This window comes from Benincasa hispida, chromosome 1 (assembly GCF_009727055.1).
Source record: "Benincasa hispida cultivar B227 chromosome 1, ASM972705v1, whole genome shotgun sequence".
Lineage (NCBI taxonomy): Eukaryota > Viridiplantae > Streptophyta > Magnoliopsida > Cucurbitales > Cucurbitaceae > Benincasa > Benincasa hispida.
In genome coordinates, this window is record NC_052349.1 from 32,681,716 (window position 1) to 32,753,804 (window position 72,089).

General features: G+C 34.7%; 1 protein-coding gene across 2 annotated transcripts; it reads right to left on the bottom strand.

Annotated features, from left to right (window-relative positions):
* Positions 1 to 48,624: 48,624 nt before the first annotated feature.
* LOC120080004 (magnesium transporter MRS2-4) lies at positions 48,625 to 56,648 on the bottom strand. 2 transcript variants are annotated; one of them, XM_039034530.1, is made up of 5 exons: positions 56,423 to 56,648; positions 55,603 to 56,144; positions 54,602 to 55,023; positions 50,188 to 50,469; positions 48,625 to 49,113 (listed from the first exon to the last, which is right to left on the bottom strand). In XM_039034530.1, exons 2-5 carry the CDS (start codon positions 55,946 to 55,948, stop codon positions 48,835 to 48,837), a joined length of 1,329 nt encoding a protein of 442 aa, XP_038890458.1. In that variant the 5' UTR covers positions 55,949 to 56,144; positions 56,423 to 56,648; the 3' UTR covers positions 48,625 to 48,834. The 2 variants fall into 2 exon arrangements, with proteins under 2 accessions (XP_038890458.1, XP_038890448.1); XM_039034520.1 differs by having other exon boundaries at positions 55,603 to 56,185.
* Positions 56,649 to 72,089: the final 15,441 nt, after the last annotated feature.

A 72,089-nucleotide genomic window follows, 5' to 3' on the forward strand; every position in this document is an offset into this window, starting at 1 on the left:
ATATCACTTATGAATCATGTCCCTCTCTATCATGAGAAGGTGAGACCCCGATTGTTCAAGACATGGAAGCAGCACTTAAGAAAACAACCTATCTGCTAACCCTGGAACGGGTAGGAGTGAATTCCATCTCGCAAGGCTATGTCTCCAGCTATCTATCCGGTCTTATCCCCAAAATGGAAGGCTTATTGAGTAGTGTTGTTGAACTACTATCACCCATGCAAATTAAAGGACAATCCTGAATAAATAGAAGTTCATACCTAGCTCAGGATTAAGATCGAGTTATTCTAGGTTACTTTAGTGTGAAATAGTTAGTTTTAACAGTAAACGGTGAAAAGTGACTATTTCGTGATCCAGTCTTTATGCAAACTCATTGCATAAGATACCCTCACTTACATGTCTCTACATGAATGATCTGTGGATCACATCACTATACAAAATGGGTCGCATCCAATAGTGTTACCAGGATGAGATGCCCAATTTCATCCATATACTTATAGACCATTTAGGCTATATACTATTAACTTGATCCTGTTTATGTCACTACATAAAGTTAAAGTGTTCATACTACAGCCATAGATATGTTTATTGGATTTTCATAATAGAATGCAATATCAACAATGTTATTGAATAAAATACTCAATAATATTTTATTGATAAATAGAATGTTTAACACGAATTTTACGAATTGCGAGTTCTAGGACATTTCCAACAAAATGTACCCCTAATTTCAAACTCTTCAATTATATACACAAAAATGGAGATATTGTTTATGAAAATTATTTTAAGAAATTAAAAGCTACAAATAAATTAGGGAAATTTTTAAAAATAGAAAAATGAGGAAAAATATTTACACAAAATAGAAAATTTTAATCTTATTTGATAGAGGCTAATAGAAGTCGATAGAAATTTATCAATGTTTATTAGTGATAGAAAATCTATCATTGATACTATGTGATAGATGTTGATAGAGGTCAATCAGTATCTATCATTATTTTTTTCGTTATTTCTATAAATAAATTTAACATTTTTTTATCTACAAAAATTTTCTAACAAATTATTCTATATAGTGAAATATTCAAATTCCAATTTAAAAAGAAATAAAATTAAAAAGAAGAGAAAAAAAAAAAAAAAGAATAAAGTAGGCATGATGTTAAGAGTCCATGACTACCAAACTTAGTAACCCCTAATCCAAGATTTTACTCATTATGCAATGCATGTTTTTTTTGCCATTTGGCAAAGCTTCTTTTGAGAAAGAAAAACAATGCATTCTAAAACAAGGGCTAACAAACATGTAAAACATTAAATAAAATAATTATCTTGTTTTATTTGGTTACCATATTACCTTAAAAGGAGGCTAAGAATTTTTATAATTCAAGTTCTGCTGTCATAACTTTTTTGGTGTAGTTTCCAAGGTACTTTTGAAACATTTTGATCCATTCTTTGTATGTTCACTTAAAATTTTTATTATTATGAAAATGATTTCAATATTCAAAACTAATAATTTTTCTTTTTTTATCTTTTTAACTTTTAAGTTTTAACTTAAAGAAGATAAGTCTCTTTTTTATTTATATAAATCATTTTGTATTTTTCAAACTACAACGTATTTGATTTTGTCTCAATACAAAAGATCTACATATATAAAATTTGTGTCGTTAATAAAAAAATTATAGATGTGATTTTCGACTCTATTTAATCATTTTAATGGAAAACTCAAAAAAAAATGAAGAAGAAGAAGAATGGACTACTTAATCTTTAATAAGTTTTAAATATAAAAATTTTCGTAAGTTATAGTATTTTAAATAATATAATGACAAATATAGCATTTTTTAAATAAAAAATGCTTCTTAATAATTGATTAGTTTCCATGGAACAATAATCCATCTATGCTCATTTCTTGCATGGATGATGAATTTATATCATTTGATGTTTTTTCTTTTGACAATATATGAAATAGGAGAATCGAACCTCTAACCTCAAAATCATAACTTTAGTTATCCTAATAATAGGAATTGATTATTAACCTGTTTATGGGTAGAACTTGTTGATTAGCTAGGTATCAATTAACTTAAGTCATATCTACCCAAAAACTTCAAAGAAATCAACGTTCAACTTACATATTGATTAATTGTGATTATTGTTGGTTTACAAAAACATGTTGCGGAAGAAAATATGATTATTAAGCATTTTAATTCCTCAATTTTGACTTCAAATTAAGCATGTTCATAGGGATCAAAAGGGTTTCATTACATACCTTTGAAGATCCTCTTCTTAAATGAAATACAACGACAATATTCGGATTAATTCAGTTGTGGACCACCACTAGAGCTTCCCTACTATTCTCTAGCAGACTTAGATTGAGTTGTGGGACTCAAAACAAACTTAAACTTAGGGAAATTGGAGGAGAGGTTTTATGGTTTTTCAACTTGTTGAAAGAACAACTTCTTCAACCTTCAAAAACTCAACAATTCAGCAATTGTATGTACTTTTCAGTTGAATCTCTTTTGTGTTTTAAACCATCAATCCACGCTTTGAAGTCTTCATCCCATGAAGTCACCACCTACTTGGTGGAATTAGTGGATTATGGTGACTAAGGTGCTTTGAGGTTGACTTTCCAATTTTCAATTTTTTCCATTTTGAATTTTGAATTTCAATTTCAAAACCAAAATCAATTTTCAATTTTAATTCTTTAATTAAAATTAAAATTTTATTAATTTATAAAAATTAATTCAATAATTAATTTTTCTAATACAATTAATAATTAATAATTAATTAAACAATTTAATTAATTCTATTAATTTAATATCAAATATTAAATTAATTTGTTATCAAATCCATCCCCATGAATCCCTATTCATGAATTTAGTATTTAAATCATATTAATATATTAATCGATTCTCCAATTACGTTTAATTCCAAAATTAAACGTGTAATTCTATCACATATAACTACCAATTCCCTTAATTTGAATTTGAACGTTTCAAATCAACTTATCATGCTATTCTAACGCTAATTCCGTTTGTGAGCTAGTAGAGGACCTAATGGACCTATAGATCATGGGCTCCAACGATCCGAGATTAATTGTCAAACTCTTTACACCGAATTAACCCTCATTTGTTAACTAACAGGTCACTCCACTAAAGCCCAGTAGTTGCACTGTAGATATATTGTGTTCACTTGATATAACCATAATTAGTAAGTTAACCCTTCACAGGTTATTCGTAATAATGGCTAGGTTAAATGACTGTTTTACCCCCAAGATTACCTCTTGTTCCTTAAGTTCCACTGATCGTCTAATGAACAATTTGTTTATGATCCAATTAACAAAAAAAATCCCTCCTGTGTCAATGAAAGGGTGAGGCCCCTTGTTCAAGACTCGGAATCAACACTTAAAGGAACAACCTCTATACTATCCCTGAAAGTGGGTAGGAGTGAATTCCATCTTGCACTCTATGTCCCCAACTATCTACCTGGACTAACCGTTGAAATGGGAGGCTTATTGAGTCGGCGTTGTTGAGCCAACCCTTACCTATACAAATCTAAAATTAATCTCGAATAAACAGAAGTTCATAGTTAGCTCAAGATTAAGATTAAGTTGCCTAGGTCATCGCTATAAAATAGTCAGTCTTAAACAGTAAACGACATTATGAAGTAAGAGTGACTTATTTCTTGGTTCGATCTTATGCAAACTCATTGCATAAGAGGCCCCACTCCTCATGTAACCACATGAATGAATCAGGATTACTTTGTTTGTAGCACTTTACAACTCCTTATAACAACTATAGAGTGAGCTGCATTTGATAGTGTTATCAGAATAAGACACCTAACCTTATTTATATACAATAGATCATTTTGAATATTAACGCGAACCTGATCCACTTTTAAGTTTCCTACATAAAGTTCAAGTACTCATGTAATAGTCATGGATCTTTTAGTTTATTGGATTTATTTCTAAAACGAAATAAACAATTCATATATTCAATAACAACTTTATCGATTTACAGAACAAGTTTATTGTTACAAACCACGAGTTTTAGGACATGAAATCCAACAATTATAATCATGAATTAGAGGGTACATGGGACATTAAGGTAGTTATTATAGTCAATAATTTTTGTTTTGAGTGTAGACTATTTTAGTCTGAGTAGGAAATATTAGACACTGTAATATAGAGAGATTTGAAATAGTAATATTGTAGTTAATTATAGATTATAATTATTGAAAAATACTAATTATTATAATTGGAGTCCAAACATAGAGTAGATTAAAATAACCCACTTCATCCATTGAAGTTGGGTCAAACACCCGCTTACTCTTTTAGTTGTTATTTTTAAATAATGCATTTAAATTATACTAGATTTGCAATTACTTTAAACATAAAATAACCTCAAAACCACCTATAAAAAAATTGAAAAAGAAAGAGAGATGATGAATATATTCCCTTCCTACCACAATTTCTTGGTTCTTCAATGGGTTATTTTTGTTTTTAATTTCCAAATTCCCATGTGATTTCAAAATGATTTTTTTAAAAAATAAAAGAAAATTTATGTACGTGCAGTGCAATTCCGAAAGATTTTTTGTTTTATTTATTTAAAAAAACATGTTCTATTGTTTGTTGGTAATATAAGATATTGATATTTAATATCAAGTAGGAATTGATACATTAGGATTTAGGGACACCCACATAAGAAAATTATTATTATTATTATTATTATTATTAATATAAAGATTCTATTTGCCAAGTTGCAGGAAACAACTAAATAAAGTTGGATCTCATGTTGCTCGTAAAAACCACATTTTTCTAGGGCGGCTCTTGTGGAGATATGTCCAATGAGACTCTTCTCTAAATTTTTCTTATTTGATAATGAATTTGCATATCGGGTAATACATGTCAAACTAATATAACAATTTTATTTTTTTGTTTCCTCCATTTTTTAATGGTAATTTTTATCTTTATTATGAAAACACTTCAATTCAACTTTAAATTCTAAAAACAAAATAAATGCTTAAAAATTATTTTTTAAGATTTTTAAAAATGGCTTCGTTTAACACAAGTTGCAAAGTGATAACATAAATTTGAAATTTATGGGTGGGTGTAGTTTTATAAGCTTATTGTTAGATGATATATAATTAAATCCACCTTTACCCATCATGTTAAACTTTTTGGTTAATTGGTGATTTAAGATAGTATCAGGGCAGGTTGGTTTAGGAGGTCCGTGTTCTTCAAACCTCTACATTGTTGTATTACTATACGTATTATTATTTAAACATGTTTAGCTCATAAAATTTTAATGTGTTTATGTAGGTGATGATTGTCACGAGCTGGTGGTATTTCAAGTTAAAATAGAAATTTTATTTATGGACTATATATATATAAACTAAGCATGAGCATCAAATGGGATGATCAATGGACACTAAGCAAGAGCATCTAGTGTCATGCCCCATTTTCCAAAATGTTGTCTATGTATCTCAATATTACACATTATTAGTCTATGTAATCCACCTCTTACTTGCCAAATTGTCTATAAATAGTGGCATTTGGTGGGTTTTGAAAGACACGCACACATTTGACAAATTCTATGAAAATTGGAGAGAGAGGAGAATTATTTCTAATTTTATATTTTACTAATTTATTTTGTTTATTTATATATTATGTTTAATTTTTTAATATTTATTTGTTTTACTATTATATTTATTTTAATATTATATTTTATTCGTATCAGCATTCCAGTTGTGCTCCTCAAGTTCACAATACATTATCAGCATGAGCTTCTTTCATTCCCCCACTAAAGGTATGTTGGTTTTTCCCCTTTGTTATAATTAATAAATTTAATATTATTTTATGATAGTGTTGCCATGACAAATCTCACAAAATTAGAATATGTCGCCCTTGATATTAACGGCAATAATTGTTTGTCATGGGTACTTGAGACTGAGACCCACCTGGATGCTATGAATCTTGGAGAGACTATTAAAGAAGAAAATACGACATCCAGTCAAGACAAAGCAAAATTTATGATTTTTCTTCTTCATCATCTCCACAAGGGATTGAAAATGAAGTATCTTACAATAAAATATCCTCATATCTTATGGAAAAATTTGAAAGAGAGGTATGATCATAAAAAAATAGTCATTCTTCCTAAAGCTCATTATGAGTGGATGTACTTGAGACTACAATATTCCAAACCAGTAAGTGATTACAACTCCGCATTATTTAAAATTAATTCGAAATTGTTATTATGCAGAGAGAAAATTACTGATGTCGATATGTTAGAGAAGATATTTTTTTATATTTTATGTCTCGAATCACTAGAAGAAATTCGGGCTTTAATGTCGGTTGGAAAAAGTGAAATTGGATGTATAATGTCGGTTTTAAAAAAACCAAATCTTTAATGTCGGTTTTAAACCAACATTGAAGATGGGCTTTATTGTTGGTTTAAAATCGACATTAAAGGTATAATATTTTTTTTTCTTATTTTATTAAATAATATAACCCTAAATCGCAGTTCCTTCTCTTCTTTACCTTTCGCTCAGACACTAAATAATATAACCCTAAATCGTCGTCACTTCTTCTTTGTTATCAGCTTTCTTTCCTCGCCGTCCGTCGATCGTTCTTCACGCCGTTGATCGTTCACGCGATTTAGGTATTTTGATATTTTTCTTTAAAACTTTGTGGATAGATATAATCTTTGTTAGCTTTAAGAGTGTCTCACGTCATTATATGTTGATATAGATGTTGTCCTTCCAATTTTTAAAGCTAATTGATAGGGACGAGATATCTATTTTTTTTTTCTCCTTTGAAAAGATGTTATAAGAAAAGGAAAAGAGAAAAAAAGGGGAAAAAAGGTGAAGAGTGTCCTAAGTAAAGAATCTACTGTAATCAATTAAGCAGAGAATTTATCATGGCTCAGCTTATTTTCTATTTCTCTCTCTAGTCAAAAAGTATTTCCCACAAAATAAATTTGGATTCAAATTAATTTCCCCCCATAAAGAAAACCAATTTCCATTCAAATTTGGATTGAATGGTTCAAAATCACTGTCATTATGAAAAGAGAATACACACAACCAAAAGAAAAGTTGATGCAACTTTAATAAGGCTCAGAGGAGGAGATCGTAGACAGATCCAATCCATTGAAACAAACACCATTTTCCACTTCTGGAGTCTATTTGTTGTGCGCTAGCATGTTTCGGGCTTCTATTGTAATTTATATATTATTTATGGCTACATATTGATCATCTTGAATCATGTGTTTTGGCTAAATAATAGCATGGTGTGATGTCATGTAGTAGTGTAATAGCTTACGTGTGAACGAGTTATTAAGTGATATGGTGCATATGACTTTGTTGACTTGTTGAGAATGTTTGGTTGTGCATATGATTACGTTGGAGGCATGTTGTTACTTTATGTGTTTTGACATGAGATATGGTTTAGGATTATATGGTAGAAATCATGCATTGGTGAGATTTTGTGAGAAGGGAGTTGATGTGAACTTGTAAAGAAAATGTCTCAATGTTGGAGGCATGTTGTTACTTTATGTGTTTTGGCATGAAATTTTTGTTCTTATGTTTACGCCTCTCAACTGTTTGTGTAAATGTCTCAATGAAAGCCAACTATGGTTTCACTCCAATATGTCGCTCTACTCCTAGATTTTGGCCTTTTTATGTGTCTATGGCCTTTGAAATTCAATTTGATTAATGGTTTTATTGTATATGATATATTTGTTGAATTACTTGAAGTTCTAGTGCATAATTACTTGCTACCTTTTGTGATAACATCCTTAAGAAAGGTAGAAGTGAGAAGCTGAGTGATGAAGCAATTAAAGAGACACTTGAGAAGGTATTTTTTACTGTGATTTGGTGTATCTCATTTGGATGTATTTTTACTATGTACTGGAAGTTTGTTGCTATAATTGGGAGAAATCTAACAATTTGGATGTGGGTAGTTGTTAGCCTAAACATACTGGAAAATAATAAGTGTTATCTCCTAAATTATGGTGCTGAAATATTTGTTTGGGTTGGAAGAGTGACGCAAGTAGAGGAGCGAAAAACAACAATTCAAGTAGCTGAGGTAACCTTCTGTGCCAAAATTTCAAGTAATTAAAGTTATGGATAGGATTTATCAAACAATACTTTATATTCAGGAATTATTGCCAGCCAGAATAGGCCAAAGGCAACTCGTGTGACTCGGGTTATACAAGGCTATGAAACACATTCTTTTAAGTCCAACTTCGAGTTCTGGCCAGTTGGATCAATGACTACAGGTGCTGAGGAAGGAAGAGGAAAGTAACTGGTAGTTACTACATCTATTTGATAAAATGAGTTTTTTATTCTGCTTGCTTTAATTATTATTCAAAATGGTACTCTTTTTGTAAACAGCTCTATTGAAGCAACAAGGTCTCGATCTCAAGGGATTAACAAAAAGTGCACCAGTGAATGAGGAAGTTCCACCGTTGCTTGAGGGAGGCGGGAAAATGGAGGTTTAGATGATACCAGTTTTGGTTGTTTGAAATGGTTAGATTAGTTTTGATTGTTTAATCAGGGTCCTGATGGTTTCATTCTCTAGGTATGGTGAATCAATGGCAGTGCCAAAACTCCATTGCTTGCAGAGGATATTGATAAATTTTATAGTGGAGACTGCAACATCATTCTTTACACCTACCACTCTGGTGAGAGGAAAGAAGATTATTTCTTGTGCTCTTGGTTTGGAAAGGATAGCGTCGAGGTTAGTTAGCATTTAGGGTTTATTTTGAGAAAATCTAATTATTGTAAGTTATATACTTAAACTTGAAATGTGGTGGTACACTTGCCAATTCAGTTGAATAACTAGTGCTGATTCTCTAAGAAAGGGAATAATGGAAGATGGTTTCCTTGATCTAATAAAAATACTCTTGATTCCTGTAAAAGAATAATTGTTTGTAAACAAGTGTAGGGATGTTTTCTCATTCCTTACATTTTCATATCATGACATATTTAAGTGCATTTGTACATAAACATATGTGTTTATTGCTGTTAAACCATTTTCTATTATTTCAAACCTCAGGAAGATCAAAAGATAGCTACACGGTTGACGAATACAATGTCCAACTTGCTGAAAGGGAGGCCTATTTAGGTACTATAAACATAAAGTATACGTGATAAATAGTTTCTATCTTTGGAAATTTCCTTATCATATGCTTTTTCCTTTTGGCAGGGTCGTATATTTCAAGGCAAAGAGCCACCCCAATTTATTGCCCTCTTTCAACCTTTTGTGGTGCTCAAGGTGGTAGTCTTATAAAGCTTCTTTCTTAACTCATCTCTTTTGATTAGAATCACGTTGTAGTTTCTTTTACAAGGTTCTGATATGGAATTGAGAGGGTCCTTGAGAGACACAGATAACCATCATTTTCTTAATGAATTCTTATATAGGGTGGCTTGAGCTCTAGTTACAAGAAACTCATAGCAGATAAAGCTTTGGCTAATGAAACTTACACGGAACATTCTGTTGCCCGTATTAGGATATCACAAACATCCATTCACAACAATAAAGCAGTGCAAGTTGAAGTTGTACATAGTAGTGATTTTGATAATTTTCTTTCTATGTTAAGTGCGATTCATGCTTTTTAAAATGCCTCTCAATCTTGCATCTTGAGGTTTGAAATATATGTGTGCATACATATTTAAGTTGACTGGAAATAATGTTATAACATTGTCATTGGGTCATGTTTCATATTTATGCTAAAAGCCTGTACTAATTTGAGTCATTGCAAGTCTTATGGTAATGTCTCAACTTATGATTATCTAGATTGCAACCTCACTGAACTCTACTAAGTGTTTTGTCCTGCAATCTGACTCTTCTGTTTTCTCTTGGCATGGAAACCAAAGTACATTCGAGCAGCAACAGTTAGCTGGAAAAAGTTGCAGAGTTTCTAAAGGTAAGGTCTCAAACATTTTATCCATTTATATCTATATATATTTGAATGGATACAATCTTTTGTTACATGTGTTACGCTTACGCCCAAACCTTTATTGTTTGTGATCCTTTGAACAACAGTGGTCAGACAACTGCTGAAGCTGGGGGGTCTGTTCAAGAAGAATTATGAAGGGATCCATACTTACCAAGTGGAGAGGGACAGTAAACTCATAATGTTTGTAAAATCATAATCTTTGTATTACTTGTAATTTGTGTTTTCAAGGCCCGAATTATTGTACACTTTTAATTATAATTCTATAGCATAATTTGTGGATTAAATGTAATAGATTTACAATCCATACATGAATAATATGTATAGCCACAGCGTTCGATGATGATTTGTCATGTTATACTTTTTTACCGAAAAATGGATTTGGAAAGGGAACTTTAAAAAACGGACAATAATTGATTAAAACGGACAGATTCGGGCTTCATGTCAATTAAGAATTAAAAAAAAACAGGCTTTAATGTCAGTTGCAACCGACATTGAAGGCTGTATTATTGGTGTGTATTAAGCCCTTTAATGTCGGTTTAAAACCGACATTAAAGGCAACCGACATTAAAGGGCTTTAATAACACTATCTTTAATGTCGGTTGCCAACCGACATTAAAGTCCTTTAATGTCAAGCCCGAATTTCTTCTAGTGAATATGCTCCTACAGTAGCAATATCTAGAGAAAGGTTTTAAATAATATTCTGAACTAATTTCATATCTTCTCATGGATGAACAAAATAATGAGTTATTGATGAAAAATCATGAATCTCGACCAACCGAAATGATACTGTTCACACAAGGTTACTAGAGAAACTTGTTTCGTGGAGTTGAACTTGAGTCGATGTTGATGTTAATATTGATTTGATGTGATGTGTTTGATCTTTAGTATTTGATCCTCTAATTCTCTCTCAATTGAATGCGTAAGCTAGACTTGAAGAAGCGAAACGTGTGATGTTCTTTTGTATCTTCAGAAGATTTGTGTCTTAGTGTGCAACATCAGAGTCTAAGAGTCTTTTGATTATTGGGAGAATTCTCTCTGGGCTCTCTGGAATGTAGAACTAGTTGACTCCCACAAATGAAGAAAGCTCCTCTATTTATAGAGTTCTCTAGTGGATCCCGTGGGTTTGGGCTTGGTAGGTCCACGGGTCTGGCCCTTAGGCCCAATTAGTTAGACTTGGGTTTACTTTGGCATTTGGGCTAAAATAAGCCAATTTTTTTTGGCTTAACTGTACTATAACCCAAATTATAATATCAAATTGAGCCAAATTAATTTTACTAAATCCAACGCTTGTGATGAGAACAAGTGGCGTCATTGGAATTTGTCTTCAACTTCAATTTGATACAATGTCTAACTCCTAATTGGTCCTAAATTTGATGATTTAGAATTTCGTCATTAATTAAGCAAATGACGTGCCAACTTGTGATTGACCCAAAATTTCTCATTCAACAAGTGTTCTTTTCAAAATGTATGCACTTATATGGGTGGATGAATCTAAAAAAATATAAGGTTGGAGTCGGAATTCAAATATATTTGTTCTTGAATTTGACCTCAATTGATGTATTTCAAATTATGAATTTAGTACGTAAGTTTAACTCGAATTTGGGATTTGACCAAATTTTAATTTGAGATTTTACCCCAATTGGTTAGATATTTTGAATTTGGAATAACATTTGGAATATGACCAAATTTTAATTTGGGATGGATTTTAGATGTTTCTCATAATTTGATTTGGAAATAGGAATAAGAACCTAAATTTTGATTTTACATCAATTTGAGATTTTATCCCTAATTTAATTTGACTTGAGGATAAAAGTCTAAATTTGGATGATTTATATCTAGGATAAAATTTGGAATATGCTTCAATTTTAATTTGAGATAAATTTAAGGTTTTATCTACAATTTAATGTGACTTGAAGATAAAAGCCTAAGTTGGATTATTTGAATTTGATATGAATTTGACCCAATTTATTAGACTTGAGGATAGAAAATAATTTGAATTTGAGATAAAATTTGAGATATGCCCCAACTAGGTTGGAGATAAATTTGAATTATATGGAAATTTTAGGTTTTTTGAATCATAATTTCAACCAAGATTTTCTTGTCTTGGGGGCTTAATTTCAACCAAAATTTTCATCGAGCGAAATTTCATGAAGATCGCAGCTTAATTGATCTTGCCGTTAGTGGTGGAGATTGGCCGTCAGCCTCTAATTTCCTTTTTTCCTCACCCTTTTTTTTTTTTTTTTTAAACCTTGTTACAGCGTGTCGTCGGATCGTCAGCTTCTACTTTTTACCATCTTGCTCCGCACACTCCATCCCTGGCATTGGAATATAGTCCGCTGCTTGTTATCCGTGAAATGGAGGGAAGAAACAGAGTGCTGAGATTTAGGAGAGAGATGGGAGAGAGAAATAAATTGGGAAAAGAAAGATCAGATACGTGGGCAGCTTGGAGAAGGAAGGATCGGAAGATTTTAGTTTTTTTTATTTTATTTATTTATTTATTATTATTTTTTATAATAATAATAATAATTATTATTTTTATACTCTCTTTATTATTTGTTTTAGCTTTTCTTTTTTAATTACTTTTTTTCCCTTTTCTTTCTTTCTTTCTTTCTTCCCTTTTTCTTAACCCTTCTTTTCTGTTCCTTATTTTTCTTCTTTTTCTTCTTCCTTTTCTTTTTCATTTTTTTTTACCAATTTAATTTCAATTTTTTTTTCTTTTTTTTTCCCCACTTATTTTCCTCTTTTCCTTCTTTTTTTTTCCTACTTTTCTCTCTCTCTCTCTCTCTTTTTTTCAATTTAACTTTTTTTCTCTTTTTTATTTTATTTTATTTCATTTGAATTTTTTTTCAACAAATCTCTTTTAAATTTTCTATCACCATCTTTTTTCTAAAAAAAAAAACATATATATTTTAATTTGTTAACTTGCCTTTTTTTTTTTTCTTAACAGGATTTAAGCTCTTGTGACTTGCACTCGGGGAGTAATTGTTTCATAGCTCGCTGACCTCTACATAATTTTGCAAAAGGTGGTTTTTTTTCGCACTAGTGTCCCAATATGCGACTGCCACCTTTGCTGATCTTAGGGAAGACTGGTTCGTCTGGTCTAGATCATCTTAACCTTAGAGATGTCTGGATCATCTTGACCTTAGAGAAAGTTAGACCATCTTGCCCTTAGAGAGGGCCAAGTCTTCTTCTGAAGAGGGTCGGATCATCTGACCCTGCCAAATCGTCTCACCCTTAGAGAGGGTCGGATCATCTTGCCCTTAGTGAGGGTCAGATTATTTGACCCTGCCGAATCGTCTCACTCTTAGAGAGGGTCAGATCATCTTGCCCTTAGTAAGATTTGGGTCATCCTCTTCTAGAGAAGGTCGGATAATCTTACTCTTAGTGAAGGTCGGGTCATCCTCCTTTAGAGATGGGCGAATCATCTTACCCTTAGTGAAGGTCGAGTTATCCTCCTCTGGAGTAGGTCGAATCATCTTGCCCTTAGTGAGGGTCAGATCATCTGATCCTACCGAATCGTCTTACCCTTAGAGAGGGTTGGATCATTTAACCCTGTCGAATCGTCTCACCCTTAGAGAGGGTATAAGCTCAGTGAAGTATCGACAGATCTTCGGGCGTAAGCTTGGTGAAGCATCAACAGATCTTCGGACTTAAGTTTGGTGAAGCATTGGCACATCCTTTTGAGCTCGACGAAGCATAGATGAGTCCTCCGCATTTGAGCTTGGTGAAGCATTGGCAAATTCTCTGCACTTGAGTTTGATAAAGCATCGATGAATCCTCTACATTTGAGCTTGACGAAGCATCAATGAATCCTTCGCATTCTATTGGCTTTGATCTTAGTGCGCGATCTAAGGATTCCGTCGATTTTGGCTCCAGTCTTTGACTTGAGCATTTCGTCGATTTCAAACTTAGTGCTTTACCGATTTTGATCTCCACATTTTGTTGGCTTCGATCTAGCAGATGTGATAAAACAAAACAAACTGAACCTGATCTTGCATATAAGACAAAGTTTGGTAGACCGAACGTGGAGCTCGGTAGATTAGACTTAATCGTGTAGATGAAGTGAAGTAAGGAAAACTGGACTTGATTGTGTAGTTAAGAAAGAGTTAGGCAGATCAGACTTAATCTCGTAGATGAGATAGAGCTAGGTAGATCGACTTGATCTTTGGAGATGAAGCAAAGCTCGATGAACCAGAGTTGATCTAACATATGAGGCAAAGCCTGAGAACCATAGTTGATCTCGCGTATGAGGTAGAGCCAAATGAGTCGAAGTTGATCCTACATTTAAGGTGGAGTTGGGCGAACCGATATGAGGTGGAGTAAGACAGCCCAAACTTGATCTTGCATATGGGATGGAGCCAGATAGCTCGAACTTGGTCTCACGTATAGGATGGAACCATGAGAATCGAACTTGATCTTACATATGAGGCGAAGCTGACGAACCAGACTTGATCTCGCATTTGAGGCGGAGCCAGGAAGACCAGACATGATCTTGCAGATGAGGCGAAACTATGAAGACCAAACTTGATGAAGCAAAGTCACATCTAACTTGTCTTTCTGCCAGTTGCATTGGACTTGATTTTCCATTCTCTACATCAGACTTGACTTTTCGTCTTCCACATTAAACTTGACTTTGTGACTTAAGCATGAAAATGGTATTGCAAAGTCTTCAAACTTGAGCATGAAGATGGAGCATCGATGAAACCTATAAATTTGAAGATGGAAGAGCATCAACGAAGCCTCTGAACTTGAAGATGGAGAAGCATCGATGAAGCCTCTGAACTTGAAAATGGAGGAGCATCAACGAAGTCTCTGAAATTGAAGATTGAGGAGCATCAATGAAACCTCTGAACTTGAAGATAGAGGAGCATCAACGAAGCCTCTGAACTTGAAGATGACGAGCATCTGAAATTAAAAATGAAGGTGAAGTGAAGGGTCTGCAACAGAAGCGGATCGTCCTAATTCCCAAAATTTCACAGTATACTAACTTTACAGCGACATACAAAATTATTACGCATTTAATTCAGAATACAACATGCTAAATGAATAAGAAGATTAAAAAAAAAAAAAGAGGAGACTTACCCTTGAAGAACGAAATCTTCACGTTTTCTTTTCTCTATGAAAATCACGAACACTAAAAAAAGGGGCACTATCACAAAAGAAACCTTGATATTCTCTAGATGAGAATCCAAGAGGAGTGGTGTTCTGGCTATTTTAGATTTTGAAAGGGAAGGGATTGAGAGAGATAGGGGAAGAAGAGGAAGATCATTCAAAATCCAGAGCACCCTGTCCTCTCTGTTTATTTTCCCACACAGAAGAAGAAAACTAAAAATTCCACCACTTACATGATTTGGAAAGAAAATAGGGATGAGGGAGTTACAACTCTCTCTCATTAATTATTTCAAAAAAATAATAAAACAAAATAACATATTTATTTCACACAAAATTTAACAATATGAATCTAATTCATATAATTAATATTTGAATCATATTCAAATATTTATTGCCTCTCATTAATATCATAATGTATCAAATATATTATAGTAATTATATCATATATAATTAACTTTAATTAATTATATCATATATAATTAATTCCCTCAATTAATTTGAACAATTCAAATTAATCCAAAAACTGATTCTCATTAAATCCAGTTGAGCTACCGAGGGTACCTCATGGACCTGTAGCTTCAAACTCCAATGGTACATGTATAATTAATTAAACTCTTTAATTAAATTATTCCCATTCGTTAATTGTCGGACACTCCACTAAAGACCGACAGTTGTACTCTTCGCACTACAGATATATTTCTGTGTATATTGGATATAATCAATCAAATATAAATCACATTTATATTAAATTTAACAATATAAATCCAATTCATATAATTAATATTTGAATCATATTCAAATATTTATTTCCTCTCATTAATATCATAATGTATCAAATACATTATAGTAATTATATCATATATAATTAATTCTCTCAATTAATTTGAACAATTCAAATTAATCCAAAAACTGTTTCTCATTAAATCCCGTTGAGCTACCGAAGGGACCTCATGGACCTGTAGCTTGAAGCTCAAATGGTATGTGTATAATTAATTAAACTCTTTAATTAAATTATTCACCATTCGTTAACTGTCGGATACTCCACTAAAGACCGACAGTTGTACTCTTCGTACTACAGATATATTTATATGTATATTGGATTAACCAATGAACAATACAATGACCTTTCACAAATTGCTCATAAGTACAATTGGGCCAAAATTATCGTTTTACCCTTGTAGTTACATTTAACTCTTTAAGTACCACTGATCTCTCTAATGAACAATAATTTATAGTCCAACTATGACCAAACCCCTCTCGGGCCAAAAGAGGATGTGGCGCCACATTGTTTAAGCCCTGGAATCAGCCCTTAAGGGAGCAATTTATCTACTTGCCTCAACATTGGGGAAGGAGTGAATTCTTTCTTATGTAGCTGTGTTCCCAACTCCCCAATCAGACGAATCCCCAAAATGGTAGGTTTATTGAGTCGGCAATCTGACCACTCTCACTCATACAATCAAAGGATCACCCTGATGGGCAGGAGTTCACAACTCACTCGTGATTCAGGTCATGTTACCTATGGTCATTTTGGTGAAATGTAAGTCTCTATGATGGACGGCGTTCTATAATGAGACTAAATATTTTGTTGTTCGGTCTTATACAAACTTCTTTGTATAGAATATCCCTACTCACATGTCTCACATAATGATCAGGATCAGATTAATTGTAACATTTATAAAAGCAGACCATACTCATAGTGTCACCAAGATAAGGTATCCAGCCTTATCCATCCACTACATACCATTTATGTTATCACTTAAACATGATCCACCCGCATGTCTCTACGTACATGTTTAAGCTACAAGATAACCTTGGATGGTTAGTTTATTGGTTTTTGTTAATATAACTAATTTTGAAATAAAACATCACATATTTTATTACATAAATAAAATGTTGTACAATAAAATTACAAACTATAGAACCCTACGAGATTTAGGGCATCAACCCCAACAAGAGGAGCATCGATGGAGCCTCTAAACTTGAAGATGGAGAAGCATCGATGGAGCCTCTAAACTTGAAGATGGAGAAGCATCGATGGAGCTTCTGAACTTGAAGATGGAGAAGCATCGATGAAGCTTTTTAAACATGAAGATGGAGAAGCATTGACGAAGCATTTGAACTTGAAGATGGAGAAGCATCTATGCCTCTAAACTTGAAGATGGAGAAGCATCAATGAAGCCTCTAAACTTGAAGATGGAAGAGCATCGACGAAGCCTCTAAACTTGAAGATCGAAGAGCATTGATGAAGCCTCTAAACTTGAAGATGGAGGAGCATCGACGAAGCCTTTGAACTTTGAGCAAGTGAAGTGAAGTGAGCCATATCAGACTTTGAAGATGAAATGCCACTTCAGATGAGTGAAGCCCCAGTGTTGAAGATAAATGATGCCTTAAACTTGAACATGAAGAAGAAACAACGAAGCCTCTGAGCTTCAAATTTGATGAAACATTGACAGATCCTTGAAACTTTAATTTTAGGAAGCATCAACGAAGCCTCCAACTTGAATTTAAAGAAGTATCAGCAAAACTTCTAAACTTGACCTTGAAGAACATCTATAGCTGAAGATGAAAAGTCGAACTATAGATGAATGATGCTTCAAACTTGATGTAAGCAACACTCAACACTGCTTTTTTAATTAAGTGAGCGAAAAAATGATTGAATTTTTTAGGGATAACCTTATTGTACCCATCCAGCCTGTGTAGCATTGTGTAGACAACACACGTCCTCAATTTTTTGTGTTGCATCTTTACTAGGGATGAACTTCTTCAATTTGTTGTGTTTTCCCTTAATAGGGATGAACATCTTCAATTTGTTTTGTTGCCTCAGCAGGCATGAACATCTTTAATTTTTTGTGTTGCCCCCAGTAAAGATGAACACCATCAATTTGTTGTGTAGTGCTACACGTAGGGTGATTGTGGTACCCCTTTTCTATGAACCTAACTTAAATTTCTTTAAGTTGCCTACGTAACCTTGAAAAAAAGGATCAAGTCACGACGTAGTTCACAGAAAGAGATTTTTTTTTTTGTTTGGACTGAACTTAGAGTTTTCTTCAAGCTGCCTACGTGCCATTTTTTATAAATAGGGATCAAGTCATAACGTAGTTCACATAGAGTATTTTTTTTTTAACTAAACATAAAGTGTCTTTCAAGCTGCCTACATACCCTTTATGATAAATAGGGATCAAGTCAAACGTAGTACGAATGAATAATTTTCTTTGGGTCGTTCACATTTTAAGCTCAAGCGGCTAAGAGCAACATGTAGTTTAGATTTTTGCGATGAGGAGCTTTTATTTTATCATGGCTTTGATCATCCTCTTCATTTGTAGGATTCATCAATATGATGAGTTTTGGCTTCACCATCAAGGAACCTTCTGCACTTATATCTGAAGAAATTTTGGTGAGGAGAACCTTGAGCGAAAGCGGATCGACCAAATTCCACAAATTATCAAATATAAAGTTTACAGTAAACATACAACTAGATATGCATTTGAAATTAAATTACAGCATGCTTTAAACGGAAATAGTTTCAAGAAACATCACCTTTGAAGAACATTTCTTCGCGTTTCTCCCTCAAACAAAATCACGTCAACTTGAAGACCTTCTTCAAAATAATCTCAAACCAAAACCGGACACTACCACAGGGTTACCTTGGTATTCTTAAGGTGAGCACCCAGAAGTGGTGGGCTCTGACTATTTTGGTTTAGAGAGATAGTTTAATTTTGGAGGAAGAAGAAGAAGACACAGAATACTTCTGTCTTTTCTTTTTCTCAATCGTTTTCACCAACATAGAAGAAAAAGAAGAAAATGATTTTCTTTTATTCTTCTTGCCATAAAGAATAACCACCCCCACTAAAGTGGTGGAGAGAAAAAATGGGAAAGGGGGTTGTAACTCCCTTCCATATTGTTCAAATAATAATAATATAATATAAATAAATATGATAACTAACTTATCATATTATATTTATATTAAATTATATGTTATATCAAATATAATATATAACCTATAGTTTAATATTGTATCACATACAATATAAATTATAGTTTGTTTTCTCTTTTACATGGAATTTAATATAAATCATATTTATATTAAATTTAACAACTATGAATCCCATTCATATAAAATATATTTGAATCTCATTCAAATATTTATTCTCTCCCATTAAGTTATAGTGTATCAAATACATTATGACAATTATATCACATATAATTAAAACAAGTTAATTATATCATATATAATTAAATCCCTCCCTTAATTTGAACAATTCAAATTAATCCAAAAATTGATTCTCAACTAAATCCTTTTGAGCCACCAAGGGGACCTCATGGACCTGTAGTTTGAAGTTCCAACGATTCGTAAATAATTAATTAAACTCTTTAATTACATTAGTCACCATCCGTTAATTGTCGAGCACTCTAATAAAGACCGACAGCTGCACTCTTCGTACTAAAGATATATTTCCGTGTCCATTGGATATAACCAATCAACAGTACGATAACCCTTCACAAATTGCTCGTAAGTACAGTTGAGCCAAATTACCGTTTTTCTCCTCTAGTTACATCTAACTCCTTAAGTACCACTGATCCATCTAATGAACAATAGATCATAGTCCTACTATGACTAAACTAGAGGAACTCCTATAAAAAAGAGAACCCATGAACGGAAGCACATCGATCCAAATTCATTGTGACAGAAATACAGGCATTCGTAAACATACAAACAAGTTAGGCATCTTCTAACAAATTACGCGATCGTGTAGTCAGTGACTAAGCGATGAAGCTTGCTGAGATACACGATCGTTTAGTGCACGCGCGTCAACATAGCTGCAAAGTATCCCATACTCAACGATCGTTACCCCCATCGTTTACACTATCTGACCAATGTTTGGTCTTCCTCAAACTAATGCGCAACTCTTTGCTTTGAAGCTTCATCACGAGCGACTCATACTGACTCAAACACTTTGAATTACAGACTTGATAGCAAGTTAATATGCCCAAAAACACAGGGGCTCTTACAATTAAATTTCAAATGTAAAAGAATTCAAGAACCAGAGGCAACCATCCCAGAAACTCCATTAATCCACCTCCATAAACATATTTAACACTTAAACAGAATGCAGACATGCTTACACCCACCAAGAATGTAAATTCTATTCTATACATCAATGGATTTGGAATATCAGAACCTGGCTCTGAACCAATTGAAGGAACTTTTATCAAAGATAACCCATGAACGGAAGCACGATCGATCCAAATTCATTGTGACACAAATATAGGCATTCACAAACATACAAACAAGTTATGGATCTTCTAATAAATTACGACATGCTTTAAAAATTAAATACAAAAGGAGTGAAAGACTTACCTTTGAAGCACTCTTCTTTCACAGGTCTCTCGCTCTCGTGAAGACTCGAACCAGCAACCTCTCGCTGTCTCTATGATCGTCTATCCAATTGTCTAGTGAATCATGAACAGTCTTCTCCACGAACAATCAACCTCTCAGACACCACCACTCAGTAACCTTGGTATTCTCGAATTGAGAATTCATAAGGTGTGGGCTTTATTATGAATTTAGTAGAGGGTTGGAGGAAACAACGATCGAACTCAACGACCAAGCAAGTGGGAGAATATAATGTCTATCGTATAGACTTTGTGCTTGATCGTTTAGTAATACTCAGCAGGTACACGAACAATTAACCTCTCGGACACCACCACTCAGCAACCTTGGTATTCTCGGAGTGAGAACCCAGGAGGTGTGGACTCTGTTATGAATTTGGTAGAGGTTGGAAGAAACAATGATCGAACTCAACGACCAAGCAAGTGGGAGAATATAATGTCTATCGTATAGACTTTGTGCTTGATCGTTTAGTAATACTCAATAGGTACACGATCGTTTAGGAAAAATAGGCTTGATCGTTTACACGATCGTTTAGAGAAACTTGCTTGCCATGTGATCGTTAAGTAAAAATCTACACTACCGTTTAGAGAATGGTGCATGTACACGATCGTTTAGACAAACACTTGAAGGCTGTCATGTAGTCTCTCGTGAGCTAAACGATTAGCAGTGTACTTAATGAAGCGATCCTTACCAAAACGAAAACATTTTTCATTTTATCCTTCAGTTATGAAAACTGAATACAACCTCTCACTTTCACACACGGTTAAAGAAGAAACCACCTACAATTATCTCATAATTGTTTTAATTATAAATAAATATAATAACTAACTTATCATATTATATTTATAACCTATAGTTTTAATATCACATCATATGTAACATTTAAACCATAGTCCTTTTTGTTGGATTTTATGTCTTAAAACTCGTAGTTTGTAATATCATATTCTTGTTCAATAAAGCTATTATTGAAAATATTTTGTACATTTAAATTCTATATTCATGAAACCAATAAACTAAGGATCCAAGGCTATTAAGTTTAATTTTGAACTTTATGTAGTTGTAGTGACATAAATGTGGATTAAGTTCAAATATATAGCCAAAATGGTCTATAGTATGTGAATAAGGTTGGGTGCCTTATTCTGGAGACACTATGGATGCGGCCCATTTTGTAGTTAGTACAAACGATGTGATCCTAAACCGTTCATGTGGAGACATGAAAATGGGGACATCCTATGTAAATGGTTTACATAAGACTGAACCATGAAATAGTCACTTTTTACGTTCTAAAACATCGTTTAATGTATAAAACTTACTATTTCATTAATTGATGACCTAGGTAACTTAATCTTAATCCTGAGCTAACTATGAACTCCTGTTTATTCGGAATTATCCTTAGATCTGCATAGGTGAAGGCAGCTCATTATCACTGGCTCAATAAGCCTCCCATTCAGGGGTAAGATCAAGTGGATAGCTGAGAAGATAGGGTTCAAGATGAAATTCATTCCTACCTGTTATAGGGATAGTAGATGGTTGCTCCCTTTAGTACTGAATCCAGGTCTTGAACAAGGAGCCCTACCCTCTCCTTGGCCCAAGAAGGATTCGGTTTATAGGTTGGACCTTAAACCAATTGTTCATTAGAGGATCAGTGGATCTTAAGAAGTAAGATGTAGTCTCGGGGGTAAAACGGTTTTTATGACCCAGCCAAGATTACAAAAAACCTGTAAAGGATTAGCTTACTAATGATGGTTATATCATATGAACACAAATATATCTATAGTGAGGGGAGTGCAACTACGGGATTATAGTGGAATGACCCGTGAGTTAACGAATGTTGATTAGCTCCATCTAAAGAGTTTGACCAACTAATCTCTAATTGTTGGAGCCCATGATCTATAGGTCCATTAGGTTCCTCTACTAGCTCATATGGAATAAACTCAGAACAAAGATACAGAGGTACCGACAAAGATGCCTATAACCAGACAAAGAAAGAGAAACCGACAAGTATATGTGATATAGAGGTCGGTTTTTCAGTTTAGAGATACAACTTTAATATTTAAATGTGATTTAAATATCAAGAATATGAATACGTTCATATTCGGAAGCTCGAAAATAATGGAAATGGTCAAAGATGTAAAAAGTCAAAGAGGTGACTTTTGACTTTGAAAAGTCAAACTTTGATCGACTTTATATTCAAATGTGATTTGAATTTCGAGAAAATGAATGCGTATTCATGCTCGGGAGGTCAAAATTAGTCAACACGGAAAAATCATAAAAAGTCAAAATGTTGACTTTTCGGTCAAAGTTTGACTTTGACAAAATGACCATTTTGCCCTTTGACTAAAGTTAGTGGAAAAATCCAAAATTTTGTTGGATAATTCCACTAACAAGATAGTGGCCTATGTGTTGGCTTATAGTGGAGACATCAAGCCCACTTAGATAGTGAATTTTGAGGTGTTGGGTTTTTATAAGTTTGTTTCATGCAATTTTTGCATGGCTTTTTTCTATAAATTTGAGCTTTCAAATTGGATAAAGGACTTCTTGACATTTTTCCAAAATTGGTTTCTAAATTTGGGCTGGAAAAGATCACTATTTTTTAGAAAAATTCAAAACCCAAACCCAACCCAAAAATCCATCTTCTTCTATTTCCATCTCTTTCTCTCTCTCGGATTCTTCATCCATCGGGTCCCACAATCCGGTTCTGAGTCCAGAGGATAGTAGGTCAGCTCTAGTGGTTGTTTGGTTTGTGTTCGAGCAGAGATAGAAGAGTTTCGAGAGCTTCAAAGGTAATATTTCAAAAAAATCCTAATTAATTAATTTAGGGTTGTATGTTTAATTTGTGTAATTAGAGTAAAATTGATCCTCATTTCAGCTGCGCATGCTTATTTTTCCTTCACTTTCCTCCTTTACTTGATATAAATCATATTTATATCAATTTCCTTCAATTAATGTATCTCATACATCATATATAATTGTACCAGTTTAATCATATCATATATAATCAAGCTCCCTCTTGTCAATCTGAACACTTCAAACTGACCCAAAAACTGATTCTCAACTTAATCCATTGAGCTACCAAGGGGACCTTATGGACCTGTAGCTTGAAGATCCAACGGTACGTGAATAGCTGACTAAACTCTTTAGTCATGAGATCCACCATTTGTTAACTGTCGGACACTCTGCTAAAGACCGACAGCTGCACTCTTCTCACTATGGATATATTTCTGTGTCCATCGGATATAACTAGTCAACAATACGATAACCCTTCACAGATACTCGTAAGTATAGCTGGGCCAATTTATCATTTTGCCCCTGTAATTACATCTAACCCCTTAAGTACCACTGATCCCTCTAATGAATAGTATATCATAGTCCTACTATAAGTGGACACCTCTCGGGCCATGAAAATGTGTGTGGTGCCATATCGTTCAAGCCTCGGAATCAGTCCTTAAAGGAGCAATCTATCTACTTACCTCTACTTCGGAGAATGAGTGAATTCCATCTTGTGTACCTGAGTTCCCAGCTCTCCAATCAAACGAATCCCCAAAGTGGTAGGTTTGAGTTGGCAATCTGGCCATTCCTACCCATGCAAATCAAAGAACCGCCCTCAAAGGTAGAAGTTCCCAACTCACTCAGGATTAAGGTCATGTTACCTATTGTCATCCTAGTGAAGTGAAGTCTCTATCATGAACAGCGTTATATAACGATACTAAACACTTCGTTGTCTGGTCTTATGCAAACTCCTTTGTATAGGACACCCCCACTCGCATGCCTCTACATGAATGATCAGGATCAGACCATTTATAGCACGTCACAACATTTGTAACTATTTACAAAGCGGGCCGTATTCATAGTGTCACCAGGATAAGGTTTCCCTCCTATATCTATATACTATAGACCATTTAGGTTATCACTTAAGACATGATCCACTTGTATGTCTCCACATACATGCTTAAGTTACAACGACAACCAGGGATCTTAGTTTATTGATTTGTGGTAAATGCAGATAAAACATCTCATGTTTCATAGACAATAGTGAATAAAATATTTCATATTATTACATCACAAGCATTTGTTCATACAGGTGTTTATAAACTACTGGATCCTACGAGAGTTTAGGGCATAAACCCCAACAATCTCCCACTTGTCCTAAAGCGAGTGGGTGTACAAGACAACAACAAGTACAAAACAATAAACTAGGGCACTAAGGCCCAGTACAAAAATTTCCCACTTGCCCTAGTTCAGCCGTGGGCGGTCTTGTAGACCCATGCTCTGAAGGTGACCTTAAAAAACTATAGCCGTGAAAGCCTTAGTAAACGAGTCAGCAACGTTGTACTCCGAAGCGATCTTCATGACAACCACTTCCCCTCGATGCACTATCTCGCGGATGAGATGATACTTTTGCTCTATATGTTTGTCGCGCTTGTGACTCCTAGGCTCCATGGAGTTCGCCACAACACCACTATTATCACAATAGAGGGTGATCGGCCTAGACATGTCTGGAACAACTTCCAGATTAGTCTGGAACTTCTTGAGCCAAACAGCCTCCTTAGCAGCTTCACAAGCCGCTACATACTCGGCCTCCATTGTGGAGTCGGCGATGCAACCCTGCTTAATGCTTCGTTATGCTATAGCTTCTCCATTAATTGAACACTGAACCTGAAATGAATTTCCGAGAATCCTTATCAGTCTGAAAGTTAGAGTCCGTGTATCCAGTAAGGATCAAATCCTTAGATCCATACACGAGCATGTAGTCCCTCGTTCTTCGAAGATACTTGAGGATGTTCTTGACTGCGGTCCAGTGACCCTGTCCTAGATTAAACTGATATCTACTAACTATCCCCACATCGTAGCAGATGTCCAGTCTAGTAAACAACATTGCATACATCAAACTGCCAACGACAGATGCATAGGGGACCCGTCTCATCTCCTCAACCTCTTGAGGTGTCTTAGGATACATTTCCTTAGACAATGTAACTTCATGCCCAAAAGGCAGTAGACCCCTTCTGGAGTTCTGCATCGAGTACTTAAATAACATTTTGTCAATGTACAATGCCTGAGACAATGTTAGCACTCTGTTCTCCCGATCCCGAAAGATCTGAATACCAAGAACAAACTGAGCCTCTTCCAAATCTTTCGTTTGAAATTGGGTCACTAGCCAGTTCTTAACTGATGTCAGTAGACCTACATCATTCCCAATGAGTAAGATATTGTCTAAATACAATACTAGGAAAACTACTGGACTGTTGATGATTTTCTTGTAGACACATTTAACGTTTTGGTCAAAGCCATATGATTTGATCACAATATTAAACCGAATGTTCCAAGATCGAGTCGCCTGTTTCAGCCCATAAATGAACCGATTCAATTTGCAAATCTTTTGCTCTTGACCTTGGGCTATGAATCCCTCGAGTTGCACCATACAAATGGTCTCCTCAAGATTACCATTTAGAAAGGTAGTCTTGACGTCCATTTGTCATATCTCATAGTCATAATATGAGGCAATAGATAGGAGGATGCGGATAGACTTTAACATGTCAACAGGCGAGAAAGTCTCCTCATAGTTGACTTCCTCCACCTAGGTATAACCCTTTGCAATAAGTCTAGCCTTGAAGGTTTGCACCTTCCCATCGGCACCCCGTTTTCTGTTGTAGATCCATTTATGACCTATAGGTTTTACCCCATCAGGTTGATCTACAAGATCCCATACTAAGTTGAAGTACATCGAATTCATCTTGAGATCCATGGCTTTGACCTATTCATCCCGGTCAACATCCTTCGTTGCCTTCTGATAAGACAACGGACCCTCAACCTCACTATTGGCTACCATAGCCAGAATTTCAGTGAAACCCATATAGTGTACAGGTGGGTTCACAACCCTTCCACTACATCGAGATTCCTTCAACTTTTGAGGTGGAAATGACCTACCAGATGAACTTCTATAAAAAAATCTTGCTGATGGTGCAGGCCCTTAAACAACTTTTGTTGAAGTTTTAGTAGTTTCGTTGGAAAGTTCATGCAACATGATCTTACTACATCGACCGTGCTCCCTCATATGATCTTTCTCTAGGAAGGTAGCGTTCGTCGACACAAACACTCTATTTTCCTTAGGATCATAAAAGTAACCCCCTCGTGTACCTTTGGGGTAGCCTACAAAGTGGCAAAACCTCGAACGTGGTTCCTATTTCTTTGGATTAGCCTCATGCACATGTGTTGGGCAACCTCATATGCAGAAGTGGTGCAAACTAGCTTTACGCCTGTTCCATAACTCCAAAGGTGTTCTGGTAACACTCTTGAAAGGAACACAATTGAGGATATAAGCTGCAGTCTCTACTACAAAACCCCAAAACGAGACCGGTAAGAAAGCGTAACTCATCATTGACCGAACCATGTCCAACAAGGTTCTATTTTTCCTCTTCGCTACACCATTCTACTGAGGTATACCCGACAATGAAAGTTGGGAAATGATTCTATGTTCTATCATATAGTGCTGGAACTCCGAATCCAAAAACTCTCCACCCCGATTCGATCGAAGTGTTTTAATCCATCTATCCAATGCATTTTCAACTTCAGACTTGAACTCTCTGAACTTTTCAAAGGATTCAGACTTCCGTTGCATCAAATAAACATAACCATATCGAGAGTAATCATCAGTAAAAGTGATGAAATACTCATAGCCTCCCCTGGCTCGCCCATTCATCGAACCACAAAGGTCTGAATGCACTAACTCTAGAGGGTCTTTGACTCAATAACCTTTTCTAGTAAAGGATCTTTTAGTCATTTTCTCCTCAAGGCATGACTCACACATAGGTGAAGAATGGACTTCTAAACAAGTTAGAGGAAAATTCTTTAATCCATTCTTCACCAACCTCTCAATCCTATTGAGATTGATGTGCGCTAATCGAAGGTGCCAAAGTTGGGCATTTTCCTTAGAAGAAACCTTTTGTCGTTTATTTTGAGTTACGACTGTTTTAAACATCTCTATGTTATGGAGGGAATTTGTTGTTAACAACCCTAGCACATACAAATTTTTTTTTAGTTTTGCTGAACAAATCTCAACACCATCTTTTAGAATAAACACTTTATTCAATTCAAAGTGAAGAGTATATTTACATTGTATCAGACACTTTACAGAAATTAAGTTTCGCTTGACCTCGGGAACTACATACACATCATTCAAAATGATAATCTTCTTCTGTAAAATCAACTGGAGTCCTTCCACTGCCACAACTAATATGACGTGCCCGGTGCCTACTCGCATCGTCATCTCTCTAGCCTCAAGCTGCTGCCAGGATCTAATCCCCTGAAAAGAAAAACAAACATCATTAGTGGCCCTAGAGTCAATAATCCAGGCAAAATCAACATTCTCCACTAAACAAGTTTCCAAAACTAGTAAATCATATTTACCTTGTTTTGCCTTGGCCTTAAACTTATTCTTCTCCTTTATCTAGTGAGGATAGTTCTGCTTCAGTGTCCATCTTGGTTGCAATGGAAACACTTTTCTTTGTCAACCGACGCTGGTCGCCTTCCCCGCTATACGACAAGCTGTGGGTTAGCACGTGTCTTCCCCTTCCCCTTACCACCCTTATTTTTCTTCCACTTGGAAGTGTTAGAAGTAGAAGATGTAGACTTAGTCCCTGAGGTTGAACCTCGATGGAACTTCTTTGATGATGAAGCAACATTTTCCTCGCCTACCTTCTTATTCTTACTTTTCAGCAAGGATTGGAATGTCTTCAACTCGTTGAGGAGAGTTGTAAGGTACAGTCTACTTTGTTCAGTATAGCATTACTGACAAAGTGCAAGAAGCTATCTGGCAATGAATGCAGAATTATGTTAACCTGGCTGCCCTTATCGATGCGTGACCCATTCATCTCCGCTGGACCATCATGTTCAGAACGTGTTCCCGAACAGATGTACCCTCTTCCATTTTGGAGTTGAAGATGCATTTCAGAGCTTCATGTTTGAGTTGTCCAGACGGTTGTCTAAACATTCCTCGCAGGGGCTCCATGATCTACGTGCTGAGACTATAGGCTCATGCTTCTTGGCCAAAATATCGTTAAGACTGGCCAAGATGTAACCTCGAGCCTTTTTGTTTTCCTGTGTCTATCTCTCATAAGCCTCTCGAACATTTTAAGTGGCGTTCTGAGTCGAAATAGGAGGAGACTTCTCCATAAGGGCGAACCTTAGATCATCGATGATCAAAATTGTAGTTATCGTGTGTTTCCAACTAACATAATTCTCGCCAGTTAGTTTATCGGCGCTTAATAGAGCTAATGTGGTTGTAGCCATTCTAACGTTGCTAAAAATAGAACAAACTTAATGAGTCTATGCAATACTACTTTTAACACCAATTTTAGTTTTAGCAAAATAGTTTTCGTGAACCCTAAGTGAAAAGACATCTATTTCGCATTGATGCTCCATCGAAGTAGGACAAGTCACCGGTGGGGTAATCAAATGCCCCTTCAATGGGATGAGACATTCTCAATCATTAGGCAGAAACAACTCTTGTAACTGACACTAACAGTCACCATTTTTCGATCCAAAACTGTTAGCTTTTAATAATTTTGTGTAAGTGTAACCCCTTATTTTCGGCCCTAGAATCCTGCCCTAATGTACCAACTGTAGGGAAAAAGCAGATTAGGACAAGAGATTAAAGTGACCTTATCCTAAACAGGAGATTAGATAAAGAGTCGTGCAAAACTGCCATCCTATCGGGGGACACTACAAGGTTGTCTCGAGGCGATGCACAGAAACGTTATCCTAGGGGTGTACATGGGCCGAGTTGGAGGAATTTTGTCGACCAACCCAAAATTTCGGGTTGGCTAATAATGAACCCTATCGGTTCATTTTTTAAGGGAAACTCAACCCAACCTAAAATTTTCGGGTTGGGTTGCCGGTTCTTTTTTTTTTTTTTTTTACTATTTTTTTCGTTACTTCATTTTCTATTGAACAATTTTTTTTATGGGTCAATAAACCTTCATATTTACAAAAGTGAATTAATTCTAAATATATTACATAAATTAATAAAAATTTAATAATAAAAAAACATGTAATCTATGCAAAATCTTAACATTTACATTAAAATACAATCACCATAAATTCAATATAAACTTCAAAAGAAACTTACTCAAATAATTCAAATGTTCAAGTTCAAAGTCCATACTCAAAATATTCAAAGTCTACATTCGAAATCATTTAAAATAGAAACAAAAAGTCTAAGTTTAATAATAACTATTGGCCTATTACATAACACTCCAAGTTCAATATGTAAGAGTATATCAGCATGCAGCGGAAGCAACAAGGATCAATAAACACTCTAATTCATTAATATTGGCAGTAACTAAAGCATGCTCATCAATCGTAAGAGGGTTTGATGCTATACCTTTGTAGAAATCTTCAAAATCTTGATTCTCAGCTATTATCTTCTCTGAAACTTGCTGTGAACTACCTCAAGATCTTCTCCACTATTCTCTTGGAGCTTTAGAATGAGTTGTGAGACTCAAGAACAGCTTGAACGAAAGGAAACGGAGAGAAGCTCACTGCTACAACCCACTTGAAGAACAATTTCTTCAGCCCGAATTTTCTGTAAAAACTCTTTGAATGCATGCCTCATTCTACTCCAATCTTCTTTATTTATTGCAGGTCTTTCATGCAAAGAAGATGGTTGCATGAGATGCAGCTCATGCTTGGAGTTATTGAAGCAAAATGAAAATGGGTTTTGTGTGAGCTAGTTGAAGGCTTAATAGAAAAATCCATATTTCCATTTTGTGTTAATTTTTCCAATTTTTCAATTTTCATCAAATGATTTTAAAAATTAAAAATATTTTTAATTTTGTAAAATTAATTTTATAATACAATTAATAAATAATTATTTAAATAATTCAATTAATTCTAATTAAATTAATATCAAATATTAAATTAATTTTACACAAATCTACCTTCATATATTTAAATCATATTTAAATATAAATTCTCCTATTCCGTTTAATTCTAATTTGAACGTTTCAAATTAACTTATCATGCTACTCTAAAGCTAATCCATTTATGAGCTAGTAGGGGATGTCGTGGACCTACAAATCATGGGCTCCAACGATTTGAGATTAATTGGCTAAACTCATTAGCCCGAATTAACCCCCATTCGTTAACTAATGGGTCACTCCACTAAAGCCCACAATTGAACTCCCCTCACTGTAGATATATGTTCACTTGATATAACCATGATCAGTAAGTCGATCCTTCACAGGTTGTTCGTAATCACAGTTGGGCTAAAATCACCGTTTTACCCCTATGAATACATTTCGTTCCTTAAATTTCTACTGACCCTCTAATGAACAATTTTGATTCATAATACCTATGAATCAAGTCCTTTCTTTATCATGAGAAGGCGAGACCCTGATTGTTCAAGACCTAGAATCAGTACTTAAGAGAACAACCTATATGCTAACCCTAAATCGGGTAGGAGTGAATTCCATCTTGTAGGGCTATGTCCCCAGCTATTCATCCGGTCTTATTCCCAAAGTGGAAGGCTTATTGAGCAGTGCTGTTGAACTACTCTCACTCACGCAGATCAAAGGATAATCCTGAACAAACAAGAGTTCATAGCTAGATCAAGATTAAGATCGAGTTATCCTAGGTTATTTAATAATGAAATAGTCAGTTTTAACAATAAACAGTCGTTATAAAGAAAAGTGACTTTTTTCATGGTTCAGTCTATATGCAAACTCATTGCATAGGATGCCCCTACTCACATGTCTCTACATGAATGATCTGTAGATCACATCATTTGTATTACCTACAAAATGGGCCGCATCCAATAGTGTTACCAGGATGAGATACCCAATTTCATCCATATACTTATTAGACTATTTAGGCTATATACTATTATTAACTTGATCTTATCTATGTCACTAATTCAGACTATAGCCATGGATATGTTTATTGGATTTTCATAATAGAATGCAAAATCCACAACTTTATTGATAAATATAATATTTAACATGAAATGCGAGATCTAGGACATTCCCAACATAATAATAATCATTTAAAAGCATCATGAGGCATGACGAATGACATGAGTGAGTTTTCTTTTTCATCTTTGGTCTTTTCACTTCTCAATGCCTGGAAAAATTACAAATACATTAAATCAAGAGGACCATTTATAAGTAATAATAATATTTGATCATATGGTAGTAAAACTTACCATTAAAATCATCATTATGCTCCAAATCCAATTCCTTATTTCAAAACAATAGAGGATGATAGGTTCTCTACAAAACAAATCATACAAAATTAAATATATTAATTATTTGAGCATAATACATGTTATAAACAGGTTAGATATGTACAAAAAAAAATTCATTTAATTACCTTACTTAATATTTTCACAAGCCTCTAACTCTTCAAGTTGTGGATGGAGATCTAATAATACTGAGTCGTCATGAATCCAATTTTGTGTACATATCAAGGCCTCCACTGTTTTTGGAGTCAAAGAACTTCAAAAGGAATCAAGAATCCTCCCTCTTGTACTAAATGCAGATTCAGAAGCGATTGTAGATATCGGAACTGCCAAAACATCTCGAACAATTTTTGATAAAATGGGATATTTGTAGCCATTAATTTTTCACCAGTACAATATCTCAAAATCATCTTTATCTTCTATATCCTTATCAGACAAATAAGAAGTAAAATCATTCTCCATTGCCAATGAACTTTCTTCTTCTCTCAATCTCTTAAAAGTTATCCACGGATCATCTATGTCTTCATCCACCCCATGATCATCTTCATTTATAATGACAGTCTTTGATTGTTGAGAATCATCGGTACTATAACTACCTCGAGGTGAAGTGTTATGTGATTTGTAAAAGTCATATAGACGATACAAATATAATTTCACACTCTCAACCATATCCTAAACCACATCACTGTCATAAACATTGGAAAGACAATAATTCAAGTACTTTAACTTGTACCGAGGATCAATCACCATAGCCACAAACATCAATTTATTCATTTTTCGAGCGAACCCCAATACTTATCAAACTTTGTCTTCATATTCATAGCCATCATACTTAGAACAGAGTTGGTATTGTTGCTCCATTTGTTTAAAGCAAACTGAATTTTATTAATTTCCTTATAACCAACATTAGAAGTCACATATAAAGATCCACTTATCGTTGTGGTGGTTTCATACAACCTAAGTCAACCAATCATATGTACTTGGGGGCCCTAATCTTTTATTTCCACGGTCATCTTCCTCGAAGTAATAAAAAAAATTTGAGTCATCTTTCTCCTCCTCTAAAGTTTTAAAAGCTTTCTCAAATTTAATTGCATGTTCAAGCATTAAATAAGTAGAATTTCATCTAGTTGTCACATCTAAACAAACAAGAGCCTTACACTGATTTTTTTTTTGTTTCTCACAAGCTTTAAATTTTTCCAGTCTCCTAGGTGATGATCGAACATATCTCACAGCATAACGAACGCTGGCTAGAATCATGCATATCTTTTAGTCCATCATTCACAATAAGACTAATAATGTGGGCACAACACCTCATGTGTAATAGTTCTCCATCTAAAACAACCGATTTCTAACTTTAAAGTCTTTTCTTAACATAAGAAATAGCCACATCATTAGAAATTTCATTATCAACGGTGATGGAATTATTTTTTTCAATCCTTCATTCCATCAAACAACTCTCAATCACCTTCCCAATAGTCTCCCCCTTATGATTAGCAACTTGACAAAAACTCAAAATCTTCTTATGCAAAACTCATTCAGAATCAATAAAATGTGCAGTGATGACCATATAGTTCATATTTTGTAGCGAAGTCCATGTGTCGGTAGTAAGACAAACTCTTTGAGAGCTTTTAACTAGAAATGATTTCAGCTTTTTTTTCTCCTCAAGATAAAGTTGATATACATCTCTAGCCATTGTGACTCTCGATAGAACATCAAACTTAGGACACGAAACACTACAAAAGTGTTTAAAACCCTCTGTCTCAACAAATTTGAACGACAACTCATTCATAATTATCATCTTAACGCATGCTAGTCTACACTTTTGTTGGCTAAACAATGTCATCACAAGATTACTAGCATTGACTCCTTTTCCATCATTTGAAGGTACGAGAATTAGGGTGGTTTTTCCTTTTTGTTCTTCTTTATATGAGTACTTTTTACATTGATTTCTTAAGTGCTTCCATAAAGTACTAGTTCCACAAGTATTACTATCACATGCGTAATCTTTACCACAGTAGTTACACTTGCACCTAGCTCCATCATTAGCACTCGCTTCCATTTTTGTGAAATGATCCCACACAGATGAAGTTGGTTTATTTGGTCTCTTTCAATTGGACTTCGGAGGTAAGGGTGGTATATTTTTAGGAGTTTGGCTAACATTAGGAGGAGAAGGCATTTCATTATTACCGGTTCCACTTGCATTACCACTACTGCTGTCTATTTATAAAATAAATGAAACTAGTAAACAACTAATTACACCTACCTATACAATTAAAAAAAAAAACACTAGCTTCTAAATTAACTCAGAATAACTCATGTATAAAGATCAATCACACATAAACAGTATATGTACACAATAAAAATTAAATTATTTTACTCACATGAAGTTTGAAAATGGTGATTCGGTCATGTCTGATTCTGTCTACGTTGTGATGACTTTGAAGAATCTAACTATTCTCGAGACATTGCGAGGTTGAACAAAAATTAATTTATTAATCAGTCTACGTTTGAATGGAATAACGATTTATTTGATTAAGGCAAACTGCTAAAAGGCTAACACGTGCGAAATGTTAGTTCCTTAGCAAAACATGTTCAAACAAACTTCATAACACCTCAATAAAAAAAAACTTGGACAACAAAACAAATATGTACAAACGTCGGTACAACACAATAATCTGGACAGCACAATAACACCTCAATAAAAAAAACTTGGACAACAAAACAAACTTAGACAGCACAATAATATGTACAAATGTCTAAGAAAACACAAGTTTTAACTTCCTTTTTCCAGAATTACCATTTTCTTTACAAAGCAAAGGAATATAAAAACACAAGATCTAACAAAGCAGAAGATTGTTGGACAAAATAAATTTTTGTCCCCTTAGATTATAGAGAAGCAAAAGTACCCAAAAAATGACAGATTATAGAGGGAAAAAGGGACTAAGGGGCCAGAAATTTTTTATTATGTACCGGAAGCGACAAGGGTTTAGGCGAAGAAAGAACTAAGTCGGAGACCGTTTCAACGAGGGATTGATGAGGGGACTAAGGTGGAGACCGGACCGACGATGGTTTAGACATCACCGGCAACTACGAGGGTTGGAAGGAACCGGAACGAGCGCGATGGAGGGGAGGGTTTGGCGATGGAGGCGAGGGTGAGCAACTGATTGCGAGGGTTTCGTTTTGCTACTTTGTTTTTTTTAATATATATATATGTATGTATGTATGTATATATGGGTCGTGTCGGGTTGGGTCTGGTCAATTCGACCCTAAACGTGAGTAACCTGAGACCCGACCCAAAATTTAAATTTTTCAAATTTTTAAACCCAACCCTTACGATTTGGGTTGGGTAGTCTGGGTTGGTCAGATTATCGAGTTTTTTGAACACCCCTACGTTATCCAACCTAATGAGAGAGACCGTGGGATATGTTGTCACACGTCCCGCTCCTATTTACTATGAACATTCTCTCCATTTACCTTGGTATTGACCTACCCAAACACCATCCTTTAGGGGGACACTCCCAGGGTACCTTGAGGCCAATGATAGATCTCACGGTGTGAACATAAAGGGAGAAACGTGAAAAGGTTTAAATGAAGTATCATATACCCCAAGTACCTCCCATTGAATGTTCTACCTAGGGGTTCATTAACTTGGACCATCCAGCTACTGATTTTATCTAAGTGTGTTTAATTTTCTCAAAACAACTCTTGTCTTCGAAATTAAACAAGTTCAAGTCAAGTCCCATTAAACTCTTTAGCGGACTATCCTCAAATTTGCACGCATGCATCAAATCTATCTAATTCACCTTTCTAGGTAAGTTCCCAGGTAGGGGTGTTCTGTTTCTGTCACTTAAGTACCCCAGCCTAGATAGAACCCGCCTTAGACAAAAGGTCTTTTATAGATAGATTTGCTACATATTTAATCTTTTATTAGTCAATTTAATCCTATTAAATTGATTAAAAGATTAAACCTTAGGTTTCTAACCTCATTAGAACCATGATCTTAGGTTTATCTTCATCAAGTTTTAAAAATCTTTTAAAACCATGATTCAAGTTCGCATGCATGTCTTTCTTATTGATTTTAGTTCTAATTTTCCTTATAACACTTATAAAAGAAACAACCAAAATCGCTCACATTTCTATGCATAACTAGGTATTTATAACTCTTATAAATTTAACCTATGTGTCATGCTTCATGCAATGTCTATTCATTACTATATATAACTCTTAGATACTTGGTAATGAATTAAGCATACATGCTTCCATATACCCTTATATTATAACACTTATAATATAAAGATGATGCATGAATATGCTTAATGCATGCATAAATATAACTTTTATATTATATGATGCATGAGCATGCTCTTGAAGTAATTTAAATCATGCAAGCTACTATATCATAACTCTTACAATATAGAGATGATGTATGACCAATGCATATCCTAAGGTAGGATTTCAGCTATATGGCATGCCATATGACATATAATAAAACATACATCTTATGTACATTCACCAAAGACTAATGGACCAGGATGATTAGCCTAAAAAAATGGATTAAATTCTATCCATTACATAAAACCATCGAGCAAACCGGTTCACAAGCGAACCGGGTTTTTGAATTGCCCATACGAAGTCTTCCCTGATCGTTTAGTAAATTGGGCGAGTAACCACGATCACTTAGCTACAAGCGAGTACCATTTACAATGCGATGAAGCATGAGGCCACTCAATCGTTTAGCGCACTAATTTAAAACAACGCATATCTAAATGATCGTATAGACAACAATGATGTTGTGAAGCATGATCATTTAGACGATCGAAGAGCAAGCGATAAGCAACTTTTACTACACGATCGTGTAGTCAGTGACTAAACGATGAAGCTTGCTGAGCTACATCGTTTAGTGCACGCATGTCAACATAGCTGCCAAGTATCCCATACTCAACGATCGCTTACCCCCATCATTTACACAATTTGACCAATGTTTGGTCTTCTCGCACTCAATGCGCAACTCCTTTCTTTGAAGCTTCATCACGAGCGACTCATACTGACTCAAACACTTTGAATTACATACTCGATAGCAAGTTAATATGCCAAAAACACAGGGGCCTTTAAAATTAAATTTCAAATGTAAGAATTCAAGAACCAGAGGCAACCATCCCAGAAACTCCATTAATCCACATCCACGAACATATTTAACACTTAAACAGAATGCAGGCATGCTTACACCCACCAAGAATGTAAATGCTATTCTATACATCAATGGATTTTGAATATCAGAACCTAGCTCTGATACAATTTGAAGGAACTCTTATAAAAAAACAATCCATGAGCGGAAACATGATCGATCCAAATTCATTGTGATAGAAATACAGGCATTCACAAACATACAAACAAGTTATGCATCTTCTAACAAATTACGGCATGCTTTAGAAATTAAATACAAAAGGAGTGACAGACTTACCTTTGAAAAACTCTTCTTTCACAAGTCTCTCGCTCTCGTGAAGACTCGAACCAGCAACTTCTCGCTGTCTCTACGACATCTATCCAATCGTCTGGTCAATCACAAACAATCAACCTCTCGGACACCACCACTCAGTAACCTTGGTATCTCAGAGTGAGATCCCAGGAGGTGTGGGCTTTGTTATGAATTTGGTAGAGGGTTGGAGGAAACAACGATCGAACTCAACGACCAAGCAAGTGGGAGAATATAATGTCTATCGTATAGACTTTGTTCTTGATCATTTAGTAATACTTAGCAGGTACACGATCGTTTAGGAAAAACAGGCTTAATCATTTACACGATCGTTTAGAGAAACTCGCTTGCCACACGATCGTTAAGTAAAAAGCTATACGACTATTTAGAGAATGACACATGTACACGATCGTTTAGACAAACACTTGAAGACTGTCGTGTAGTCTCTCATGAACTAAACGATTGGCAGTGTACTTAATGAAGTGATCCTTACCAAAATGAAAACATTTTTTATTTTATCCTTCAGTTATGAAAACTGAATACAACCTCCCACTTTCATGAACAGTTAAAGAAGAAACCACCCACAATTATCTCATAATTGTTTTAATTATAAATAAATATAATAATTAACTTATCATATTATATTTATAACCTATAGTTTTAAAATCACATCATATGTAACATTTAAACCATAGTCCTTTTCTCCTTTACTTGATATGAATCATATTTATATCAATTTCCTCCAATTATTGTATCTCATACATAATCATATCATATATAACTGAACCAATTTAATCATATCATATATAATCAAACTCCCTCTTGTCAATTTGAACACTTCAAACTGACCCAAAAACTGATTTTCAACTTGAATCCATTGAGCTACCAAGGGGACCTTATGGACCTGTAGCTTGAAGATCCAACGGTACGTGAATAGCTGACTAAACTCTTTAGTCATGAGATCCACCATTTGTTAACTGTCGGACACTCCACTAAAGACCGACAGCTGCACTCTTCTCACTACGAATATATTTCTGTGTCCATCGGATATAACCAGTCAACAGTACGATAATCCTTCACAGATACTTGTAAGTATAGTTGGGCCAATTTACCATTTTGCCCCTGTAGTTACATCTAACTCCTTAAGTACCACTGATCCCTCTAATGAACAGTACATCATAGTCCTACAGTGGACATCTCTCGGGCCATGATAAGGTGTGTGGTGCCACATCGTTCAAGTCTCGGAATCAGCCCTTAAGGGAGCAATCTACCTACTTACCCCTGCTTCGGGGAATGAGTGAATTCCATCTTGTGTACCTGAGTTCCTAGCTCCTCAATCAAACGAATCCCCAAAGTGGTAGGTTTGAGTCGGCAATCTAGCCACTCCTACCCATGCAAATCAAAGGACCGCCCTCAAAGGTAGGAGTTCCTAACTCACTCAAGATTAAGGTCATGTTACCTATTGTCATCCTAGTGAAGTGAAGTCTCTATCATGAACGGCATTATATAACGATCCTAAACACTTCGTGGTCTGGTCTTATACAAACTCCTTTGTATAGGACACCCCCACTCGCATGCCTCTACATGAATGATCAAGATCAGACCATCTGTAGCACATCACAACATTTGTAACTATCTACAAAACGCTGTATTCGTAGTGTCACCAGGATAAGGTTTCCCTCCTATATTCATATACTACAGACCATTTAGGTTATCACTTAAGACATGATCCACTTGTATGTCTCCACATACATGCTTAAGTTGCAACGACAACCAGGGATCTTAGTTTATTGGTTTGTGGTTAATGCAACTAAAATATCACAATTTGAAAGACAATGAATAAAATATCAAATATTTTATTAAATACAAAATGAGTTTTTTCATACAATTTTTATAAACTATAGGACCCTAAGAGATTTAGGGTATCAACCCCAAGAATATCAATAGACAACTTCCTTTTCATACGTGAAGGAACATGACTATGAAACCTCTTGTTGTTGTTTTCTTCACGAAGTGGTCTTCCCTCAAGGTTTTCATCTTTCTTTTATGTTGATCGCTTGTCATTTTGAGACGATCAAAAGCAGATGTTGAAGGCCAATCTTTCTTTGACGTGGAGATACTTAACCTTTTGAATGATGAAGTTCGAGTGGAAGTAGACATTGAACATTGGTTTTCTTCTTCTACCGTAGTCATACTCAATCTTTGGAAGACCGAGGATCGAGTAGTTGAAAGCTTGATACGATCAAAGACAGAAACTCTTTGCTCCATTTCTTTTGAGTTGTCAACTTCTTTAGCAGTTATATGATTATTGCTGATTTCCGCTATGCTGACAGTGTGACATGCAATAACTTCTGATACTTCCTCTAGATGATTATCGAGGAAGCTTCTTAGGAGAAATTATGCCAAAGTTATTGACCGTTAAAGTTGAGGGAAGTCCTTGTCTTCTTCCTTAGAAGGCTTAGGCTTCCATGCCATCTTTTTGCCTTTCTTTTTATGAATCGTGTTCCTTCTTTTATAGCTTCAATAAAAGCGTAACTCTTTTTGGGTGGAATTTGGCTATTTTCTCTTTTCGACGAGTCACGAGGATTCGCCCTTTGTCATTATTTTCAACAGACTCATCTTTCTTTTGGGAGTCTGTCATTTGAATATCTTGTTGGAACCGAACAATTATAGGCTCAAAGGTTCCAAATTGGATCATGCTTTCTCTTTGATCATAAGACGCAAACGGTGTTAGAACACTTGAAATCGTACACTACTGTGGCATGATTTATTTTAGGTACTTCAGAAGATCCAGCTCAATCTTCTTTTCACGAGCTAACTTTAGAATCAATTCCTTTAGCATGAAGCACTTTTACACTGGGTGGCTAACGACCCGGTGATATTTATAGTAGTTAGGATCGTCTATTTTTCGTGATTGTTCCGGCTGCTTGCATTCCGAAAGTTGAATAAGTTGTCTTTCTAATAATTGCTCCAACATGTCGGCAACATCAGAGTCAAGGAATGGATAAACTTTTTCCTGCCTTTCTTTAAGAGTTGGGGTACACTTTTCACCACCATCATGCTTTTTTTCAAATCTTGTTTCTTTTTCTTTGGAGGAAAAATTTAGCGAGGTCGTATTGATGATCATAGATTTTGTTATGGCACTATTCCCAATCTTTTTGGTACCTTTGATTTCTTTGTATCCTTTCTCCCTTCAGGGACTAGGAAATATTTAATTTTCCTATTGGCGATGCTCAACTCCATGTCATGAGTGCATGTTGACAACTCCTCAAACGTATGAGGTTTAATTCCTTGTAGGATGTAGAGAAGCTCACAGTGCACGCCTTGAGTGCACATCTCCACTATAGACAACTCTGTGAGCCTATCTTTGCAATCCAGACTTAGAGCTTTCCATCGATTGATGTAGTCGATGACTGGCTTTCCCTTTCGTTGTTTGGTACTTGTCAACTCCATCATGCTGGCGATACATCTTGTGCTATAAAAGCGGTTGGGAACTCTCTTTCCAACTATTCCCAACTGTCAATTGCTTTCGACTCTAGATTGGTATACCAATCGAAAGCATTTCCTTTTAAGATACGGACAAACTACTTGACTAGCCAGTCTTCTCTAGTTCTTGCATTTTCGGAAGTTTCAATAAAGTGAGCAACATGTTATTTTGGATTGCCCTTTCCATCAAACTATTGAAACTTTGGAGGTTGGTATCCAACAGGCATTCTCAGATTATCAATTCTCTTGGTGTGTGGCTTAGAATACATAAAAGAAGATTGTGACAACCCTCCATACTGAACCCTTATTGAGTTTATAATCATATCTTGTAGTTGTTGAACTGATAGGGAGGCGACAAAGGTAGACTGTTGCGGTTGGTTTTCCTACAAGATAGTCTTTCCTTTGTCATTAGCTTTTATAGTTGGAGCTTGACTTGACTAAAAAAATTCTCGAGCTTACATTTGATCTTTTAAAGCAGCGATTACATGATCTCGTTCCTCAACGACTTTCATTAAGAGATCTTTCTTTCTTTCCATCTTTGTCAGGCCGACTTAGCCATCATGACAGATACTACACCAAGTTATGATTCTTCGTTTGATTGGTTCAGAAGCAAAGGTAGAGTTTTCAAACAAGGGATTTTCTCTGATGAAAATCTAGCTTTTAGGAGATTTCATCAGCTATCCCTAGATTTTCTCTGCGATGAAAGAACCTTCTTCTTGCTTTTGCATGATCTCCTTTGAACGACTATAGGTGACAAATCCTGTGTAGGTGTTGCTTGCAACAATTGCTTTGAATGCAGCTTTTTTTTTGTGCCAATAGTTTGCTTGAATGTTGAGAGAGAAATGAAAGGTAAAAAGGTCCAACCAAGCATGCCAATTTTTTGTCACGAGGTTTCCAGAGAAACTTGCTTCGTGGAGTTGAACTTGAATTGATGTTGGTGTTGATGTTGATTTGATGTGATGTTCTAATTCTCTCTCAGTTGAATGCGTACGATTGTCTTGAAGAAGTGGAGCGCGTGATGTTCTTGAAATTAAAGTCTTGGAAGAGTCTTTGTATCTTCAGGAGACTTGTGTCTTCAAGGAATGTACAACTTCAGGAGTCTATGAGTCTTTTAATTGTTGGAAGAATTTTCTCTAGGCTCTCTGGAATATAGAATCAGTTGACCCTCACAAATGAACAGAGCTCCTCTATTTATAGAGTTCTCTGGTGGGCCTCGTGGGCTTAAGCTTGGTTGGTCTATGGGCTTGGCCCTTGGGCCCAATTAGCTGGACTTGGGCCTACTTTGGCATTTGCGCCAAAATAAGCTCATTTTTGTACTTAACTGAACTATAGCCCAAGTTATAATATCAAATCAAGCCAAATTAATTTTACTCAATCCGACGCTTGTGATGAGAACATGTGGCGTCATGGGAATTTGTCTTCAACTTCAATTTGGGACATATGTCAACTTCTAATTGGTCCTAAATTTGATGATTTGGATTTTCATCATTAATTTAGTAAATGATGTAGTAATTTATGATTGGCCCAAAATTTCTTATTCAATAGACACTATTTCCTAAAGTGAATGTTGTTAATAATAATCGTTGTTGAGGTCGTGGTGATGGTCGAGATCATGATCGTGGGAAAGGAAGAAATAATTCTTATTTTTGTAGTGGTCGTTATAATCATTCAAATTTCAAAAGAACCATACAAAATGATGATCACAAAGAAAATGCTCCACAAGATAAAAGTTTAAAAAGTGTTGAAAATAAATGCTTTCGATACGGAATGACAAGACATTGGTCACGTACCTGTCGTACGTCAACACACTTAGTTGATCTTTATCAAGCATCCTTAAAGGAAAAAGAGAAAAATGTGGAAGAAAATTTTGCATACTAGGATAATGACATATTTAACCCATCCCATATGACAAATTTGGATGTAGCGGACTTCTTTGAATCTCCTGAAGAGAAAATCGACAAAATTGATGTAACATCAAGTGTTTTCTTTGACTTTAAAAATATCTAGATTTAATGTTTTTTTTTCATCTTTTATTTCCTCTTAGTAAATATTAACCTATGTATATTCCAAATGTTATTTTTCTTATTGTAATTATTTTCTTTTAATGAAGAAATCTGGATAATTTTCATATGTTGGGTGACTGAAAAATAAGTAAAGAAGATATATGTCTAGCAGATAGCGCAACTACACATACAATACTTACAAGTAAAAAATATTTTTCTAAACTGACAACAGTAGAAGCAAAAGTCAATACAAACCTAATTGAAGGGTTTGGAAAAGCAAATATTATTTTGCCTAAAGGAACAAAATTCACAATTGACAGTGCATTGTTCTCTAGTCAATCAAAGAGAAATCTACTTAGTTTTAAAGATATACATTGCAATAGTTATCATATTGTGACTGATAAAAAGAATAATATGGTGTATCTTTATATCATATCTACTATCTTATATGAAAAACGTATACTTGATGAGTTGCCTACTTTACCTTCTAGATTATATTATACTCATATACGAGTAATTGAAACGTATGCAACAATGAACCTGAAGTTCATGAATCCAGACATATTTACAATTTGGCATGACCGATTGGGTCATCCAGGGTCTATAATGATGAGAAGAATTATTGAGAATTAAAACGAACACTCATTGAAGAGCCAGGAGATTCTTCAATCTAATGAATTATCATGTGATGCTTGCTCTCAAGGCAAAATAATTATTAAACCAACACCAGTCAAAGTGGAGACTGAATCACCTGCATTTTTAGAATGAATTCATTGTGATATATGTGGACTTATTAACCCACCAAGTGGAAAGGACCATCTAGAAATTTTATGGTATTAACAGACGCATCCAGCAGATGGTCACACATGTGCTTATTATCAAGTTGAAATCTTACATTTGCAAGATTACTTGCTCAAATAATTATGTTAAGAGCACAATTTCCTGATTGTATAATTAAGACCATTTGTTTTGATAATGCTAGTGAATTTATATCCCAAACTTTTGGTAATTATTATATGTCAATTATGATAAGTGTTGAACATCTTGTAGCTCATGTTCATACTCAAAATGGTTTAGCAAAATCATTCATAAAATGTTTGCAATTAATTGCTAGACCATTACTTATGAGAGCTAAGCTTCCTACATCTAGGGGACATGCTATTTTGCATGTAGTGTCACTTGTATGCATTAGGCCAGTATCTTATCATAAGTACTTGCCATTACAATTAGCTTATGACCATGAGCCAAATATTTCCCATTTGAGAATTTTTTTTGATGTGCAATATATGTTCCAATTGCTCCACCACAACGTACTAGATGGGTCCTCAAAAGAGGTTAGGAACATATATTGGATATGATTCCCCAACAATTATCAAATATCTTGAACCCTTGACAGGTGATGTGTTTACTGCATGATTTGCTGATTGTCATTTTAATGAGACAAATTTTCCAACATTAGGGAGAGGAATTAAGAAGTTGAAAAAAGAAATTACATGGAATTCATCGTTATTGTCTCATTTAAATCTACATGCAGATCCATATGAACTTGAAGTTCAGAAGATAATTCATTTACAAAATATAGCAAATCAGTTACCAGATGCATTTATAGATGCAAAGTAAATAACTAAGTCACATATACCAACTGCAAATGTTCCATTGAAAATTGATATCACAACACAGCAAGTTGTCACTAATGAATCTGGAACACGTCAGAAACGTGGTAGATCAATGGATTCCAAAGATAAAAATCCTCGAAAAAGAAAATTAATTAATAGTCAAGAAGACTTGGTTGAGGATGTAAATACCCATGAAGAAATTCATGACATGACCAATGACGAAGGTGGAATATATAAAGATAATAATGAGATTTCAATAACCTATGTCATGACAGGAAAAAGATGAAACCAAACTCATGTAATTATTGACAACATTTTTGTGTATAATTTGCTCTTGATATTATACCTAAAAATGAGGATCCTGAACCAAAATCTATTGAAGAATATCGACATAGAAAATATTGGCTTCAGTGAAAAGAAGCAATCGAGGCAGAACTAAACTCACTTTCAAAACTTCAGGTTTTTAGATCAATAGTTCAAACACCATAAGATGTCAAACCTGTGGGATACAAATGTGTATCTGTGAGGAAAGAAAATGAAAATAATGAGGTCACAAGATATAAAGAAAGTTCACAAAGACTTGGTATTGATTATGAGGAGACGTATTCTCCGTGGTAAATCCAATTACACTAAGATATTTAATTGGTCTGACTGTGGATGAAAGTTTGGATATGAATATTATGGATTTAAGCACAAAATATTTATATGGATCTCTTGATAATGATATTTATATGAGAATCACAAAAGGATTTAAGGTACTTGAAACACATAAATCAAATTCCCGGGAATTGTATTCAATAAAATTACAGAGATGGCTATGTGGATTGAAATAATTAAGACGAATGTGGTACAATCGCCTGAATGGATATTTGTTGAAAGAAGGATATCAAATTAATCCAATATGTCCATGTGTTTTTATAAAGAAATCACAGTCAAGATTTGCTATTATAACTGTATATGTTGATGATTTAAATATAAATGGAACTTCTGGAGAATTTTCAAAGGTAATAGAAAATTTTAAGAAAGAATTTGAGATGAAAGATCTCAAAAAAATAAAATTTTGCCTTGGTTTACAAATTGAGCATTTAACAGATGAGATATTTGTTCATTAGTCAACTTATACAAGAAAAAATTTGAAAATTTTCTATATGGACAGCACATCCATCGAACATTCCAATGGAAGTTCGTTCATTAGATGTGAAGAAAGATGTATTTTGATCTTGAGATGATAATGACGAACCTCTTGGTTTTAAAGTACCATACCATAGTGCAATTGGTGCACTTATGTATCTTGCTAATAATACAAGACCAGACATTGCATTTTCAATCAATTTATTAGCAAGATATAGTTCTTCTCCAAAAAAAAGACATTGGAACAAAATTAAGCATATACTTCGTTATCTCCGAGGAACGGTCCACATGGGTTTGTTTTATTCAAATAAATCAAATTTTGATCTAGTTGGTTATGTAAATTTTGGATATTAATCTGATCCACACAAAGTTAGATCTCAAACAGGTTATATATTCACATGTGGAGGAACTGTTGTATCGTGGCGGTTAGTGAAACATACCATAACAACTACTTCCTTAAATCATGCTAAAATTCTTGCAATTCACAAGGCTAGTTGAGAATGTATATGGCTAAGATCAATGACTCAACACATTTGTGAAACATGTAGTTTGTCATCTAATAAAAATCTTCCAACAATATTATACAAAGACAACACAACATGAATATCCCAAATCAACGGGGATATATTAAAGGAGATAGAATAAAACATATTTCATCGGAACTTTTCTACACTCATGATCTTAAAGAAAATGGTAACATCACTGTACAACAAATTTGTTTGAAAGATAACCTGGTAGACTTATTTACAAAGGCATTACCTACTGTAAACTTTGAAAAACTAGTGCACAACATTAGAATGCGACGACTCAGAGATCTCTAGTGATGTTTCCATGAGGGGGAGTAAATATATTTTTTAGAAGTATAAATTATATGAAATCATTCACTAGGATTTTTTTTCCATTGGATTTTTTTCCTAGTAAGGTTTTAACGAGATATATTTCATATATATAATGAGCATCTAAGGGGGAGTATTATAAATATTATGATAATAGATGTCCATTAGATGCTCATACTTAGTGTCCATTGACCATGTGTTATGCCCTCATTTCTCAAATGTTGTCCATGTGTCTCGACATTACCTATTATTAGTGTCTATGTAGTCCAACTCCTACTTGCCAAAGCTTATAAATAGTGGCATTTGGTAGGTTTTGGAAGATACACATTGGGCAAATTCCATGAAAATTGGAGAAAATGGAGAATTATTTCTTATTTTATATTTTGTTAATTTATTTTATTTTTATTTATATATTAGGTTTAATTTATTTTAATATCTATTTATTTTATTATTATGTTATATTATATTTATTTTAATATTATATTTTATCGGTATCTGTCCTTTAGGGTATAAATTTACATATTTATTAAATTAAAATATGTATTATAGAATATTGGGTCATTTTCAATATAGAAAAATGAATCAAAATATTTACAAATATAGCAAAATTTCACTGTCAATCTGCAATAGACGGCGAACCGCGATAGACTACTATTTGTGTCTATTTGCTAGACATAGATAGTAGTCTATCGCAGCCTATCTTGATCTATCACAAATAGACTGTGATATTTTGTTATTATTTATAACTATTTTCAGCAGTTTTATTATTTAAAATAATTTTCCTATAATAAATTATAAATTTTATGATATTACAAAATAATAGTTATACATATTTTTTAATATTAAAAAATTCAGAAACTAATTAATAATAATATATATCCAATCAAATATTTATTAGATAACTTCAACTAGTTTTATGATTTGTAAATATATTATCAACACGGTTTGAACAACTATTTAAATTGTTTTTTTAAAAAAAAATTGTTTAAATTGGAATCCAAGATATACTAATAAGCACATGTCTAAAAACATAGAATACTGCTATTTTTTTATTTATTATTTTTTTTTTCCAAAGGGTATAATTTCGTTTCTATTGAATCTCTTATTTCTAAATTTTTTTTTTCAGATTGTCTTCGAAACAAGGTATTTTCTTTCCACATCTCAAAATCACTAGACTATGTCATTATCGTGTTTGTCCACGTACTCTTCCTTTAACATGGAGGGAAAAAAACATCAAAATGATCAATAAAATCATTGAATGAATTTAATTTAGCTGTTTCAATTCATTTCACACAATACCACATGAAGTTATTATTACTATTTTTTTTATACTAGTACTAATTAGAAAAATGCGACTAAAGATTCATATCAAATAGTACAACACAAAAGGATGAAAGGAAAGTTTTTTAGAGTTAAAAGAAAGCTAAGTGACTAAAATTTAAGGACAAATATGCAATATGGAAGTGAGTGTCCTTTAAAGATTGTCTCATAAGTCTCCTTCCTTTCATGAAAGTACATTAGATGAAAAAAAATATATTACAATAAAAATTACGGAGACGAGAGACCAAATTTCTGACTTTTTTTAAAAAAAAAAAAAAGAAAAAAAAAAGAGTACATGTCGTCTACCATTGAGTTAAGCTCGCTTTAACAAAAGAAGGAAACTTTTCTTCTTTCCCAAAAGATGGTGGCTTTGAAATATGAGACTAATGTCAACCCTCGTTATGAGAGGTTCTAGTTTTAGGGCTTTCCAAGGCTTTAGTTGTGTTCTCTTTTTAGTTGGAAAGTCTTAAATCACCGATTGACTCAAAAAGTTAAGTCGATGAATCTGAAAAATTTAATATCATATCATTTAACATAAAGTTTTGGATGAATTCTCATGTTTTTTTCCCTTCTTTCAAGTTTTGTGCTATTATCTTTTGTAGTTGAGTAGGTGTTCTTTTGATTCCTTGTTTGATTGTTTTTAGCTCCTTTCAAGTTTTGTGCTATTATCTTTTGTAGTTGAGTAGGTGTTCTTTTGATTCCTTGTTAGATTGTTTTTAGCTGGTGTATTCTTTGATGTCTTATTGTTTTTCTATTTTTCTTTTCCTTCAATACTTCATTGGATAAAATATCATTTTGATCATATAATTTAAAATTTATTTAATTTTAATCTCTGAATTTTCAGTTATCCATTTTAATCTTATACTTTCAATAAATCTTAAATTCAATCCTCACTATTGATTTATTGTTGATTAAACTTTTTGCAATAAATTTTGAAAACAAATTCACACATCGTATTTTCTTACATGAAAATTATTGTTGTTTAACCAATTTCGGTAAAAAATAACTCTGATCGACTAAATTTAGGACTACGAAGTATGGAAACCAAAATGGTATTGTAACCTACACTTCAAATATATTGTACTGCAGAAGTAGAGCATTAAATAGAAACCAAATGGTGTAATATTTCCATATCATTGCAGTTATGTTAATATAACTTTTACATGGGACATTTGTAACTTAAAACCTATCAGAACTTGAAAATATCACCTTCTGGCATTCTGTGATGACAGGTATTTATTTTCTTTATATAAAATAAAGTAAGAACTCAAACATGCTGAATGAGGTGAAATCATGAACCAAGAAGCTTCTTCCATTTTGCATACCCGAAAATAAGCAGGAAAAGTAACAAACATCCTGCTGAAGTACCTCCGACAAAGTACCCGAACACCCCGTCCGTCTCGTACAATGTACAATGGATGTTCATACCAAACAACCCGGCAATTAAGGTTTCAACAGCTATGGCAAATGAAGCAATGGTCAGTGTTAACTGAAACTGAATGAGTTCGTTTCTTTGGTTGTCAAGTTGAATATTGACATAGTCCTCGGTGTCATCGATGTATTCCCTAACCTGCACGTGCAAAAATGAGATTAATTTAAGCCTTAAACTCGACCCTGATCTGCCTGTGGCAGCTTTTGCTCAAACAAGTGCTTTTAGTAAAAACTAATTACAGTCAGTTATTTTTAAAGCTCAAAACGCAATAAAGCAGAATAGTCTTCTGGGTCTTGAGCGCAAGACAAAAAAAACTGCAAGGTCTTCTTTTTTTTAGCACACCATATATAAAAGAAACATAGTTAAAATGAAGGGAAGAAATTTGCATTTAGACTTGAATTTGATTTTTTTAATTTAATAAAGAAGAAAAAATCCTAATTATTAGGGTTTTTAAAAGTAATTAAAAAAATCTAAGGATCAGGGCTTTAAGCTTTGGAGCTTCACATAAGACATGCACCTAAGCAAGACGCTAGACCTATACCAAGGACCTACGCATGCGCCTGAAAGGATTTTTTAAAACACTGGTAAATAGTGTTTTATTGATAAATTACTTTGACACTTAACTTTACAATCTTGAAAGTGTTTCTGAACTGCTTCCCAGTTTCAAACACTAGGGACAGAAGCATTCTATTAATGCTTTCTACAAAGCACTTCAAATACTGTTGACTTTTATTAAAAGCATCTTTATATTCTTCTCAAACATTATAATTTTGGATGAGAATACTTTTGACCCAGCCAAAATCACTCCCAAAATACATATTAATATAACCTAGAAAATGACCAAAAGGCTGGAGGAACTAGTTACTTCCTTGACCTTATGTTTATCTTTAGCCACGAGGCCCACAACTACAAACACTGTAATTTGCATTTAGATTTATGTTCACATCAGCCATTAGCTTATAAGGGAACAAATTAATTATCAAGGCCATCTGAAGCTTCATTCACTCGAATGGGGGCCCTGATCGGGATTTAGATTATGACTAAACTATAAAGATAAAGAATGGGTAGTTAGTGATTTATATTCTGATCACGAGAACCTACCCCACCCCTGTACTCGAACAAAATATAATCAAAGAGAGAAAGAGACTGTTCCTGTGGTTGCCTGATTATGGAATTTAATCAACGATATGATAAAAGAAACTTAGTTCTCACCGATAATATCCTGTTACGAGTCCCATCCAACTGCATAAAGTATGCCTCAAGCAGCATCTCCAGGTCCTCTACGTCATTATCATCCAAAAGATTGCTGGTCACCATACTGCCGCTCCTGGTGGAACTAAGTCGACGAAGATGAGGAACAATAGCAGTTGTGCTGTTGGAAGCCACACCTCCCATCAAAGCATCGAATTGTTGATTCTGCATCCATTTCCTTGTCAAATATAGTTGTGCCATATCTTCATTATCGTCTAATAGATGTTCTATCTCATCCCGCACCTGCCATCATAAAAGCTGAGTCTTTTTTTTCCGTCGGTTTTCTTTTTGGATAAGATTTACTACATTTAGTTAAATCAACGAAATATGCAAAAGAGTGATATTTTGATGATATATGCTAACTGGAATCCCTTTTTTTCCCCTCTAAATCTCATTTGTCTTCTAGGGGATTCCTCATATTACAACTTGTTCAATTTGCTTGATGGATAAAAGTTCCATCTTCTCATAATAAGAAGAATAAATAAGAGGGAGAAAAGCCTAAATGCTGGGATAAAAGAAGTAGAAAATTCTTCCAATAAGCTCATATATCAAAATTATACAACTACAAAAAGAACTGCCCATTTTGCACCCAGAGAAAACCAAAAAAGAAAAAGAAAATAAAGGAAAACCTTAAAAAAACGAGAGTACTTCCTTTTCTAAATTGAAAAAAGTACATAGGTTCCTTCAATTCCAAGCGATTAAAAAACACACACACACAAACACACAAACAAACAAACACAAAAGGGTCTGATAGGACTGGGCATGTTTAGCCTTTTGCTTAAAAGGGCAGTAAGCCACGAGAGAATCGAGGGTTGACTTTATATCTCTGCTTAATGTGTAAACCATCAATCGACCTAAAAACTTGAGCTAATGAATTGCGGTAAATTTAAATATATCGATAGTTTAACATTGTCCTTCACTTGCAGACTTTAGAATTTGTAGAAAGCCCAACAAATAAAAATCAAAATTAATTAAGGAGCAAATAATATTAAAAACTTCAAACAAAATACCTCATACTCTAATTCCATATTAAATCACCAATCAATCCAAATATTGAAGCTAAAGGGTTACGATAATTGTAATTGTATCACTACTTTGGTTTTAACCTAACGGACTAAGGCCACCTGAAAATGTAATCTCCACACTCCTGGTCAGAGTTACCAAGCGTGGACCAGCACCAGCTTGAGGGTACAGCGACAACAGGGTTTTTACTTCAAAGTTTATTTTCAGTGTAGATACTTCATGATAGCTTCCCAACTAAAAACTTAATGTCTTTCCCATCTGCATATGACAAAATCCAATAATGCAAAGCAGAAAAACCAAAATGTACGCATGACAATATAACATCCACCAAAAGATTTCACAAAGTAGATGACCCACCAAAGAAAAGGAGTGGGCGTGTGGGTTATACGAAGACCTTTTTTTCTTGGGATAAAAAATTGTGCTTGTATTGAGGACAAATGAATACAAATGAAAGAATACAAAAGAAAAAAAAAACATCCCCTCACTTGTAGGATTAGAAATTTGTAGAAGATCCAACAAGTAAAAATTAATACTAATTGGAAAGAACATGACGTTAAAAAGGTTTGACCTTCTGCTATGATACCTTGTGAAATCACTATTTAACCTAAATGGGTTACCGTAAACTTAACCTTTTGTTAAATTACAAGTTTAGTCCCTAAACTTACAATTTTGTATATATTTGGTCCAAATGTGTCCGCTAGGTCTCCATACTTCAAATTTTGTGTTCAATAGGCTCTCAAATTTTCAGAAGTGTGTAATAAGTCATCAAACATTCAATTTTGTGCCCAATAGGTCCCTAGATTTTCAATTTTGTGTCTAGCAAGTCCTATTCAACATTTTTCTAAAATTCAGACCTAGTGACACAAAATTAAAAGTTTATGGTTACATTACATATAAACTTTATCAGCTAATTAAAAAAATTGAATGTGTTCCATAGATTCGGAATTCTCCCAAGTAGAGTCAATGTAGTATAAAGATACAAAATCAGGTTCTCTCCCTCCCAAGCAAACCCTTGCCTCGACACTAACTCCAATGTAACGTAACACAACAGAATCACAAGTAAAGAACCACAAGGCCCTAGCCCCATGTTACTTATATTGCCAGAACAAACCCAAACCTGCTCCCTTTTCAATCCATCTGGCCCCACTAGCTATCTTTCACCTACCACAAGTAATGTGAACAGGTAGCAGCTTCAAAATCCTATCATCTTCAACCTACTGCTCCTCTCACTGGATTAGCTCTTCAAGTCTCCGTTTCCCTGAATCTGCTATCAAATATGCTCCCCAAACTGCCAGAGGATGCAACTGCAGTTCTTAACCCCAGCGTAAGTTGAGAGGATAATGACAGACTTTAGAATTGTTCCTTTGGTAGGGCGTAATTGGGAGACATGGAATCCCGGATCAAAAATTGTTGAATGGGTACTCAATAGGTTGTATGCTATCTACCCACCCTCTACATTACTTAATAAAAGCCATTATATCATGAATCAAAATTCTCGTTCCTCTTAGTGGCCAAGGTCCTTTGTCAATATAGTTGCAACTCAATAAACAATTTGTCCCATTTATTTGTTTAAATGTATATATACACAGTGAAGCCAAGATTGTCGTGAATGTGTGCTAAGTGAATGGAAATAAGGACGTGAGCATCCTTTGTGAGGCGATCCACCAACATCACTAACGCTTACACAACCTTCATCCCCTTTCACTTTAGTAATTCCTCAATAATTATCAAAAAGTTTGTCCCATAACATTACGAGAATGGAGAAAGGTTATAACAGCCTAGTAGGTGACATCCACTCGTCTTTTACTGAGAAATGGAGGGCGGTCCACTTTCCTTGATAGTCTACTTAAGTTGTACTCCAAAGAGGTGGTCCACATGATTACATCCACCTACTTGTTAATGTTTAAAACATGGTATTCCCGAATAATACAAAAATAGAAGGCAAGTTTGCCTCTAATGAATAACATAAAAGATCGTGTATTGCCTTATTTACCTTATCAATCTAGCCTGGCCAATATTGGATCTCAAGGTCATACCTCAAAAGTTTGGTTAGCCAAAATGTTCCATACACACAAGTCTCTAATATTAGAGAGAAACTTCAAACTTTTCTAATCAATTCAGGTGAAAAATCCCTTACAGCCCTATCCAACTGATAAAAGCGTGGTCTACAACCACTATGGTCATTTTCTCTTTCTCATAAATGAATTTTTGTCAAAATTAATTTTAGAAAGCAATAGGGCTTCGATCTTGCATTAATACTCCCAGTACCCAACACCCTGAAGTGTCTGTGCACGCTACAAGCTCTTTATTGAAATCAAGGTGAGCGAACATCAATGCTAAAGTCATGGCAATCTCTATATATCTTTCACAGGCTGCCTCAACATGCATATTCCATCCAAACTGGCCCTTTGGCTGTTCAGTCAGGCCACACTTTACAGCTGACACAAATTTTAGGTAGTTCAGTTCAAGAAACCCTCACTCTCAGATATTCTTAGAGACAGACCAGGACCACATGTCTTGAATCTTGCGAGGGTCTGCTTCTCCATAGTCAAGACACTGCATGTCCTAGAACAATTTTTATCCATTAATACATAGCCAGTGTTGTTGCAGGACCTCCAATCCAACACATTTATGTCGAGATGGTTTAGGGCATCGCTTGGATCTCATAGTGTGTAAGACAATCCTGGGAACTTCCTCAAGACAATCTTGTGTACATCCTAAGGGAATAACCAAATTGGATGATGGATGATAACCCAACTTGTGATCCAGCTTACTAAGCACTGTTGCCCCAAAGCTCGTCTAATAGCTCATTAATCACTAGAATTGGAAATTTATCCGAGGATTTAAAGCTCTATGTTCTACACGTAGGTATCAGAATTTTACACAATGAGGTTCCTTTAATTTCACCAGACATTGAAATGCTAATATGCATGGGATTTAGGAATGCTACCAATTGCACCTATGAGTTTTGAAGATATAAAGTATCAACGTATGATCCTAAGTAGCATATTTTACAACTTGCATATAAATTGGCAAGCACAAGTCCTCAAACATTTGTACATATAAACATTTCACCAGGTGTAAATGCATCTACATTTAGGATCATGATCAAGAACTTTAGAGGGGAAAAAAACATTTTTCAATATGCTACTGTAAATTAACGATCAGTCATCACAATTCTTAACATGGCTAGATAACATTTCTGCCCCCCACCCCCACACACAGTGCAAAGAAAACATCTCAAGCTGAATATATCTATTAATTAAAAAGGAGGAAAATATCACAATGGAAAACAAAAACATCTAACATTTTAAGGAGTTTGTAAACTAGAAAGAATAGGAATTGAGCACACCTTCTGAACACGTGCAAGAATCCTGGTAAGATTACTTTTCAAACTCCTCACACGTTCTAGATTCTTGGTGCTAACATTCCTAGCCAGTTCATCCAAAACCGGATAAGCATCTCTCTCAAGGTCTGCCACGCTGGAATCTAAGTACATGCACACAACCTCCAAAGCATTTTCCAGAACCTGAAACTCAAAGGGGAGCTCATACTGCTCACCTTCAGCAGCTTCTGAAACTGGCAACCATTTTTCTCCTCTCGAAACATTCCCATCATTTTCTAGTTGAGATGAAACCGTCTTAGAGAGTAGCTTCCTTAGCTGATCTACAAATGGAATAACCTCTTGTCGAAGAGGGTCAAGTAATAGGACTTCTTCAGCAGTAACTATAGCTTTTATGAACTCTAAATTAACAACCATGGCCTTTTCCCTGGCTGCAAGAATACCAAAGAGAACTCAGTAGAGAATTCTAGACTTCACCTGACGATGAACACATGAATTGTCAAATCAAAACTGACTTCGTGGTTCCCAAATTTAGACTCGGAAAAAAAAAAGCCAAAAGGAGGTGGAAAACAAGAGCGATCAAATCAAGAAAATATGTGCACGCATGATAAAGAAACAAATTAGAAAATTATTCGTCGTTGATGGTTTTAAACAATGAATGAAGAACATGAACAGACTACTTAAAGATGGAATGCCAAAACAATGACACACGACCTTACCTCTTCAAATTCTAGCTTTTCTCCCCAGGTTTCTCTCTCAATTGAAGAAGACAAAACCAACTAAAAATTCTTCACTTTCGTTTTTCATAGAAAAAAACGAGCTACTTAGCATCCTACAACTCTCCCTCTCTATAATTTCCAGAATCGGTTACAAGAGACAAAGGTAGGCAACAAAAAGCACTTCTAAAAAGTAAATATATATCATACACTTGTAACATGAAGTTTCTTGTTCAAAAAAAAAAAAGTAAATATATAGTTCAAAACTTGTTGCAGCGTAAAATCAAAATTTACCGAGTATGTTAGAGGAGTGTGAGAAAACAGGACCAAGAATCCTCAAATCCCTAGCCGGAATTGCAGCACGTCGGATTATAGCGTTCTTGTCCCACTCTGAAAGCTCCGATTGCCCCCACCTGTCAAGACGCATCCACAGCCTAGCACCTCCAGCCTTCTTCTTCACTTTTCCCACAGCCCCACCACCCCCACCACCAACCAAGCCATTCCCATTATTGTTAATGGGAGGAGAATTGGTGCTAATCTGCGGAGGTGGCTGTGGCGACGAGGACGGTGACGACTGGACCGCCTTCTTAGGGCGGCGACGACTACTACTCCGGCGAAAAGAAAATGGTCCTTTGCCCATTTTCTCTCGCTCACCACCCTTTCCTTTTGTCTTTGCTAAACACCCTTAGAATTCCAAGTTTCTCTGATTCCACTTGTTCGAACTTTGAGGAAACGATCGCCAAATTTGTCAACTCTGTGACCTTAAAAGTCTTATTGCCGCGATGACCTCCACCGCTTCCACCAATTGGCAAATTCCATCTCTCTGTCAGTTCCTTCTATTTTCAAAATACGTTTTCCACTACATTAAATCATCAACCTGTACTTCATAATTTTTTTGCAAAGAATGAGAACGCCATTGAATACGAATAAGACGGAGAAAGTCCATCAAACAAATATTGAAATCTGACGTAGACCAACATACGATGATTGAAACCAACGACCAGTTTCAGAGACGATTGAAAATCAGAAAACAACTCATAGCAAATTTCATAGAACACAAAAGGAACGTAGTAATTGATCAGTACAATATGAAAAGAAAAGGAAATAGGCAAACCTTAACAGGAGAATGAAAAACGCACAGAGAGCGAGTGAGAGAAACCTTGGGGGCGATCGAAAATTTAAAGAATCAAATTTTTGAAGCAGCGTAAATCGAATTGAGAATACGATCAAAACGAAAAACTTTTCGTTAGTTTCAGCCCAATCGCTCCAGACGAGTGGCTCCTCTCTCTTCCCCACTGAAATTCTTGTGAAGATGATTAGACTGAAAATTAAATTGCAAATTACAAATAACGATTTTATTTATAATTAGGGGTCTTTTCAAATCTAATAAAAATGCCCAAATTATTATAAATTGAAAAAGAAACCAAAATAGATGGAACAATGCCCAGCCCAACACGTGAAATACCGAAAATATCCCAACCCACATAAAAAATCGTGATCTGCCCAACGATTAATCGGATTATTCAAAACCCATGCTCACGCCCGATACCCATGTCTTCCACGTCTTCTTCTTCCAACAGTAACAAATCCTTAAATACTACACAATAACCAATAACCATCTAACTTTCTATCTCGTTAGCTTTTCCTTCTTTCGCTGCTTCATTATCTTCTTCCGCCGTTGTTACTTCATTTTTTGTCTCTCCTTCTTCTTCTTCTTTTGTCCTGCTACTTCATCTTCTTCTCCCGTTGCTGCTTTTGATTCTTCAAGGCTACAGTCTATCATCAAATCCTTCAAGATTATAATCATTCTCTTTTCTTTCATTTCATTTATTCTTCTATTTAATCATACTCATTAAACATTATTGAACCTAATTTTTTATAACTAGATGATAAGCAAAAAAAATGATCAAAGTTGAATCATCAACCAATAAAGGAAGCAAAGGAAAAGGAAAGAAAATAATGAAAGCTAAATCATCAATAAGCATAGCACAAACAAATCTGAAGAGGAGAAGAAGGTAAAACTAAAGTAGTTGATAACTTCAAATTCTCTATGTATCAATAGAACTTTAACATCAAGACATACTTGTTGTGCATCATGCTTATTTAATAATGCTTATTTAGTAATGTACTTGTATGTAAACTATCTATCTTAGGAACTTCAGCAAAAGCTTTAACTTCAATCCATCTATTAATGATATAGACAGTGATAGAGTTCTATATTTGTCTATCTGATATAGACAATGATAGAGTTCTATCTCTGTCTATCTCAAATAGACAGTGATATACTTCAATGATAAACACTAATATCCATTTCTATAGTTCTTATATGGTTTGCACTCTATATTTATTTAGTTGAGTAGATTTATTATATGATAACTTTGAATTGAGATAAATAGCACTATCTCTGTCTATTTAAGATAGACAGTGATAGAGTTCAATGGTAAACACTAATATATGTTTCTATAATTTCTATATCATTAGCACTCTATATTTGTTTAGTTGAGTGGATTTATTATCAATAACTTTGAATTGAGATAGATAGCATTATCTCTGTTTGTCAAAGATAGATAGTGATAAAGTTTTATCTCATAGATATTGTTAAATATTATTGATAGTTATCTTAATAATTATTGGTATTATTCAAATTTTACTTTCTAACATATTATTAAATATATTTTTTCAACAGGTGGAACATGAATTGATCATAGAAAATGAGAACAAAAACTTAAGCATTACAGTCTACTTTAGTGTAAAGGTCTTAAATTTGATTAGAACAAAGTTAGATGAAACAATTTTTTCAATAGTTTAAATGGCTCATTTGGATACTTTCTTAACATTAAAATAGCCAAAATACCTAACCAATTCTTCAACTACTTAGTAAGAAGACAATGCTATACAAAGAAACTAAATGTTCTTGCATTTAACTTAATTATCCACAAATTCCACAAACTTGAATTTTGTTTAGTAACTGGATTGAAATGCCACAAATTCCTTCAATTAGATTTAAGACAAAGAAAAGTGTTTGAACTTAGGAATATTTTTTTTCTTCATGACAATCATATAACTAGGAGAGATATAGAGAGAACTTTCAAAGAACTACGCAATGAAGAGGAAAGATCATTGAAAGTTAAATTAGTCAATCTCTACATCCTAGAAGCTCTTTTAATCCCCAAGCAACATGATAACCATGTCAATTTCAAATATCTAGACATTTTGGATGATGAATAAGTCTTCAAACATTATCCTTGGGGAAATTTGTCTTACAACCTAACCTATCAGTTCTTTAAGAGAGCATCATATACTGAGAAGGATGTTGTCTACCTTCAAAGATTCCTATTAGCATTGGTTTATTGGGCTTTTGAAACAATCCCAAAACTTTCCAATTAGAAGTTGGATTTGGAAGGAAACTTGGAATCAAAGGTCCAAGAATCATCACATGAGAATGCTTGAAGTCAGATGAATGGATGACTATAAATGAGAACATTTTCGAAACAGAAGATGTAAATAATTTCTTAATTGAGGACATTTTCATTGTCTATAACTTTAAAGATAGACAGTGATAGACTATTATCACTGTCTTAACTAATAGTGCTAGTTTTTTTCTCATATAATTTAACGTTTGTTCAGTTGTAGTTTTGTATGACACCACTGCATCCAATAGAAGAAGAATCTCAATCAACTTTCAAATATTTCATAGAAGTTGAGGCAAAGGAGGAGAAAGAGCGGGAAAAAGAGAAGGAGAAAGATAGGCAAATGAACAAAGAAAAGAATGAACAAATTCAAGAAGAATGAGCAAATAGAAGTAATGAAAGAAATTAGTGAATTAAATAAAGGCCAACAAAAAATATTAGACCAAAATCTTTTGAAACAAGATCAAGAAGGAATCAAAACAATCTTGAGATCAATTATAGAAAGTCTGAATTGTAGACTTTCATTAGAAAATCTTCCACAACAATAAGAGCACGAAGAAGACGTAGAAAAAAATAAACCACCTTCTCTTAACCTTCGTATTTTAGAAGAAAACCATGATTTTGATACAATCGTTGACTATGCAACAACATATTTATTTGGGGTAAGTATTTGGTTTGTCATATACTCTTTTTTTTTTTTCATATTTATTTACTAAAATTGCTTTTCCTTGTAGATCCAAGTTGAAAATAAGAGTCAAAGGGAAATGGAGGTTTGTATGTATGATAGACAGTGATAGTTCTCTACCACTGTCTATCTTAATATCATATTTTTTAAGTTTCTTACTTTCTTAGATAGAAAACAATAACAAACTGTTTTATTGTAGGAAACTGAGATGCAAACACAACAACTAAAAACAAAAGATTATTTGGATCTGATTCCAACTACAGATTTGGAAATACCCAAAACACAATTGTTGCCGAGGTTTGATTCTTTTCTTAATCTACTTTTTGTTCAAACACAAAAGATAGATAGTGATAGTCATTTATCATTTTGTAACTCAGATAGACAGTGATAGACTACTATTAGTGTAAATCTCACATAGACTCTAATAGAGGTCTATCATTGTCTATCTAAGATAGACAATGATAGTCCACTATCACTCTCTATCTAATATAGACAGTGATTCTTACTTTCTATCATATGCTTGTAGGTAGATGAAGTTGAAGAAGACAATGAAACTTAAACATAAACATAAAAGGAAGAAGATGAGGTTGAAGAAGAAGCTAAAACAGATAAAGAAGAACAAGAAACTGAAGTAGAAGAAGTTGAAACAGAAGAAAATCAAAAAAGAGAAAAAAGATCTAAACATAGAAATGAGAAAAAGGTAAATATCGTTGTTTATATACATGATGATAGACAATGATAATAGTCTATCATTGTAGTCTATCATTGTTTATCATTCAGTGTTCTTCTTATAAACTCCAATATCTTCTTGTAGAAATCAATGAAGAAGAAAAAATTGAGAAAGAGAAAGAATATGAAGAGCAAGTAGAAGAAGAACAAATTGAGAAAGAGAAAGAAGATGAAAAGCAAGTAGAAGAAGAGCAAGAGAAAGTAGATGAAGAGCAACTAGAAGAATACCAAGAGAAAGTAAATGCAGATCAAGTAGAATAGGAGTAAAATGTGAAGGAACAAGTTCAATAAGAGCACAATGAAGAGGAAGATACTAATACGGAAGAGAGTGCAGAGATTCTCTTTCAGAAGAAGAAATCAAAGAGAAACCATAAATGGAATAAAATTGTTGATGAGGAAGATGAAATAGAACAAGAAACTGATAGTGAAGATGATACAAATAAAGATATTCTAATAAAAAAAAAAGATAAAGTAGAAAGGAAAGCAGCAAGAGCGGGGCAAGTATAAAAGGTTTAGACTAAAGATGCTAGAAGACACACACTTTCAAAAGGAGAGACCAAAGAGACAGCGAAAACCAACCAAAAAAACATATGCAAAAAATATCTCCCCAAAGAAAAAACCTAAAAGGAAGAAACTTGAGAAGAAGAACGAAGTACAACCTCGAACTTCAACTCAAGAATATGCAAAATTGATGACAGACACTACTCCAAGCTTTAGCTTAAACATTTCTCAAACTTAATCTCAACCTAAATCCCAATCTCAATCTCAATTTCAATCTTGATTGTAGAAATACTTTATACAATTTATAAAGCTTCAAATTGATTGTTTTTGTTGTACTTAGATACACTCAGATAACACAAGTATGTATTGATGTTAAAGTTTTCAATAGTTGCTAAAGTTCCTAAGATAGATAGTGATAGTAGAATAAGACAATGAACAAAACATGTTAATTTTATAAATTTTAGAAGTAGTTGATTGTCAACAAGTAGAAAGAAACTTACAAACTGTATAATGCTGGATCTATTATTGATAACTTTGAATTAAGATAGACAGAGATAGAGCACTATCAGTGGTAAAGTTCTATGATAAATAATAATATCAGTATTTTTGTTGTTTGTAGATAGTGTTATGTTCTGTCATTGTCTTGTTATACTATTACTATCTATCTTAGGAACTTTAGCAACTATAGAAACCTTTAACATAAGTATGTTGATGGAGTTAATTATTAACAAGAGGAAGCAATTTAGATCTTAAGTACTCTAATTAGGTTAATTTCATAGAAATAAGCATGTAATTTAATACAAAATAAAGGGATTAAAAGAATACAACTTTTGTAGCCTAAATTCCTTCTTGGTTTTTGATCAATTCTTCTCACGAACGGTTCATAAACCACCATGAGAGTCTTCCCGACTATTCTCCGACCTTAGAACGAGATGGTGGGATCCGGTGATGACCAATTTGGAGAGAAATTAAACAAGGGTTTGAGAGAGAATTAAGGTTAGGTTTTTTTTTCCTAAAACCTCATGAATTTCTAATTCTACCAAGAGAACTAAAATTAACATAACTCTTCTATTTATAGGCAAAAACATGAAAATCATGCAATTTTGAGTTAATAAAAAATTGGCGCTCAAAATTCCATTAACTCTTTAGTGGGAATTAGTGGGATTAGTATCTTCAAGTGGAACCAACACCTAGCAATAACAAATATTAGATTTTTCCACTGTTCGCACGAGAATTCAAGAGAAATTTATTTCGTGGAACTTGGACTTTGTATTTGTATTAATTTAGTGGAAAGTGAGTACAATCTCTAATACATAATATTTTGATGCTTTCAAAATAAACTATAGTCTTTAAGCTGGTTGATCTTCTTGAATGATCGGCCTTCGGACTTGTTAATCTTCTTGGATGATCGGCCTTTAGGCTTGTTGATCTTCGTGGATGATCGGCCTTCGGGCTTGTTGATCTTCTTGGACGATTAGTCTTTGGGCTTGTTGATCTTCTTGGATGATCGACCTTTGGGCTTGATGATCTTCTTGGACGATCGACCTTTGGGCTTGTTCATCTTCTTAGTTGATCAGCCTTTGGACTTGATGATCTTCTTGGATGATTAGTGCTCGCATGAGGCTTCCAAAGAAACTTGTTTCGTGGAGTTGAACTTGAGTTGGTGTTGATGTTGATGTTGATTTGATGCGATGTGTTCGATCTCTAGTACTTGATCCTCTAATTCTCTCTCGGTTGAATGCGTATGCTTGATGTATAGAAGTAGAGCGTGTGAATATTCTTGAGTGTGGAGTCTTGGAAGAATGCTTATATCTTCAAAGGACTTCATTCATCAAGCATGGTCAAAATGCTTGTATCTTTAAGGTGACTTCAGTGTTTAGAATGTTTGTATCTTCAAAGGACTTCAGTTTTTAGAATGCTTGTATCTTCAAAGAACTTCGGTCTTCAAGCTTGGTTAGAATGCTTGTATCTTCAAAGGACTTCAGTCTTCAGAATGCTTGTATCTCCAAAGGACTCCAGTATTCAAGCGTGGTCAGCTTCAGGAGTCAAAGAGTCTTCTGATTGTAGAGAATTCCCTCTAAGCTCCTTGGAGTGTAGAATTGTCGATTCCTCCAAATGAAGAGAGCTTCTCTATTTATAGAGTTTACAAGTGGCTTAGGCTTGGCCCTTGGGTTTAAAGAGATTGAATATTCAGCTTGTAGGTTGTGAAGATACGGTCAGCTTGTTGAAATCTTCTAATCTTTAAAGCTTCAAATAGTTCAGATCTTCAGTTCTTCAGAATTTGAGAACTTCAGTCTTCGAAGCTTGAGAAGCTTTGGTCTTCAGCACTTGAGAGCTTAAGTCTTGGATATTGGGAGCTTAAATCTTCAGAGCTTTAGTGTCTTCTGATCTTCAAAGCTTCAATATATCTTCTGATCTTCAGAGCTTTAGTGTCTTCTGATCTTCAGAGCTTTGATATGTCTTCTGATTCTTTAGGGTATTCTGATCTTCAAAGCATTGAAGCAATTATGTTCTTCAGATCCTTGGAGCTTCAAACTTCAAATCTTCAGAGAGCTTTTGCGTTAAATTCCTCCCACCTTCCCCCAAATGAAGAGATAATGTCTCTATTTATAGAGGTTTCTCATGGGTTTTATATGGGCTTGGGCCTAATTACTTTACTAGGTCAAAATTGGGTTTGGGCTAAAGTTGGGCATGGGCCCATTTGTTGTTGATCCAAAATACTGGGCTTGAGTTTAATCTTTAATTTAGTCCAAAATTTCACCATGGGTTTGAATTGGGTTGGGCCTAAACGACTTTAATTACTCGGTCCAATCCAACTTATAATTTTTCCAATAGGCCCAGGCTTTCATTAATGATGTGGCGACTCATGATTCGCCAAAATTTATCATTCAAAAGATTTATGCACATCTATATGGTGTGTGAATCTCGAAAAAAATAATTTGGAATCAAAGTATGATTCTGACTCTTTTAGTTTAAAGCATCATCATGATCAAAATATGAGAATTTAGCTCAAAATTCTGATTTGAAATTTTGTTTGCTTGACACACTTTCGCCAAGTAAACAAAAGATGAATTTTAGTCCTCGACTTTCTTGCTCCCAAGTAAACTTTAATTTGAACAAGTAGAATTTATGTTACATTTTAATTGCAAATTTAATTTAATATCCCAAATTCTAACAATCATTTTTTTTTAGATTTAGAATATACTCAATTCTTCATGTGAATTTGAAGTAGAATTTTTTATTTTATCTTTCTCTTTCCTTCAACTTTGATTTGGTGATGCTTGGAGTGTGCCTATATTTTGATTAGACAACACTTAGATTATACCAAGGTCTTGACATTGGGATGAAATTTTGTTGGTACACAAATCTTGGCTTGAATTTGGAATAGAATTTGGGGTGAAATTGAATCTCGATCAATTTTGGTTTGAGATAAAAATTTAGGATATGCCCAAATTTTAATGAGAAACCAATTGAGACATTTTTTTATCTGCAATTTATTTTGATTGAAGATAAAAACTCAAGGTTGGATAATTTGAATTTGAAATAAAATTTGGAATATGATCAAATTTCAGTTTGGGATAAATTTTAGATCTTTCCTACAATTTGATTTGAAAATAGGGATGAGAAAACTTAAATTTGGATGAATTTGATATAAAATTTAGAAGATGCCCAAATTTGAGATTTTATCCGCAATTTAATCTTAAAGTTGAACAATTTGATTTTGAATAAAATTTGGAATATGACCAAATTTTTATTTGAGAGAAGTTGTAGATCTTACCACAATTTGATTTGGATCTAAGGATATGAATAGATGAAATTGAAATAAAATTTGGAATATGCCCAAATTTGAATCTTAATCGAAATTGAAATCCAAAATTTGATTTGGATAGAATTACAATCTTAAACTAATTTTGACTTGAAGCTTGGATAATCTAGGACTTTGAACTTGAGATTTGGATAAATATGGATCGAATCTTATTCCGACCTAAATCTGTCTCTTATACACATCTAGATGTGTATAAGAGACAGAATCTAAAATCTAAACTTCTTCTCCAAATTTGGCTTTTAAATCTTAACCATCTTTGATTATTCATCTATAAATTGAACTCGGAATCTCATAAAATTCACATTGAGTGAATCACCTTCATTGCATCTCTGAAAACTTCTTTAGGAGCTTTTTATTATTTCTTCAGCTTTTTTTTATGCTTCTTGTTTTGCTTTGCCGAGTCGATGGAAACAGAGCACTCTCATGTGATCGATCTTCTTTTTTTTTTTTCTTTTTTTTCTACTCTCTCGTGACCGATCTTCTCTTTTTTCTTTTTTTTTTTTTTCATTTCTAATTTCTTCAGCATGCTTTCAACCTTTCTTTTTCCTTACCTTTTTTTAAGCCTTTTGTGATTGATCATCTCCTTTGGGACCAATTAGCATTACGTTGCACTTGATGTATGATCACCGACGACATTGCCTTTTGTTTCTACTGGATTTTTTTTTACCGTCAATTTCTCATGGTGTTGAGATGATGTGTGAAAGAGGAAGAGAACAGAGTCTTTTTTTTTCTTTTTTAATTTCTTCTTTTTACGAAAACCCTTTTTCTTTTCTTAGTCTTTCTTTCTTCTTCTTTGTTTCCCTTTGCTTTCAACATTTTTTTCCTGCAAATTCTTTTACCACCATTGTCTGCAACATCACTGTTGTCTAACATTGTGGAGATCGAAGCCACCCGCCACGGATGGTGATGGTGTGGATTCACTTGAGAAAAGGATAGAGCTTGCTGACATGAGCTTGGGAGGGAGTGACATAGTAGAGAGATATTTAGTGGAAAGTGATAGAAATTTTAGGGGGCAGTGGATGTGTAGAAGAAGAAGAAAGATTTAGTTTTTTTTCTTCTTAACTTCCTTTCTTTTTTTATTCAGAATTTTCTTTTTACACTTTTTTACTTTCGTTTTTTTTGTTGTTCTTGTTTCGAATTTTTATTTTGTTCATATTACTCTTTTCTTTTCTTTTTCTAGTAAATTCTTTTTCATTTTTTTCATTTTTTTCCTTTTTTTCTTCTTCTCTTTTACTGTTTTTTCTTTTTTTTTTTTCATTCTTTTTTCTTTTATTTTCTTATTTTCCTCTTTTCTTTTCTTTTTTCACATGTTTTTTCCCCTTTTCTTTTTCTTTTCTTTTTTCTTTTTTTTTTGTTTTGTTTCTTTTTTTTCTTCATTTTGTTTCCACCTTTTGTTTCTTCTCCTTTAGAAACAAGTCAAATATAATCAAATTTAGACAATGAATTGAATCTAACTTTTTTTTTTTTGCAATTTTGCCCTTTCCTTTTTTATTCTTAATTTTTTTAACAACTTGCCCTCACTTTTCTTTTTTATAGGAGTTAAGCTATTAGGGTGGTGAAGTGAATGAAGTGGCAACATCGAACAAAGCTTAAAGATGAGCTATTGTGAGGATGAATCAAAACTAAGTACACCAGACTTTAGAGGTGGAGTGCACCAAACTTGAGCGAAGCCGCACTTGAATTTTGGAAATGAAGCGAAGTTGCACTTGAATTTTGGAAATGAAGCGAAGTTGCACTTGAATTTTGGAGATGAAGCGAAGTCGCACCACCAGTTTGGAAAGAGAAGCTGTGCCATCAGTTTGGAAAGAGAAGCTGTGCCATCAGTTTGGAAAGAGAAGCTGTGCCATCAGTTTGGAAAGAGAAGTTGTGCCATCAGTTTGGAAAGAGAAGTTGTGCCATCAGTTTGGAAAGAGAAGCTGTGCCATCAGTTTGGAGATGAAGCGAAGTTGTGCCATCAGTTTGGAGATGAAGCGAAGTTGTGCCATCAGTTTGGAGATGAAGCGAAGTCGCGCCATCAGTTTGGAGATGAAGCGAAGCCGCGCCATCAGTTTGGAGATGAAGCGAAGTCGCGCCATCAGTTTGGAGATGAAGCGAAGTCGCGCCATCAGTTTGGAGATGAAGCGAAGTCGCGCCATCAGTTTGGAGAAATGAAGCCGAAGCCCCGCCATCAGTTTGGAGATGAAGCGAAGCCGCGCCATCAGTTTGGAGATGAAGCGAAGCCGCGCCATCAGTTTGGAGATGAAGCGAAGCCGCGCCATCAGTTTGTTGTTAGAATCTCTTGTTGGAACTGAACAACTATAGGCTCAAAAGTCCCAAACTGGATGGAGCTTTCTCTTTGATCATGAGATACAGATGGTGTTGGGACAGTTGAAGTCATCGCTACTGTTGCGTGATTTGTTTGAGCTATTTCATCAAGCTTCAGCTCAATCTTCTTTTCATGAGCCAACTTTAGAATCAGCTCCTCTAGCACAAAGCACTTTTCAACTGGGTGACTAATGACTCGATGATACTTATAGTAGTTACGATTATCTACTTTTCTTGCTTGTTCCGATTGCTTGCATTCTAGCAGTTGAATAAGTTCTTTCTCTAATAAGTGCTTCAACATGTCGGCAACATCAGAGTCCAGGAATGGATAAACCTTATTATGACTTTTTTGAGATTTGGGTGACGCTTCTGGCCACCATTATGCTTTCTTTTAGACTTTGTTTCTTTTCCTTTGAAGGAAAGTTTCAGCGGGGTCATCTGTCCATAGATTCTCTTGTGACACTATCCACGATCTTTTCAGTGCCCTTAACTTCATTCTTGTATTTTCTCCCTTTAGGGACTAGGAAATCTTTAGTTCCCCTGTTGACGATACTCAGCTCCATATCATGAGTGCGTGTTTCCAACTCTTCAAATGTACGAGGCTTTATCCCTTACAGAATGTAGAGAAGTTCCCAGCGCATGCATTTTGTGCACATCTCCACTGAGATAATTCAGTGAGTCTATCTTTGCAATCCAGGCTCAGAGCTCTCCATCGGTTGATGTAGTCGATGACCGTGAAGGAACTCTTATTCAAGAGTACCTACGAGCGGAAGCGGATCTTTCCAATTCATTATAACAGAATATCCACATATACATTCAAACATACAGATATGCTAAATTACTAGCATGCTAAAGGAACAATAAACTAGAGACCAAGAGATCATACCAGTTGAAGACTTATTCTTCACAGCAAATCTCGTTTTCGCTAGAATGGTAAGTTATCGTTCAGCAAATCTCAATTGTCTACCTCGAACAGTCTCCACACGAATAGAAGGAAACGGGGACGACACCACCACTCAGAGCCCTCAGGATTCTTGGAATGAGAATCCAAAGGGTGGGCTTTGTTCGGATTTGGTAGAGGGGAAGAAGAAGGGAGATCGTATACAATGATCAAGCAAGTAGGAGAAAGGATCGTCTATCGTATAGACAAAATGCTTGATCGTTTAGGTGAAGTATACGATCGTGTAGGAAAAGATAAGCGATCGTCTAAACGATCATGTGGGAAAAGCTAAGTGATCGTCTATACGATCGTTTAGTAAATATCGGGCATTAAACGATCGCTTAGAAAAAGGTAAACGATCGTTTAGTAAATAGCGCACGTGGATGTGCGATCGCTCAGTACTATCGTATAGGTAAGTGATCGTTCAACACTATCATACAGGCACTGATTTTACTAAGTGATGAGACACTTCAACTCTATGTTCGTGCATCCAATGCTTAATACACTGTGAGTTATTTAAGCATCTCAAAGCGATTTTTCAACTTACTCATTCGTTATGAAAACAGAAGAGACACCAATCTATTATCCCTTAACCGTCCAATTAATAAACAATGAATATAATCACATTATACTCATAACCTATGGATTAATATCATATATTAACCATACTATTTTTCCTTCACTAGATATAAATCATATTTATATCCAATTTCCTCCAAATTAATGTATCTCATACATAAAGTTAATTATATCATATATAATTAACTAGTTCAATTATATCATATATAATCGAACTCTCTCTTGTCAATTTGAACATTTCAAACTGACCCAAAAACTGATTCTTAACTTGTATCCAAGCTACCAAGAGGACCTTATGGACCTATGGCTCGAAGCTCCAATGGTACGTGAATAACTGACTAAGTTCTTTAGCCACGATATCCACCATATGTTAACTGTCAAACATTCCACTAAAGATCGACAGTTGAACTCTTCTTACCATAGATATATTTCTCTGTCCATTGGATATAACCAATCATTAATACGATGACTCTTCACAGATGCTCGTAAGTACAGCTGAGCCAATTTACCGTTTTCCCCTGTAGTTACATCTTACTCCTTAAGTATCACCAATCCCTCTAATGAATAATACAACATAGTCCCACTATGTGTGAACACCTCTCGAGCCATGAGAAGGTGTATGACGCCACATCGTTCAAGCCCCGGAATCAACCCTTAAGAGAGTAATCTATCTACTTACCCTTGTTTTCGGGGAAGGAGTGAACTTCATCTTGTGAAGCTGAGTTCTCAGCTACCAAATCAGATAAATCCCCAAAATGGTAGGTTTGAGTCGATGTTCTGGCCACTCGCACCCATGCAAATCAAAGAACCACCCTCAATGGCAGAGTTCCTAACTCACTCAGGATTGAGGTCATGTTACCTATGGTCATCCTAGTGAAGTGAAGTCTCTGTCATGAATGGAATTATATGACGAGACGTTAACACTTCGTGGTCAGGTCTTATACAAACTCTTTGTATAGAACACCCCGCTCGCATGTCCCCTACAAGAATGATCAGAATCAGGCCATCTGTGACAAGTCACAACACTTGTAACTATTCCACAAAGCGGGTCGCATCCGTAGTGTTACCAGGATAAGGTTTCCCTCCTATATCCATATACTACAGACCATTTTGGTTGTCACTTAAGACATGATCCACTTTATGTGCTTAAATTACATAAAGACAACCAGGGATATTAATTTTATTGGTTTGTGGTAAAATAAAAACATCTAAATATGCAAAGTCAAGAAGTGAAGTATATATCATATATATTATACATCACAAGCGTTCGTACAAAATTGTTTACAAACTACATGACACGAGACTTTAAGGCACAAACCCCAACAATCTCCCACTTGTTCTAAAGCGAAGTGAGGAGTACGAAAACAAGTACAAAATAATAAACTATGGCATAAAAACCCAATACAATAAAATCTCCCACTTGTCATAGTCCGCCGCGGACGGTCCTATAGACCCATGCTCTAAAGATGACCCTCAAACACTGTAGCCGTGAGAGCCTTCGTAAATAGATCAGCAACATTTTGCTCCGAGGCGATCTTTGTGACCATCATGTCTTCTCGATGCACTATCTCGCGGATCAAATGATACTTCCGCTCTATGTGTTTGTCGCGCCTATGACTCCTAGGCTCCTTGGAATTTGCCACAACACCACTATTGTCATAATAGAGGGTGATGGGCTTAGACATATCTGGAACAACTTCCTGCTCTGTCAAGAACTTCTTGAGCCAGACGATATTCTTAACAGCTTCACAAGTCGCTACGTACTCGACTTCCATCGTGGAGTCAGCGATGCACCCCTACTTAGTGCTCCGCCACAGTACAACTCCTTCTATTTGATCTCTTAAAGCAACGATTTCATGATCTCGCTCTTCTACAAATTTTGTGAGGAGATTTATCTTTCTCTCCATCTTTACCATGGCCGACTTAATCGCTATGTCAGTCACCATGACAGACACTACGTCAAAGTGCGATTCTTTATCTGATGGATCGGTAGCAGAAGCATAGTTGTCGAACAAGGAATTTTCTTTGATGACAATCCCGCCTTTAGGAGATTCCATCAGCTGTTCCTAGATTTTCTCTGTGATGACAGAACCTATGTAAGTGTCGCTTGTGATGGTAGCTTTAGATGCAACTTTCTTTAGTGTCATATGTAGATTTGTTGATTTGGATGACGAGAGAGAGATGAGAGGTAGAGAGATCCCACTAGGCGTGCCAATTTGTTCACACGAGAATTCAAGAGAAATTTATTTCTTGGAACTTGAACTTTGTATTTTTATTAATTTCGTGGAAAGTGAGTACAATCTTTAATACATAATATTTCGATGCTTTCAAAATAAACTAGAGTCTTTAAGCTGGTTGATTTTCTTGAATGATCGGCCTTCGGGCTTGTTGATCTTCTTGGATGATCGCCCTTTGGGTTTGTTGATCTTCGTGGATGATCGGCCTTTGGGCTTGATGATCTTCTTGGACGATCGGTCTTTGGGCTTGTTGATCTTCTTGGATGACCGACCTTTGGGCTTGTTGATCTTCTTGGACGATTGGCCTTTGGGCTTGATGATCTTCTTAGACAATCGGCCTTTGGGCTTGTTGATCTTCTTGGAGGATCGGTCTTTGGGCTTGTTGATCTTCTTGGATGATTGATGCTCGCATGAGGCTTCCAGAGAAACTTGTTTCGTAGAGTTGAACTTGAGTTGGTGTTGATGTTGATGTTGATCTGATGCGATGTGGTTCGATCTCCAGTACTTGATACTTTGATTCTCTCTCGGTTGAATGCATACGCTTAATGTATAGAAGCAAAGCGTGTAGATGTTCTTGAGCTTGGAGTCTTGGAAGAATGCTTGTATCTTCAAAGGACTTCAGTCATCAAGTGTGGTCAAAATGCTCGTATCTTCAAGGTGACTTCAGTCTTTAGAATGCTTGTATCTTCAAAGGAATTTAGTCTTCAGAATGCTTGTATCTCCAAAGGACTTCAGTCTTCAAGCATGGTTAGAATGCTTGTATCTTCAAAGGACTCCGGTCTTCAGAATGCTTGTATCTTTAAAGGACTCCAGTCTTCAAGCGTGGTCAACTTCAGGAGTCAAGGAGTCTTCTGATTGAAGAGAATTCCCTCTAAGCTATTTGGAGTGTAGAATTGTTGATCCTTCCAAATGAGGAAAGCTTCTTTATCATGCGATATAATAAATCGTAATTCCCTCTAAGCTCTCTGGAGTTGAATATGATTGAAATATTAGTTATATGAATGTGATTCGTATTAAAACTATAAAATATGATTCATATTAATTCTATAGGTTATGTGAGAGATTAATAAACTATAAGTTATATCATGCGATATAATAAATTATAGGTTATATATTATATGAGATATAATATGTTATATATTTTAATTATATTAAAGTTTGGTGTGATATAATTATATATATATATAATATATATTATATATATATATTAAAGTTGGTTATTTTTTATTTAATTTGAGATTTTGAATTTTAAAATTAAATTCAAAATTAGTGAGAGAGAGTTATTTTGATAAACTTCTCCTCTTTCCCCTTTTCATCTTTCTCAATCCACGTGAAATTAGTTTCATGATTTTCTATAGGGTGGTAACTTTTCATCTTCTACCCTGAGATTTTCCGAGGGTTTTAATACACTATATGTGAATTTCTCTCCAGCAATAAAGCTCTCCCTCACCCAAAAAATTAATATTTAGAAGCTCATTCCTCTCTAGTGATTTTCGTCCTTGAGAATAATGAGGAAGAGCTCGCGGTGGTGTCCGATTTTGGAGATCTCTTGTTGTGTTCGTGAGTTCGA

What these genes read in the sequence shown, in the direction of transcription:
- LOC120080004 (XM_039034530.1), bottom strand. Translation starts at nt 55,948, where the DNA reads ATGGGCAAAGGACCATTTTCTTTTCGCCGGAGTAGTAGTCGTCGCCGC. An exon ending in TTCTTGCACGTGTTCAGAAG is followed by an intron (nt 50,470 to 54,601) that starts GTGTGCTCAATT and finishes TTATGATGGCAG; the next exon opens with GTGCGGGATGAGATAGAACA. An exon ending in CTCGTAACAGGATATTATCG is followed by an intron (nt 49,114 to 50,187) that starts GTGAGAACTAAG and finishes TTGCACGTGCAG; the next exon opens with GTTAGGGAATACATCGATGA.